The 72,045-nt window shown below is 38.5% G+C and overlaps 1 long non-coding RNA gene across 1 annotated transcript; it reads right to left on the reverse strand.

The window, feature by feature from the left end:
• Window positions 1–33,373: 33,373 nt before the first annotated feature.
• LOC131734261 (uncharacterized) lies at window positions 33,374–58,807 on the reverse strand. The gene is made up of 3 exons (XR_009326861.1): window positions 58,763–58,807; window positions 36,195–36,310; window positions 33,374–34,463 (listed from the first exon to the last, which is right to left on the reverse strand). It is a non-coding gene; the product is annotated as an uncharacterized LOC131734261 (long non-coding RNA).
• Window positions 58,808–72,045: the final 13,238 nt, after the last annotated feature.

A 72,045-nucleotide genomic window follows, 5' to 3' on the forward strand; every position in this document is an offset into this window, starting at 1 on the left:
ACGTAAACTATTCTCTACCTTCTCCTCCCTCCTTAACCCTCCCCCCCCTCCTCCTCCCTCCTCTATCTCCCCTGATGACTTTGCCTCCTTCTTCTCTTCTAAAATTTCAGATATCCGCAAACTCTTTAACACCTCTCCCTCTCCCTCCCCCGCACCCCCTCCCGCTCCAACTCCTACACCCACTGCAACCCCTACTAACTCACCCTCCTTCTCCACCTTCTTGCCCCTCTCAGACTCTGACCTCTCCTCCCTGCTCCAGGGTCACAAACCCACCACGTGTGCCTTGGACCCCCCCCACTCACCTCTTTCAAGCTGCTGCTCCTGCTCTACTCCCCTTCATCTCCTCCCTCCTCAACACCTCTCTACTTTCTGGTATCTTCCCCTCTGCCTTCAAAAAAGCCTCTATCACTCCCCTCCTCAAAAAACCTACCCTCGACCCCACCTCCCTCCAGAGCTACCGTCCTGTCTCCCTCCTACCCTTCCTCTCCAAAACCCTCGAGCGGACTGTACACCGCCAGCTCTCTGCTTTCCTGTCCAACCACTCTATGCTTGACCCTCTCCAATCTGGCTTCCGCTCTGCTCACTCTACTGAAACCGCCCTCCTGTCTGTCACCAACTCACTTAAATGTGCCCGTGCTGCCTCTCTCTCCTCTGTCCTAATTCTCCTCGACCTCTCTGCTGCCTTTGACACTGTTGATCACTCTATTCTACTATCTTCTCTTGCTGACCTGGGGATCTCTGGCACTGCTCTGGCCTGGTTCTCCTCCTACCTCTCCAACCGCACTTACCAGGTAACCTGGCGTGGAGCAACCTCCACACCTCACCCTCTCTTAACTGGAGTCCCCCAAGGGTCAGTCTTGGGTCCTCTCCTGTTCTCTCTCTACACCCGCTCCCTGGGCCCCCTCATCGCATCCTATGGTTTCTCATACCATTTCTATGCTGATGATGCTCAGATTTTCCTCTCCTTCCCCACCTCTGACTCCACCATCTCCTCCCGTATCTCTACCTGTCTGTCTGCTATTTCCTCCTGGATGCACTCGCATCACCTCAAACTCAACCTCTCTAAATCTGACCTCCTTTTCTTTCCCTCCTCCTCCCCCTCCTCTGATCTCTCCATCTCTGTTCCTCTGGAATCTACCACACTCTCTCCCTCTTCCTCAGCTAAGAACCTTGGAGTCACCCTGGACCCCTGCCTCTCTTATTCCCAGCACATCTCCACTCTGGCACGCACTTGCAGATTCTTCCTGAGCAATATCCAAAGAATCCGACCCTTCCTCACCAACTATGCTACCCAGCTCCTGGTCCAGGCCCTGGTACTCTCCCGCCTAGACTACTGCAACTCCCTCCTGGCTGGCCTCCCTGCGTCCGCCACCCGTCCGCTCCAGCTCATCCAGAACTCTGCTGCCCGCCTAGTGTTCTCTCTGCCTCGCTTCGCCCACGCTACTCCACTACTCCGCTCGCTCCACTGGCTCCCGATCACCGCTCGCATCCAGTTCAAGACTCTTGTACTAGCCTACAGATGCCTTGACCAGTCTGCACCCAGCTACCTCCAGACCCTCATCTCTCCCTACACCCCCACTCGACCTCTCCGCTCCGCCTGCACTAGAAGACTAGCTCTACCACCGCTATGCTCCCCTGCCTCCAAAGCCCGCTCCTTCTCCACCCTTGCTCCGCAGTGGTGGAATGACCTTCCTACAGATGTCAGGACTGCCCAGTCCCTGACCACATTCCGGCGCCTCCTTAAGACTCACCTCTTCAAAGAGCACCTGTAGAACTCCTCTGTTTGTATCCTGGGACACTATCACCCTTCATGTAAATGTGCTTTATTTTGCTCTTATCAGCCCCTATTTTACTGCATTTAATCCTGTACTTCAGAATACTGTAATCTGCCAAGTTTTTAACCTGTAGTACTTTGTATTTAATCACATCCTGATGTAACTATCACTATTTAATCATATCCTGATGTAACTATCACTATTACCTGCTGTATTATTGAATTGCGGTTTGTCAAACTTGTACTTTACTTGAACTAAAGTTATTGTATTTCTTGCTCTTATTGTATTACTTGTATTGTAACGCTTGAAATGTTTTTGCTTACGATTGTAAGTCGCCCTGGATAAGGGCGTCTGCTAAGAAATAAATAATAATAATAATAATAATAATAATAATAATAATAATAATAATAATACATTTTTTCACTTTTGTTCTCTGTTTATTCAAATAAAAGTATACAGTTTTAAAAACACTTTTTTGTACATTTTTGGGGTCGTGGTAAAGAAGATCGTTGTTATGGAGGACTATATTTACAGAATGTTCATTTTAGAGTGCTTATGCGGAAGAATACGTAAAAAAAAAAAAAAAAAAAGGAAGTCCTAAATAAATTCAGTTAAAATCAATAAAAATGGTAGATAATTGTGCTGTAACATTGTAGTGTATAAGCAATAAGACCCTCCATATCGGGCATTACGACCGTTTGGTTGTATAATGCCTGGTAATGCCCTCTGTGTCGGGTCTTACTGCTTACATACATACATTATATATAAGGCATAATAGCACAGTAGTGACCCATTTGACTCCTCAAGACCACTTTCAATTCAAAGACAAAATATCTCATTTTCAATCACTCGACAACACCCACAGTAGAGAAATGTTCACTAATGATCAACAAAATGAAAAAAAAACAATATTAATGTGTAAAGCTGGTACATTCGTATATCAGAGAAACTGGAGAGGAACGGGAAATTATTTAAATTTAAATAATTAAAATATTTTTTGCAGTTTATTATCTACCCACTTTAATTCACGTTCCTGAATTATCAAAAAGAAAATTATATTTAAGATTCTTTAATATTGGCTTAATTTACATTATTATTACTTATTAAATTAACTTACAATTTGAATCTTAACACCAGTTTATTGGGTTTTTTTTTATTACAGCTACTAATATCCATGTATTAGAAAAAATAATAGACAGGCTTCAGTGAGTTAATGGAGAATAATTCCGTCTTCGGAAAAAACACACATCTGACTAAAATAGAAAATAAAATAACTCCCTCTCTATAATGCAGATATAGTGAAGCAAAAATTTAACCTTTCGTGAATTAACCATGCACAAAGCACCATGTAATCAGCGCCGTATTTTTTTACAAAAAATAAAAAAGGAAACATTCCCACTCGTGGATCATTTTAATTAGCCGTTTTTAAACTATAAATAAATGGCGGTCGGTTCAGTTCGAAGCGACAGACAAGCAAACCAAGTGCGAGAAGGAGAGCGGGTCGGGAGAGGGGGAGAGGGAATGGACTCGCCCCAGGTTCGGCTCCCGGAGCGGGGCTGAAGCGTCTCGTCTCCCAGAGAAAGCTGCAGCTCTTCTCGCAACAAAAAAGTAAATACATTAGCAAAGATAACCACGTAATAGGCCTAATATTTATTTAGTTATAAAATGAATGTTGAATAAGATGTCTGTGTTATAAAGTGCCAGCGCAGTTTTTCTTCAGTTCAGATACTGTATCAAAAGGGAGAGACAGAAACGGCCCTTAGAAACAGCAACAACAAAGGGCCTTTGTTTAAATAAAAGAAAACTATTTATTGCTGAATACTGTTCCAAAAGACAACACTCAAGAGAATATTTTGCAGGCTGCAAGATGCCAATGTTCATAATGTCTGGTTTGTTCAAGTTATGCAAGGATGTTACGATGGGTTATGATGGGGTGCCATCATGCATCTTGCAAAGAAGGGTTATGGTTGCTCTCTATGGCACCAATGGGCCGACGGCACCAAGGGGCGGACGGCTGTTGCCGGCTTGTTGCCTCGTCTGACCACCCTCGTCAACACCCCCCACTTTAGGACGATGTTCTATTTTTCTGGCGACATGAGGGCAACATTTTCAATACCAGCCAATCACATTTGATAGTAGTGTCACATGACAATAAAATGGCATTGTGGACACATGATTTGGAAGTGATGCTATAGATTATTTTGCATTTTTTTTTATTGGTTTCAGAAATAATTACATAAAATAAAAGGTTCCCGTGGAGTCTGTTACTTTGTGTTTCCTTTGTTTCAATTTAAAACCTTTTTTTTTTACAGTAAATGAAAACAAAAGACAATTTTTTAAAAATGTTTTGCTCACAAGATAAAAAATAAAAAGGTTGCAATGGTTGCATTTTTGTAACAGTTTACATTAAAAAATGACTACTTGTTCACCACATTTTAGAAAAAAATTATGTCATAAGGTTTGTTTTTTGTGTAAGTTTAAAAACAAGTGATACAATAATATTTCGTCTCGTAACCCAGGGCCGAACATTCTTTTTATCTACTCTCCTCGTCTATCGTTGCTTTTAAAGCAGCGACAGCAGCCTTCCTTCACAAGATGTTTACGTCTCGTGTCAGAAACGTGCATTATGATTGGGTTGCATTACGTTGTTGCCTGTGTGTTTCCAGCTTGTCGACTGCATGCTTGTCTCTCGTGTGACCACCGCAAACTGCAAGGCAACACGCAGGCAACGACATGTGTTCCTCTTGCTGCCCGTGTGTCTAGGCCTTTAGTCTGATAGAGACGTTGATACACTCAACCTATCACATCCATTTAGGAGATTGTGACTAACTGTATGAAGGGCAAACAGGTCTGATTAGGATATATTGTTAAAACAATAGAATCTGAAGGTGGTATTATTATAGCTGTCAGACTGCGGTCCAGATAAGCTGTGTACCTGCCGTTTTTACACATTAAGAAATCCAAAATACGCACTAAATTTAAATTGAATGTGTAAAATATGCATAGCAATTTTGCACAGCTTGTCTGCCTCCCCTCCAGCCTCCCCTAAAACTTGTCTTCAGTTACTAGGAAACTACACATTATCCAGTCTCTGGCTAGCCATGTTGACTTTTAATTTGAACCTACACAGGTTGAAGCGTAAACACCCCAGGCCAACTACAAATCCAACTGGAACCATCGTCAGAGGTAACCGTGAAAAAAAAGTGCCCATAATATTCAACAAACTGTTTTATAACTCATTAATGCGTTTCCTTATTGTATTTATCTGTATGGGTTTATATTGAAGTTTTAACATTCACTGAGTTTAAGAATTTAATGTTAAAATATAAGTAACTTAATTAATTTGCAGAGTCAGTGTGATACCTCGAAAAAAATGTGCAGAGCCAATAAAGAACCTTGTAGAACACACGCGTGGTTGTAGCATTGCAGTTAAAATGGAAGGCTCTTTTTTAATGCCTACCCCATTATTATTATTATTATTATTTATTTCTTAGCAGACGCCCTTATCCAGGACGACTTACAATTGTTACAAGATATCACATTATTTTTTACATACAATTACCCATTTATACAGTTGGATTTTTACTGGAGCAATCTAGGTAAAGTACCTTGCTCAAGGGTACAGCAGCAGTGTCCCCCACCTGGGATTGAACGCACAACCCTCCGGTCAAGAGTCCAGAGACCTAACTACTACTCCACACTGCTGCCCATTACCATTAAAGATTGTACTGAATTTATTGAGATTACTCATGACTTCAAGGTAATGTTACGTTTTACCCCCTGAAAATACATTTTACTCTCTCAGCGTTAAAATTAGAAGGTAAGTAACTCTCAGACTCAAAACCTTATATGGAGCGCTGCTATCAGATAAATGCTTTTAGTATTGTGTGGTGTTCTGTGCATTTTGTTTAAAGAAACCAGACTCCATCAGCTGATGAACAATTGCCTGGATTATCAAATCTAACACAGCTGTCAGCATGGGCTGGGAACACAGCAGGTGAACATTATTCTGCAAGCATATTTTGAGACACCTCCTTTTTCTGATTCATGCCTGTTCTGTATGCTGTTGAAAAATACAAGCACATTGCATCATGCTATCCCGGAAATAGCCAGGACATGACATGCAGTTAATGGACTGAACTATTGTAATATGAAGATGAAGTACAAAAGCGAATGCATCAGTTTAGTAACTCACACCCTGACTGCAATGCTACCACTATGCGTGTCTCAAGCAGCCATTGGAACATTCCATGATTGGTCTCCTATGAGTCGCATGTTTTGACTCCCTTGAGTTCTGTAGTAACCAGGGACTCGGAAAACATGCAGTGAGCTCCTAGCAACACTTCTTCTTTGCTATTTTTGGCGGTTGTGCAAAGTAGGAATGCCTCTTGGCTGAGCAAATGAATGAATGTTTGTCATGGTAAATGTGACAGCGTGGCAGGGTGACAGCCCTGCCGGTGCGTGTATATGTGTTGGTGTGGGAGGGGGTTATATTCCACCCTGCAAAAACATATGGCAATGTGGCTGGAGCCGACAAGTGTATACATGAATACACGGGTGTATAAAACAGGTGATCACGGGTGTTAGGAAAAAGGATTAGAGTTAATCTGGGCGTGTAGGTTTCTTTATGTCCGTGTCCGTATCCTGTTTATGTCCGTGAGTCCAAGAGAATCATATGTTTGGGATTATGGAGTCTTAATGAAATGATTTACATGCCAATATAATGACTTTATTATTATTATTATTATTATTGTTATTGTTATTGTTATTGTTATTATTATTATTATTATTATTATTATTATTAGTATTATTTGTTTCTTAGCAGACGCCCTTATCCAGGGCGATTTACAGTCGTGAACAAATACATTTCAAGAATCACAGTACAAGTAATAATACAATTAAGAGCAAGATAAATACAATGATGAATACAATGACTTTGGTTCACGCAAGTACAAGTGTGACAAAATACAATTCAATAATACAGCAGATAACAGTGTCAGTGATAGTTACATCAGGATATAATTAAATACAAAATACTACAGATTAAACACTTGGCAGATTATAGTACTCTGAAGTACAGGATTAAATGCAGTAAAATAGGGGGCAGATAAGAGCAAGTAAAGTGCATTTAAGGAAGAGTGATAAGTGTCCAGGGGGAAAAACAGAGGAGCTCTACAGGTGCTAGTCTGAAGAGGTGAGTCTTGAGGAGGCGCCGGAAGGTGGTCAGGGACTGGGCAGTCCTGACATCTGTAGGAAGGTCATTCCACCACTGCGGGGCGAGGGTGGAGAAGGAGCAGGCTCTGGAGGCAGGGGAGCGTAAAGGAGGTAGAGCCAGTCTTCTATCTAGTGCAGGAGGAGCGGAGAGGTTGAGTGGGGGGTAGGGAGAGATGAGGGTCTGGAGGTAGCTGGGTGACTTCCCTCTGTATTATGAAATGCATGTTTAAATTCAGATTGTTTGTACATTCCCCATTACTGTTGGCTGACTAATAAGTGCAACTGAGAGGAACAGTGTAGTTGCTCGTGCCAAGTTATCAAGTTTTATGGGGGTTTTTTTCTACTGTGCTTGAGGTCCCCAACCAGAATCTTTTCATCTGCTACTTCTCTCTGCTGCTTCAGATAAGTTCTTCACAACGTGTCACAATTCTTGACCACTGAATCCGATGTCTCTTAGAATCCGGGTTGTGTAGTGTGCTACAAATCCTCGACAACCCACCTCCACTGGGTAAACCTGGACTCTCCAACCTCGCTGTTCCGCTTCAGCAGCTAGTTGAGTGTATCGAAGTCTCATCCACAGCATCCTCCCATGGCACTGTTAACTCTAACAGGTGAACAAGGCGTGCTGATCCAGACCACAAGAAAATATCAGGTCGAAGGTTAGTGGTGGCAGTCTCAAGTGGAAAAATAAGCCATTGTCCAACATCTGCCAGCATTTTCCAGTTTCTAGCAGCTTCCAGTTGTCCTAGACAAGTTTTAGTTTTAATACCTTTTCATGGAGGTTGCTCCCCTGGATATAGGAATGTTGTTCTTCGTGTGTCATATATTGCTGGCATTCGTGGCAACCTGTTGGTCATGCTGCACTTGTCATCCAATGTTAAGGTCAAACATCACAGCAACCGACCATGGCTAAGAACAACCTTACATCTTGTCAAAATGTGTCTTAATGTAGCTGGCGATGAACACAAAAGACACCACGGATCCTCTCTTACCCATAGATTAAGGTTCTGTGGTGATGGGAGAACATCATATGTTGCTCTGATGAGGAAACTGATCCTGCTCTGTTCCATTGTCCATAGATCTCACCAGACGATCTTGTGTTGTTCCACACTCTCCCATCTTGTCCATTCTCCCTGCTTGGACTGGGAAACTGCTTTTACGCACCTCATCCTCTCCTCCTGCTTTTGCACCTCATTGACTACCAGTTTCCTCCGTTGAGCTGGGGCTGCTTTGTGCCATGTAGGAGGAGCTGAATAGAGACCAAGGTATCCTCTTCCATGCTGTACTTGCCCCATAATATCACTGATACGAAGAGCAGCCTTTGCATCTTCCACAGCTTCCTTTGCTGCCCACTTTCATCCAGTTTTCAACACAGGTGCTGCCTCCCTCACACATTCGTCATGTGACTACTAATGTAATTTCCAATTGAACCTTGGTGCACTTAAACTCCTCTGGCAGCTTTTGCCAAACAGTCCCACTTTGCTGAGGCAGCGTGGAACTCCTATCCAGTTCCAACCGGAGCCAAACGTTCTCCTCCCTCTACCCATTTTGACGCACTAATAATTACTTCCATTGGTTAACCATTGGTTAAAAGCCAGTGAGGAAATGGTGCATCCTAACATTATTCCAATTTCCAGACATTGTCATGTAGTGGTGAATTCTGAAGTTGAAAAACAAAATTGCAAATCTCTGAAGTAGGCTTTCACTAAGTCTGTTATTGTCCTCGGTACATTGAAAAAATCAAATGCTGCCCAAAGAAGCTCATGTGGTACTGAGCCGTATCCATTAGCTAAATCCAGGAATGTCACATGGAGCTCCTTCTTCTCCTTTTTAGCTGTTTGAATTTGCTACCAGATCGCACTGATGTGCTCTAAGCATCCTGGAAAACCTGGAATATCGGCTTTCTGTACTGAAGTGTCAATGAAGCAGTTCTTCAAGCACTCAGTCTCCTGCTGCCATCTAGACTTTACAGGAATAGTTTGTACTTTCTCATTTCTTTTTTTCAACTTTAATTTCTTAGAAGCCTTGGGCAGGTGTCTTCAGCATCCTGTTCCATTTGAAAACACAGATCTGGATACTGCCAGCTAGGGTGGCTAACCCCTGCAAGCCCCAGTGGGGTCTATTTCCTTCTGTCAGCTGTCTCTCCAGGCTGTCACAAGGCCTTTCCCTCGTCGCCAGCTGCACTCTTCCTGAGCAACATCCGAAGAATCCGACCCTTCCTCACCAACTATGCTACCCAGCTCCTGGTCCAGGCCCTGGTACTCTCCCGCCTAGACTACTGCAACTCCCTCCTGGCTGGCCTCCCTGCATCCGCCACCCGTCCGCTCCAGCTCATTCAGAACTCTGCTGCCCGCCTGGTGTTCTCTCTGCCTCGCTTCGCCCACGCTACTCCACTACTCCGCTCGCTCCACTGGCTCCCGATCACCGCTCGCATCCAGTTCAAGACTCTTGTACTAGCCTACAGATGCCTTGACCAGTCTGCACCCAGCTACCTCCAGACCCTCATCTCTCCCTACACCCCCACTCGACCTCTCCGCTCCGCCTGCACTAGAAGACTAGCTCTACCACCGCTACGCTCCCCTGCCTCCAAAGCCCGCTCCTTCTCCACCCTTGCTCCGCAGTGGTGGAATGACCTTCCTACAGATGTCAGGACTGCCCAGTCCCTGACCACATTCCGGCGCCTCCTTAAGACCCACCTCTTCAAAGAGCACCTGTAGAACTCCTCTGTTTGTATCCTGGGACACTATCACCCTTCATGTAAATGTGCTTTATTTTGCTCTTATCAGCCCCCTATTTTACTGCATTTAATCCTGTACTTCAGAATACTGTAATCTGCCAAGTTTTTAACCTGTAGTACTTTGTACTTAATCACATCCTGATGTAACTATCACTATTTAATCATATCCTGATGTAACTATCACTATTACCTGCTGTATTATTGAATTGTGGTTTGTCACACTTGTACTTTGCTTGAACAAAAGTTATTGTATTTCTTGCTCTTATTGTATTACTTGTATTGTAACGCTTGAAATGTTTTTGCTTACGATTGTAAGTCACCCTGGATAAGGGCGTCTGCTAAGAAATAAATAATAATAATAATAATATACAGATCTTCATTAATTGTAACAATTAAATATGTGATTAAAACCAAGATTAACTGAGATTTTTTTTTATCTCTAAATTTATCTTGATTAATTTTTTGACTCACTTGACATCCTAATATATATATATATATATATATATATATATATATATATATATATATATATATATAATGATTTCCATTACACGAGAGTAGATGTTAAAACTTCATGCTGATTTGAACTCGGCTCTCGCCAAGATAAGCACCAACTAAGACGTAGCTTTACAGTAAACTAATGTGATCCATATGTGTCTCCATCCATTTACGTTTCCTTCCATATGATGATGTAGATATCCTTCTGTCTGGTGTTAATGGCTGAAGTGTAATGCTGGCTCCAGGGATCAGCTTATTTTTGCCTCCCTGGCGCATCAGCACACACAACGGCTGCGATGCTGGCTCCGGGGATCAACCATAGTGCGGCCTCCCCAGCGCATCAGCATGACAACCGTCTGGACTGAGCTAAGTAGGGTACATCTCTGGGGTTTTCAAGTGGGCACCTTCCATCCTCAGTGTTTCGTCGACTAGCCCACGACACCTCAAGAGGGCTCGACGGTGATTCTGGCGTCCCAGCATCACCCCCCTCCGTCCCCCACTCAACTCAGCCCAGCTTACTTACCTGTACATCAGCGTTTCTTTCTTTCTATTGTGCTTGAGATCCCCAGCCAGAATCTTTCCGTCTCAACCACAGCCAGTTGCTGCTCCTCTCTGCTGCTTCAGATAAGTTCTTCACTGTGCGACGCAACTCTTGGCCACTGAATCCGACGTCTCTGAGAAACCGGGTTGTAGAGTGTGCCACAAATCCTCGACAACCCACTTCCACTGGGTGAACCCGGACTCTCCATCCTCGCTGTTCCGCTTCAGTGGCTAGTTGAGCATACCGCAGTTTCTTCCTCTCATACGCCTCATCTACAGCATCCTCCCATGGCACTGTTAACTCTACCAGGTGAACAAGGCGTGCTGATCCAGACCACAAGACAATATCTGGTCGAAGGTTAGTGGTGGCAATCTCAGGTGGAAATATAAGCCGTTGACCAACATCTGCCAGCATTTTCCAGTCTCTAGCAGCTTCCAGTTGTCCTGGGCGAGGATTGGTTTTAACACCTTTTCTTGGTGGTTGCTCTCCTGGGCGGAGGAATGTTGTCCTTTGTGTGTAATGTTTTGATGGAAAAGGTGGCAACTTATTGGTCATGTTACGCTTGTCTTCCAATGCTAAGGCCAAACATCGTAGCACCTGGTCATGGCGCCAAGTAAACCGTCCTTGGCTAAGAGCCACCTTACATCCTGTCAAAATGTGCCTTAATGTTGCAGGCGATGAACACAAAGGACATGAGGGATCCTCTCCTACCCAGAGGTTTAGGTTCTGTGGTGATGGGAGAACATCATATGTTGACCTGATGAGGAAACTGATCCTGCTCTGTTCCATTGACCATAGGTCTTGCCAGCCAATCTTGCGTTGTTCCACACTCTCCCATCTCATCCATTCTCCCTGCTTGGCCTGGGAAATGGCCTTTATACACCTCATCCTCTCCTCCTGCTTTTGCACCTCGTTGACTACCAGCTTCCTCCTTTGAGCTGGGGCTGCCTTGTGCCATGTAGGAGGAGCTGAACTGAAACCAAGACCCCCTCTTCCATGCTGAACTTGCCCCATGATATCACCAATTCGAAGGGCAGCCTTTGCATCTTCCACAGCTTTCTTTGCCGCCCACTTTCTTCCAGTTTTCAACACAGGTGCTGCCTCCCTTACGCATTTATCGCGTGACTCTACCAATGTCATTTCCAGTCTGACCTTGGCGCACTTAAACTCCTCGGTTAGAGCAGAGACTGGTAGCTGCAGTATTCCTTTACCATAAAGTCCCACTCTGCTGAGGCAGCGTGGAACTCCCAACCATTTTATATATATACCATTTTATATATATATATATAAAACACGGCTTGGAAAAATAACCTCTGATTGGTTAAACAGCATCACATGACCGTGCGTATATATAGCGTATATCATGGCTTGCATACTAGTGAGCCTCTTCACACTGAATAAATTACTATGCACCACTACATTCTAAATTTCATGAAAAACTGCCATTTAATTTGTTATTAGTTACAAAACCACTGCCAAAAATAAGTGACTGGTTTAAAGAAAAAAAAATGACATTAATTTCAAGGAAATAAGTAAAAAATATCTCAGCAACATTATGGGAATTTTATGTCAGTGCAAGAAGTACAACTGGGTATTCAATCTCCCGTTTTAAGCTGAGCTAGATATTTTAACAGTAGAAGTTTCAACATCTCTGCTGACAGCGAGTTTAAAACCAACAAGAACGTATTCCTGTCAGTCATGAAAACTTAGAAAAGCAGGTAAACTTTCTGGTTTTGTCTTAATTTAAAACGTGTTTTAATTATTTTAATTATTTTTCATCCCCCAAATGACAGTTAGCCGTGTTATAAGCGGTATAAACCACTTCGGGCCGTGCGGTTCTGATTAAATATAGCACTTCTGGGGTGGTTAAACTTGACTTACACCTCGGGCCTTATTACCACTCCAGGCGTGGTATATACCATGGGAACTGCACGGCCCATCATGGTTTACCTTACACACGGGGAGGGGGTTAATATCCTCCCTGTCAAAAACATATATTTTTTTCATTATTAATTATCACCTGCACCTGACTAGTATTGTAAATTAGAGCCAGGTGCAGGGCATTTAAAGAAAGCAGCCAGTCTCTTCAGGGCTGCTGCTGTGTGAAGGAGCCCAACTGATAAGTGTGCTCAATCGTATCAAAAGTACTGTGTGTATTTTTGTTATTTGTTGAAAACTGGGTGTTTTTGTTTGGTATCGGGCAAACAGCTTAGCTGTCCCTGATAGACAGGGCTGTTCCTGACGTGTGTAGTCAGCGCTCCAAGCTGGAGCTAGGATTTTGTTTTAATTTTTTTTTTCATTTGTTTATTAAAAATAACACATCAGTGCTTAAAACGCCATTCCTGTGTGCTGGGTCTGATTTTAAATATATATACAGAAGTCAGTTGCATATCCGCCCCGTCACATATCCACCCTACCCGTTTACCCGCCATGATCAATCTCTTCAGCAGCATTAGTTTATTATTGAACAGAGAAGATTAGTTCAGCTATTGTAGAACCTACCAAAGCTTCCATACACTGTGTTGTATGTGCTCCATGCGCTGCCATTGCTGGTAGTGTCACGTGAGCTGTTCAGTGTGTTGATATGTAAATAAATCCTGTATCAACTTCAATCTCCTGCCTGTCACTCAGCAGTGAATGCATGCACCCACACGCAGACCTTTCTCAAGGACATCTCCCAGGACAGATTTTCTCCTGTATTTTGCTCAAAACACTACTGTTAAACCCCCTTATGTTAGCAAACCTTTACTTTCTGCGGTCTCTGGTTACTGCATACCCGTCTGTACCTAGCAGGGTTTAGGACCCAGGGGAGTCCTGTGGCAGGCATGAATTCAGTGTGCGAGGCAAGCTCACATACTTGACCATCTACGACAGCTTACAGGTATGCACACTGCAGACGGCAATTTGTTCAATGGGCCGGCTCAACCAGTTGATATTTCCTGTAATAACTAGCAAAGATACAGTGGCTCATGCCTTTCTCCTAGTATGGAGGCAGACATAGAGGATCTGGCTGCCACTGATAAAGTGAATGAAGTCGAGGTATAGGATAGCTGATTCTAAGCTATTATGGAACACACAAGCCAGCATACATTACAGGGGCCTTGGATGATTTGTAAAATGTGTATTTGATTTTTTTTTCATCTGTCATAACAGTTTCTACATAATAGTGGCATAAACAATGAATGTAATATTATTTGATGTTTGGATACTTTTAATTTGTTTCTCAGTTGATGTTTTTCCCATGACTACAAATATGATTTATACTATAAAACATAATCAGGTGATCCATATTATAACTGAACAATAAAGGAATATAATAAACTAGTTAGGCTAAGATAAGTCATACATTTTTTTATTCTTCAAAAGTAGAACATCCGATTCACACTTTCAAAAAGAGGAATAGCAAACTGGAATATACAGTAAATGAAGATGAATGAAAATAATTGGTTGGTAAAAATGTACAGCTGGGTTAGAGGACTGTAATTCTCTGACATTCTCCTCAAAAGTTTTTCTTTTCTTGCTTGGTTCTTTAGGTCAAGCAAAAAGTAATGTGGAAATAAAAAAAGACCAATACAACAAAAAAGATCCAGCTGTTTCTTCTTTTTTTCTGTGAAAACTTTCTCAGCTTGTGTTGAGTAATGAATATGTATCTGAACAGTAACAGGGTTGTAAGAGGGGTGCGTGAAGCTGCTAGAACATATGGCAAGAGAAGCCAAGGGATTTGGCAAAGCTGTTACTTCTAAAAGTGCCTCTGTGTTACTTGAGTAATTGTGTAGACGTTAGAGAAGTGTGGGAGGGAGCTGAAGCGGTGGAAAAAGTTGAATTACAACAGTGCACTGGATTCACTCCAGACAGAGTTGGCTGGGAGAAAATGTGAATAATGATCTCATGTTTACTTAGTAGATGAAGATTATATTCCTTCAAAAACACAAATACTTTAATGTAACATAAATATGCATGGTTGGAACAAAGTCGTAAGAAAGAATGCCATAATCATAATTACTGACACCATTGACATCAGAATTTTATGGCCAACATCATGTCCTACATGGCCTTCCCAACGCCCCCCCTCCAAAAATGATATAAAATGAGCTCACTCATTTGCATACTGGTCACTTTACTCCTTGCAAAAAAAAAAGTGTGGAGATATCTTTGTAAGAATTATAATTGCTATGTTTTCTAAAAGATCATTCTAAGAGATGCAGTTTAGCCATGTATGGTAGTTACCCATCCTGGTTTTCATGCACATTTGTTTTAAGAGTTATACAGCCACAATGTTTGGTTCCATTACTACTCATATTTATGTATCAAACTCTTTTTGAAAGTGTTGTCATGGCAACGTGTTGTCAGGAGATATTTCTTCCTCTTGAACACCAACTGCAGCACTTACAGTGAATGTGTAAAGATATGCTTTGAACTTGAAAGCACACTTCACACACTTTGTTTTCAAATCTGAAATCCTCTCCTTCCCTTGCAATAAGTTCATTGTAGGCAGCAGAGGTACTTTGTTTTGATGCACAATTTATTTTAAAGATTCATTTAGAATGTATCTATCTGTATGTTAATTGACTTCTCAACACCAAACTTAGAAGTAGAAAGTTATTTAGACTTCTAGGTTTGATCAACACATCCCTGGGATAGGATAAGTGAACAGGACAATATGGGATCATAAACTTGGTGTATTTTTTTTATTTTTAATGTTGAGCCAGGGGTTTCCCTAAAGAAGCAACAAGAGACAGTGGAAACATTATCCCAGATTTTAAAATCACTTACAAAAAAAACCTATACTGTATAGGCTGCATTTCACAGCACTGGAGAAATCACCCTAGATTGCATCAATCACCTATCTGAATGAAATCCAGGGGGGATTAAACAAAAATCCAGATGTGGTTTATCCCTGTGACATATAGACTGATTAGATCAACCCCTTAGGTAACTGATATGTGGAAAGTCTATAGCATTTCTGGATAAAATGTATTTATGGAAGCATTTTAGTCAATGACATTTGATTGGTGGTTGTGTAAGTGCTACTTATTTCTTATTCAAATCTGATTGATTGATTGAAAATCTTACAGTCGCCTGTCCTTGAAAGCGTGACTTCTCTCTCTTATCTTTCCTTCCTTCTCTTTCTTCCTTTTTTCTTCTTTCTCTTAGTTTTTTCCCTTGTTGTGTTTCTCTTGAGATGAGCTTGTTTTTCATCGGTTATTGATTGTTATTGTTAAACATTAATTACAATTCAATAACAATATTTAAATACAATCCACTAGAACAAAGGTTCATTACATTTAAAAGATTTTTTAATAACACATATACCCCTTTCACACAGACTAGTTAGGACTGCACAGAACCGGGACTGATGCTGCATTTTGGTCTGTGTGAATTGCCTATACCGTCACAGCGCCGTCATATTTTATGCCATCTCTGAACCAGCTTAACTGCCCGTGTGAAAAGCTATGCCGATACTGAAGCGCTGCAGTGGGCGTGGCTTAAAAGTCAGCATCCCACGTGACTGTATACCGGACGCAGTTGTTCAGCCAGGTACTCAAATGTTTCTCTTCAATTGCAGAAATGTTTTTTCCACTCACTATCCGAAAATCTTGGGAGTGTTTGGTTGCATCACTATGTTGGCGTTCCATTACCCAAGTTGAGCGTTCACACGAGCATCCTTTATATATAGCAAATACCAGCATGCACTGGTATTTGCTATATATATTATATCACCTTCTTTGCAGTGAAATACGCGACCTACATTGTGCCTGAAGCTCCTGCAATTTGACACTTAACAGGTTGCTTTATTGTATAATGTACTTTTGTTTTGTTTTGCAATTTATTATTTTTTTGGTTTCCGTTGCCATGAAAACAATCTGTTGACTGACAGGGTTGAAAGTTGTACTCACATGATCCCTTTGGCTGTGTGAAAGGGTTATACCACCTTCTGGCGCCTCCTCAAGACACACTTCTTCAGACAACACCTGTAAAACTCAACTCTTACCTTCTGGACAATACAGCACTCTGCCTTTAATGCACTTTAACTTGCACTTATCTGCTCCCTATTTTACTGTATTTAATCCTGCACTTAACCCAATCTGTAGTATTTTGTATTTCACTTGCACTCGTATCTAACCCTGATGTAACTATCAACACTGTTATCTGCTCTTGAATTGCCCCAATGTCAAATCATACTGTGTTTTGTATTTGCTCTTATTAGGACTGAAGTCATTGTATTTTGTATCTTGCTCTTAATTGTACTGGAATTCTGGATATGTATTTTTTGTATACATCTGTAAGTCACCCTGGGTAAGGGCGTCTGCTAAGAAATAAATAATAATATATTGCACAATTTCATGCTGTATAAATGTGTATTTTAAACACAAATTGATTTTGTATTTGCTGCATTGATGGTTTTGTAAATGTATATACACATGTACTAAATATTTTGTTATATTCTGTTTTTCTGAAAACTGGTAAATCAATAAACAGATTAAAAAAGAATTAAAATGTGTTACTAATCTTTTATTACATGTTACATGTTTTTTTTTTAATATCTTACTATAATGTAAAATATAATGGTTTGCTTTCATTTAAAAGAAGAGATCAAAGTGTTTACATTTTCTCATTTTTGAAGAATATATATCAAAATACTACTATCATAATAATTGGAAGGAATAAAACTATAACATGTATAATACTTTGTCTTTAGAATAGATGGCTTGGCAAAACAAGATTGGGCAAATTTAAGGTGACACATTTGCCTTAAAAGTTGGGTTCCAATTCAAATCATATTTATTTTGTTGTTCAGAATAAAGGATTGTTTCTTTGCATTTCCTTGTTCATGAAAAAAATATACCAAAATAGTGTTACCATGTGTTTTCAGTTATATGGTATATCATCTTACTATCTTTACCTATTAATGAAAATGTCAAGATTAAAACCCTTAATTTTGATATTAAAATGAAGGGGTTTAATCTTGACATTTTCCATTGATCGATTAATCATTCACTCTATGATTGATTAGTTTACCATGGGATTTTTGCAGTGTATGTTTCCCATATTTCTTCCCACGATGCATTTAGCGGCTGCTTGATTTAAATGTCCTATGATACATTTTTATTTGAACTTTCTTGCTCTTTGACTTTCTGGATGCCATCTGGTTGTAGTCTAAATGAAATTTTCCCTTTTGTAATGATGTTTATTTGTATATTAACTGTCTGTATAGGATCTCGCACATAAAGTTGTCACTGGTAAAATCTCTCCAGTTATATTACCTCATAAGTTTCTGTGGTTTTCCTCCATGTTTGAAAAATGGATGTCAATAGCTCTAATTCACTAGTCATATCAGATGCACAGTTTTATATTTACTCCATTTATTATTAGAATTTGAGACTGAGGGCAAAACAGTGTAACTTCCCCCCCACCCCCAGCGGAATATCCTAACCAAGATAAAATGCAATTTGCAAAATAGTGCTATAGATTACTGTAACTTCAACCATTTCCCAGAATTTACATTCTTTTTAGATATCTATCCAGTTTCTGCTTTCATGGTAACCTGATATCTTCATGCAAAAATGGAAATGAGAAAGTCTTTAAGCTTGCTTTTTATGTGTCATTATCTGTTAAGTTTTCATTTCACACAACAGTTACTTATACGGGCAAGCACCTGCAGGGAATACACATTTTAATAAAGAATAAAGGCAGTTTAGACTGACTCCACACCATGCGGTCCAACACCAACTTATATTTTCATAATTTGAGTGTTAAATTAGTTATTTGGAGAAAACATATAAGCTCAACTGGTAAGATGGTGGCCAGCTAACCGTTGGGAATTGAAAGAAATATGTAGCCTCTTACTAGGCAGCCAATATAGTTTTCTGGTACATCATACAAGAAGGAAATTAAACAGTGTAACCATATAAGGATTGGTTATAAGTCTTAAAAGGAAGTGGAGGCCATATATCATACAAACAGTCATAAGACAAGTGCACGCTAGACATGACAGCTAAAATTAGTTTACTGGTTGCTCCTTGTTACCCACAAAGTTTGTTTACTTTAGATTCTCATTGGTTCGTCTGAATAGAGAGGTTAATAATAAGTCTCTGATTGGTTGTTGCTACTCCTGCCGGTGGGGGCAGTTCAGGCAGACTTTCTAGAAGCTTCTCAACAGTTACATGTGGCGCTGTGCCAAAAGGAAACTTATGTCTGTCATACCTCTAAAAGTATATAAAATATAAAAGAGAAATAAACATACACAAACTACCCTTTCTATCTTATTTCAGTTCCCAGTATCCTAGAGATACCGGGCAGGGCTAGTTCTTACCCTCATTGTTCCATCTATAAGCTCTTTGTACTGTTAATGCTGTGTCTAGCTTTATTGAGTTATTTAATGCCATTTAGGCAATACCTTATAAGAAAATAATCCACTACATTCCCTCATTTGGTACCGTGCCACCCCGGTACCATAACTAATCATGATATTCTATCATACCTAAACTCAACCCCTCTTCCTCTTTACCTTCAGTGGCGAGGAGGGGCATGGTCAAATGTTTAGTGGTGTTAATAGCCCGGTATGCGGGAACACAATACTTCATTGGCTAGCCCTGTAAGTAATCTCTTTTGTTTCTTAAGCACATATTTCAAATAACAGAATAATAAAATAGCAATAGACAAAACCAATAATGAAATAAGCGAGGACCCCTGTCCCACCACATTTCACTAGTCAGCCCAGTCCACTCCAGCACTTTCTCCAGCTAATCCACATAGGATACCCCACCCACGTGATCAGGCATCTGCTAATATCAGTTGACCAGCGTTGCCCGCCAGCGACGCCTGCACTCTACTAACTCTTGAGTGAACGTCCATAAGCTGCTTGTTAATGTGTGCCAATGCCACCAGCATACCTGTTTGATTGATTGTCTTCATCCATTCCTCAGCATCTTTGTTAATGCCTGTGATGTTAATAGGTGGAGTGGGGTGCATGCTCAGGTGTCCCACAGTCACAACACCCTGCGGGTGAAAACACACAGCCGGCGACATGAGGCTTACCTGGCCGCTACTTCCCACCCTCATGCTTGAGGTGATTACACACCATGTTCCATTTCTCATCTGAGTGCATCTTTCGTACCCTAGCTTTGGGTGTACCGTTGCTTTCATCAATTGCATTGACAGGTTAATGCCGTTAGCACAGTCACACAGAACAGCATCACCAAATTCAATACACTCAGTGGCTTTGAAGTACAGGGTGGCATTTTGGGCACGCTGATCAACCCATGTTATTTGTGGGACTATAACCCGCGTTCCAATTACTACCCCTAGACTACTGACCGTTATCCAGGTACTGTGGTGGACCCGACTGGTGGTATGTGGCACTATTAAAATAAAACAAATATCTTCATCACATCGTTCAGTACATATCAGTATCCGGTCTGTTCTTCAATTATTGTGTCAACCGTCTTTCACCAGTCATTTGTTCAGCCATGGCCAATCTCTGAATAGCATCACCTGTTTTCAGAAACCGGCCATGGTTTTCATTGTCCTGCTGTATACTATCTATGGAATTGAGGCTTGAATTCACAGCCCCGAACCACCCAGCAATGTCGTCAATCTGACCCCTCCTTTGACGGGCACCTGCGTTATGTTGGTATGTATCCAATTCACGATTAAAAGTTTTATTCAATATTTTAGCTAATAGGCTAAACTCACCACACCTTTTGGTGTAATGTCGTTCGATATCTTCAATGTTCATTTTTACCAACGTTTGCAACCAGGTTGCTCCCATCACAAATGGTTTTGCCTCTCCCACAGCTATCAACCTGTCTGGGGAAAGGGCATTAGTGGGGGACATTGAGTGGAGTGGAACTGTGGCTTCATACCTCCCATACACCATGTATTTTCACAAGTACCATCACACACACTGTGTGCACATTAACACATGTCCAATTGCTTGTTGCATTAGTTTGTTCCTGTTGTCACTGTTTGGCACAGTTTTCTCGTCCAGAGACAGTCCACCTCCAATGACGCATAACTGCTTACAGTTCGGTTGCATATTGACTCATACTGGACCCCTCTTACTGTTAGTCGCCATATCACAAGTAGAACATTGTTCAAACTGTGCTGGAGTCATTGCATTGTTCTGGCTTATCAAACGCACAGGTTGCCACGTTCCCTCTATGCTACTCTCGAAGGAAAGTGGTCTTTGTCGTTGTCTAAAGATTCACGTGCAATTCTCCCAGGGGGCCCCCAAAGCTTGTCTCTCTGCACACGCCTCGTTCCACGCCCAGAAGTGTGGAATCCTCTCCGACTCTGGAATGACATAATACCTGGAACACAAATCATGTTACTGTCCGTTGCTGCTCCCGCTGTCTGTGGAAAGAGATATACCGTTAGTTTCGGGGTATTCAGTGTCAGCAAATTCAAACTGAGATGTATCCACGCGGTGGTACCGTTTGGTCTGTGTCCAACGTACTCACTTAACCCCATGTGGGAGCTTCACTGCTACCCTAGTTTGTGTCACCATCAGCACTATGTATTAACCAAACTGTTAACATCTCTTTCTCTTCTTGTGTCTATTTTGTGTGTCTATAATAGACTGCTGTTTCTGTGCAAGAATGACAAAATATATCTACTGACACAGCTGCTGTTTTGTGGTTAACAGGAAACCGCACTGCTTCCTTAGCCAGTTTCAGCCTCCTTGTTGCTTTTGTGCTTTCACTTTAGTTGACTGTGTGGGTTGTCCAGTTCTTTTACTTGGTCCTACAATGAAACGATCACCTATGCCCGAGATTACCACAATTGTCACATTTAGGCTTCTGCCCCTGTTTGCAATCTGGCCTTTGTGTCCCATTTTACCCCAGTTCTGACATGCTCAATCAAATTGTACAGCACTTATCTTTTTTTTTTTTTTTTCTACTACACATGATCTACTACCCCTACTACCCCTCCTTTGGACACATGGTCAAGACCGTGTGCCCACTTACACATCATGGGGTACCAGGCGCGTGGCAAAATGGGTTTACCGTTTGGCCCCAACCAAAACCCAGACTCGGTTTGGCCCCCTCCTTTTCTCGTTCAATTGTTGCTTTCAAGTATTGTCTTTGGTCTCGTATTGTATCATCTTTTGAGTAGGTACTGTCCCTCTCCCCGTAATTTGGCTAGAATCCCTGCTTCGCATGTTCCCATGGTCAATGTCCACACCTCAGTTTCAGTTAATCCATGTGACAAAGCCTGTTGCTCTACCTTAATTCGATAGTTTTTTTTTTTATTTTATTTTATTTATTTATTTTTTTTTTGTTACGCATTTGCATTCAATCTGACAGGCATGCTCCTAATGACTATTTTTCTAACAGCGTTAGTGCGTAAACTGTCATTTCCTTTTCCCCATTGTGCTTCTCACGCACTCTTACTGGTAATGCAACTTTATTTATTTATTTATTTTATTACCCCTTTTTTTCCCATCGGTTCCTGCTGCATCAAACCATATGCTTTTGCTGCACTAGCATTTGCTATTCGACTTGTAACTTGATATGCATGGGGCCTGCTGTAATATTTTATTGCCTAATATTGTCCCCTCACCAAAGTTACATACATAAAAATGATCGACAGTATACATGTATCCTATGTTACTTAATGCACGAACCTTGCAGAATTCCTTTCTTTGTCTTTCCAATTGATTTTGACATACGGATATAATTTTGACACATTACATCGTCTTTAACACCTGATTCATATTATTGCCGTTCCACCTTTAGCATAACAATCACGTTGTCTATGCCCCAGCCTACCACACTTCTCTTTCCTTCTGTAAACTGCAACACCTCTCAACCACACAACTTTTAGGAATGCCTATCTTGTTTCTATGTTTTAACTTTCTGTAACATAACCTCTTGTCTTTTTGTACTTTGCCTTTTTCCTGTTAGTTACAGGTTGTGGTATTTTTAGTATCGCCTCAATTTTGTTTTTGCATAGGGACTTCCCCTCGGCTGACAACTGGCGGCCTTTACAAGTTACTTCCCCATTTACAATCGGTACATCTATCAGTCTTGCTTGCTTACAACGTGATACATATACATATATGTACTGTCTTTAACCTACTCACACTTTTACATTACCTTTGAGCCATACTCCTTCGCCTCACATCCACACACACACACACACACACACACACAACCAGACCCGGGTCACTCAATCACATCTCACAAGGAATTCCAGTTACACAACAATGCCACATAATCCACTACACCTTTATAAACTTGCATTGGATATCAGTGTGCTAGAACTATCATCACAAGTTAGCGTGCTCTAACAAATTCCTTTCCTGTTGCTCATACACATACGGTACCCAACTGAATCCACTACAATAAGAACATCATGTTACAGTTTGCTAAACAAATGTTTCCTACATCTCATCCCACCATGCCCCCCCTGTAATGTAGTCATACCAACTACAGTATCTCTTTTTGACGTTTCAGTGTTCCAGTGCATTGTAGCAGCAGTGGTGTAGTCCTAAATCTTAACGTACCGGAATGTCAATTAAAATAGAGATTGTTCTAAAACAAATTATACAAATTCACGTTTTATTTGTACATGCATGCATCTCGAATGTGACTGTTAGGCTACTCACCCTTGATCAGTGCTGCCAGCAGATTTCCAGCCAAATTTGGCTTGTTTTGAAAGCATCTAGCAGGTAAATGTTGTCTTTGGCAGTTTGGTTATTTTTTGTCTATTTTTATCATGCATGTTTTTTTCTATTCCTTTCGCTTATGAGATCATCACCAGCGCAGAACTTCAATCAGCACGATGCCCTGTATAGTATATCACATCCTCCCCCCTCCCATCCTGGAGATCTGCATTCAATAAAATGATGAATCACACAGACGCTCAGTTATTTTCTATACATCACTTATTTAAGAATTGTATCAGTGCAATTTGAATTGTTTTTGCATTTATTTTTAAAGACTATCCGCTGACAGTTCTGGACAATGTAATTTTATACTATATTCTGAATATCTGTTTTTTCCCTATTGCGTTTGATCTCATCAGATACAAACACAGCGGTTCTGGTACTGTAAGTTATGAGAAAAAAACAAGCAAAGCAGATACATACATATATAGTTTATAACACTACTTACCAGTGTTTTTTATTTTTATTTTAAATAAATATGTATTACTTTATGCTTTTGTAATATTGTATATATATATATATTAAAAATCTTAAAAGCAAGGTCAGTAGTTCATTCCAAACCACAGGTCTCTGCACTGACCGATATATAAAGCAGTTTTAAACCTGTGTTTATGGACACAGTCATAGATTGCACTTTTGCTGTCTTCTTCATCAGTATTTTTACAAAAAAAAATTGTTAGCCTTCTTAAAGTAGTACTGTAGTTTGTAATAGAAGTTCCTGATGTTCTCTTCATTGCATCACAAGGACGACTGACTGAAATCAGACAGTTGTACAGGAGAGGTATGTGGCTTGACTCTGCAAACGTTTAAAAAGGTGCTGGTTATCAGAGACTACCAATTCAGATTTTTTTTGTTCCTAGTGCCTATTTAATGGAAAGACTAATCTGATTTCCCCACAGAAAATAGATTGCTTCAATGGTGCCCAGGCACCGAAATTAGAGCGGTCGGGCACCATATAAGCATTTTTATAACAAATTGGTAAAGATTCTTAGCAAAAAGTACCGGAACAGTGTTCCAGCGTTTTCCGGCTCATTCCGGCTCAACTACACCACTATGTAGGAGCCAGATAAGTTGCGTGCTTGTTATCATGTTAATATTTAACAATTTGGATAGACCTGCTAAGTTTGGTAATCAGTTTAATGTTTTTTTAAAGGGCTTTACAATAAAGGGCTATTTTTTAACACTTAAACAGTTCTGGTCAGAGCAACTGCATTAAATATTCAGATGTTCCAAATTGCTTGTTTTCCAATCAACAGAAGAAGAAAATGAATAAATAGTATACTTTGCACAGGATATTGAAACACCTGATTATTAAACCACTGGGAGTCATAAAAAACTAATCAAAGAGCCATAAAATGTGTCACTTTGAGGAAAGGTATTGTCAGTGCGCTGTGGGTTTTAGTTGTCTAAGCTCATTTTAATGAAGCCCAGGCTTGTTTGCTTATTCAGCTGTTGCATCCGTGAATATATTGTAATTAGCTGCTTCAACAGCTGCAGGGTGTTACTGACAGGACTAGAAGACCTGTGTCCACTTAGTTATCTGAATACATTATTTTTATAGGAAGAGATTCAACTACACCCAAACAGCGCCTGGTCCTTGGGGAGCATCCTACTGAAAAATGCTCGGTCCTGAAAGGGTTAAATAAGGTCTACACACAGTAACGAACAGGCGCGACAGACTCAACTGCTTTTTTAAACTCAAAATGACACATGTTTGTTTAAAAAAGGCTTTGGTTATTGGCATTCCCTGAATGCCTATGTATTTGTGCACAGTATAAGAGGCAGTAAACCAGTCAAAAGTGTACTGTATATTTTCACTACACTTTCACTATGAGTAATTACACTGTATTTTTTTCATTTGGAAAATCTAGGGCCTGGTTCAGATGTCATCGTTTTGGGGAATGTCTTGTACACTTGCTGTGTACACTTGCTGTATTTGATGATCATTTTTGTGTAATCTGGGATGAATGTACTCAATGGCCTATCGATTTTAGATATGCTTCATTTTTGTATTTTAGACTTCATTAAAACTTCATTTTTAAATATTACTGTAAAAAAAAAGACTTACAAACACATTTGAATTATTAAAATAGCACCAACCTCTTGCCCTGATTTGTATTTCACGTATTATGTGCAAATCCTCTCAGATGTCATTACCCTCACAACCTTGCATGGAATCAGGGGAGGGCTATTGGAACATGCTGATTTAACCACCCAGCTGCCCATTTATTTTGTCAATTTCCATGTCAAAAATTGGCTTTTTTTGTAGATTTTTTATTCTTAACCCTCAAATAAGCAATTTGGACAGTTTTCAATTTTTGCCTTATTTTTAAAAATAGTTTTTTTTTATTGTTATGAAAAACAAATGTATTAGTTCAATAGAACTTAAATAACAATGTGTTTACAATTGTAGCATTATAGCAATATAAATCATAAAATACCATAGTTTTTTTTCCAATGGCAGCGTTATAGAAGTATAACTAACATCATGTTTGTTTTTTCAATGGCAGCATTATATAAGTATAAAGTCATAACATGTTGTTTGTTTTACATTGACAGCATTATATCAACAGTGCAACAAAATGTCATATCACGTGTTAGAAAAAAAATTGTGCCATAGACTTCAAAGCAGACGCCCTTCAAACTCCCATCAATGCTAAAGTCTTTATCTAGTACATATACATCAGAAAACTTGCGTTGCAAATTTTCAATCACGTTGCTGCTGGGCTGGTCTGTCAAGCATATTTCTTAGGGACTGCTGCCAGCGAAAAACAAAACTGCAGACTATAGTACCATGTAGTCTGCTTATTTATTTAGTAAAGCACGTTGAAAAGACGTGTTAAACTTTGCAGATGCACATATAAACCCCCTGCATGCTATTCTCACGGGAGTGAAAAATTTGGACTTGCTTGTGCTCCACGTGGAAATCGCGGGATAAGCAGCTTCACAACTTCACATGTATATATTTTGAAAGGCAAACTGTACATGTTAGATATAGCTGGTTAAAGTAACTGAAAAACAAACTGTGCTCCCACAGATATTAATTAACTGGTATCAAAGAGATGCAATATATAATTTTTTATTTGTAACAAGGTGTGACGGTGCTGGGCTTGCAGACGCCACATACCTTATTATTTTGATTTTGTTAATTATTTCTCGTGCACATGCAGTCGATTTTAAATTGAATAATAATAATAATATTTTATATATATATATATATATATATATATATATATATATATATATATATATATATATATACACACACATACATATATACAGTGCCTTGCAAAAGTATTCGGCCCCCTTGAACTTTGCGACCTTTTGCCACATTTCAGGCTTCAAACATAAAGATATGAAACTGTAATTTTTTGTGAAGAATCAACAACAAGTGGGACACAATCATGAAGTGGAACGAAATTTATTGGATATTTCAAACTTTTTTAACAAATAAAAAACTGAAAAATTGGGCGTGCAAAATTATTCAGCCCCCTTAAGTTAATACTTTGTAGCGCCACCTTTTGCTGCAATTACAGCTGTAAGTCGCTTGGGGTATGTCTCTTGCAGTTTTGCACATCGAGAGACTGAAATGTTTGCCCATTCCTCCTTGCAAAACAGCTCGAGCTCAGTGAGGTTGGATGGAGAGCATTTGTGAACAGCAGTTTTCAGTTCTTTCCACAGATTCTCGATTGGATTCAGGTCTGGACTTTGACTTGGCCATTCTAACACCTGGATATGTTTATTTGTGAACCATTCCATTGTAGATTTTGCTTTATGTTTTGGATCATTGTCTTGTTGGAAGACAAATCTCCGTCCCAGTCTCAGGTCTTTTGCAGACTCCATCAGGTTTTCCTCCAGAATGGTCCTGTATTTGGCTCCATCCATCTTCCCATTAATTTTAACCATCTTCCCTGTCCCTGCTGAAGAAAAGCAGGCCCAAACCATGATGCTGCCACCACCATGTTTGACAGTGGGGATGGTGTGTTCAGGGTGATGAGCTGTGTTGCTTTTACGCCAAACATAACGTTTTGCATTGTTGCCAAAAAGTTCGATTTTGGTTTCATCTGACCAGAGCACCTTCTTCCACATGTTTGGTGTGTCTCCCAGGTGGCTTGTGGCAAACTGTAAATGACACTTTTTATGGATATCTTTAAGAAATGGCTTTCTTCTTGCCACTCTTCCATAAAGGCCAGATTTGTGCAGTATACGACTGATTGTTGTCCTCAGCTGTAGATCTCTGCAGTTCATCTAGAGTGATCATGGGCCTCTTGGCTGCATCTCTGATCAGTCTTCTCCTTGTATGAGCTGAAAGTTTAGAGGGACGGCCAGGTCTTGGTAGATTTGCAGTGGTCTGATACTCCTTCCATTTCAATATTATCGCTTGCACAGTGCTCCTTGGGATGTTTAAAGCTTGGGAAATCTTTTTGTATCCAAATCCGGCTTTAAACTTCTCCACAACAGTATCTCGGACCTGCCTGGTGTGTTCCTTGTTCTTCATGATGCTCTCTGCGCTTTAAACGGACCTCTGAGACTATCACAGTGCAGGTGCATTTATACAGAGACTTGATTACACACAGGTGGATTCTATTTATCATCATTAGTCATTTAGGTCAACATTGGATCATTCAGAGATCCTCACTGAACTTCTGGAGAGAGTTTGCTGCACTGAAAGTAAAGGGGCTGAATAATTTTGCACGCCCAATTTTTCAGTTTTTTATTTGTTAAAAAAGTTTGAAATATCCAATAAATTTCGTTCCACTTCATGATTGTGTCCCACTTGTTGTTGATTCTTCACAAAAAATTACAGTTTCATATCTTTATGTTTGAAGCCTGAAATGTGGCAAAAGGTCGCAAAGTTCAAGGGGGCCGAATACTTTCGCAAGGCACTGTATATATATATATATATATATATATATATATATATATATATATATATATATATATATATATATATATACAGTGGCTCTCATAAGTATTCACCCCCTTGGACTTTTCCACATTTTGTAGTGTTACAACCTGGAATTAAAATGAATTTAATTGGGATTTTTACCATTTGATTTACACAACATACTTAACACTTTGAAGGTGCAAAATATTTTTTATTGTCACACAAAAGTTAATTAAACAAAAAAAAAGACATTTTTCCTCTAGAATTTCCCTGTATTTGGCTCCATCCATCTTGCCCTCAATCCTGACCAGTTTCCCAGTCCCTACCGATGAAAAGCATCCCCATAACATGATGCTGCCACCACCATGCTTCACCGTGGGGATGGTGTTCTCAGGGTGATGAGCAGTGTTGGCTTTGCGCCACACATAGCGTTTTGCGCTAAGGCTAAAAAGTTCAATTTTGGTCTCATCAGACCAGAGAACCTTTTTCCACATGTTTGCTGTGTCTCCCACATGCCTTTTGACAAAATCCAAACGGGATTTGATATGGTTTTTTTTAAGCAATGGCTTTCTTCTCGCCACTCTTCCATAAAGCCCAGCTTTTTGGAGCGTCCAGGTTATAGTTGTCCCATGGACGGTTTCTCCCACCTCAGCTGTGGATTGCTCCAGCTCCTTCAGAGTTACCATTGGCCTCTTGGTTGCTTCTCTGACTAATGCCCTCCTTACCTGGTCACTGAGTTTTGGTGGACGGCCTTCTCTAGGCAGAGTCACGGTTGTGCCATATTTTTTCCATTTTTTAATAATGGATTTAACGGTGCTCCAGGGGATGTTCAAAGTTTAGGATATTTTTTTTATAACCCAACTCTGATTGGTGCCAGAACTTTATCCTGAACTTGTTTTGATAGCTCCTTGGTCTTCATGATGCTGTTTGTTTAGATATGCTCTCTAACAAACTCTGGGGCCTTCCAGAAACAGGTGTATTTAATCTGAGATCATGTGACACTTTAATTGCACACAGGTGGACTCCATTCAACTAATTATGTGATTTCTGAAGGCAATTGGTTGCACCAGAGCTTATTTAGGGGTATCACAGCAAAGGGGGTGAATACTTATGCAATCAAGATTTTTCAGTTTTTTATTTGTAAATAATTTTGAAAAATATGTAATTTTTTTCCCCACTTAGACATTATGGACTATTTTGTGTAGATCAGTGACAAAAAATCCTAATTAAATCCATTTTAATTCCAGGTTGTAACACTACAAAATGTGGAAAAGTCCAAGGGGGGTGAATACTTATGCAAGGCACTATATATATATATATATATATATATATATATAATCTTTACCTTTGTTTTGGCCACCGAGCCTTTTTGTTTTGTGTTCCTGTTTGTTTTGTTTGCGGCCTTTTCTTTTGGTGTGTTTCTTAAATATGCGCTATAGAGCTTAAACGCATTCCCCTGCCTGTGTGTCTGTCTTCCGGGTCCGTCAGCAGGGCTGACGTCATCGCTACACCTTCACCCCGCCACACAAGGGCAGACATCACAGTCTATTGCAGGTATGGTTTATGCATTACATAGCAGTTGACTAAACTCGCAGTGCTGGAAGAAAAAGAGAGAAGAAACAGTACAGATCACTTACAATGCATTTTAAATTCAACTTGCAGTTTCATGGTATAGTAGTTTGTTAAAAATGAATGAGTTGTACACAGAGGCTTTAAAAAACACATGACTACAGATCCTATGGGTTACATGCAATAGAATAAATAATTACAAGAATTACAATTTGCGTCTTAATAGTAATGGTATCTCTACTTCCCCTGCTGTTAAAACCCCACTGCACTTGTCGATTATAACAATATTATTATTATACGATGGTTAGAATAACTAATTGTTATGCATGTCTGTATACAATTTAAACAAAGGTCCAAGTGCAGCAGTATCCAGAGACACTGCTATGCTTTAACTACAGATTATCTGGGATTACTGTTCGACTAACTAACTTTGACCTGGATTTGCCACTTTCTGTTAGTAAGCTTTGTCAAAAATGCCCATTTGTTAAGTGAAACATCCCAGTGTAAGGGACATGCAAATTAAATGTAATTTAGGATTAAAATGAAAATATGAAATTGTAATTACAGAAAGCATTTTTTTTAAATCACTATTAGTAAAGAAAAAAGCAGTGGTTACCAGTGTGTGCTAAAGAAGAAGCAGTGGTTACGAGTGTGTGCTAAAGAAGAAGCAGTTGTTACCAGTGTGTGCTAAAGAAGAAGCAGTGGTTACGAGTGTGTGCTAAAGAAGAAGCAGTGGTTACCAGTGTGTGCTAAAGAAGAAGCAGTGGTTACCAGTGTGTGCTAAAGAAGAAGCAGTGGTTACCAGTGTGTGCTAAAGAAGAAGCAGTGGTTACGAGTGTGTGCTAAAGAAGAAGCAGTGGTTACCAGTGTGTGCTAAAGAAGAAGCAGTGGTTACCAGTGTGTGCTAAAGAAGAAGCAGTGGTTACCAGTGTGTGCTAAAGAAGAAGCAGTGGTTACGAGTGTGTGCTAAAGAAGAAGCAGTGGTTACCAGTGTGTGCTAAAGAAGAAGCAGTGGTTACCAGTGTGTGCTAAAGAAGAAGCAGTGGTTACGAGTGTGTGCTAAAGAAGAAGCAGTGGTTACCAGTGTGTGCTAAAGAAGAAGCAGTGTTTACGAGTGTGTGCTAAAGAAGAAGCAGTGGTTACCAGTGTGTGCTAAAGAAGAAGCAGTGGTTACGAGTGTGTGCTAAAGAAGAAGCAGTGTTTACGAGTGTGTGCTAAAGAAGAAGCAGTGGTTACCAGTGTGTGCTAAAGAAGAAGCAGTGGTTACGAGTGTGTGCTAAAGAAGAAGCAGTGGTTACCAGTGTGTGCTAAAGAAGAAGCAGTGGTTACCAGTGTGTGCTAAAGAAGAAGCAGTGGTTACCAGTGTGTGCTAAAGAAGAAGCAGTGGTTACCAGTGTGTGCTAAAGAAGAAGCAGTGGTTACGAGTGTGTGCTAAAGAAGAAGCAGTGGTTACCAGTGTGTGCTAAAGAAGAAGCAGTGGTTACGAGTGTGTGCTAAAGAAGAAGCAGTGGTTACGAGTGTGTGCTAAAGAAGAAGCAGTGGTTACCAGTGTGTGCTAAAGAAGAAGCAGTGGTTACCAGTGTGTGCTAAAGAAGAAGCAGTGGTTACCAGTGTGTGCTAAAGAAGAAGCAGTGGTTACCAGTGTGTGCTAAAGAAGAAGCAGTGGTTACGAGTGTGTGCTAAAGAAGAAGCAGTGGTTACCAGTGTGTGCTAAAGAAGAAGCAGTGGTTACGAGTGTGTGCTAAAGAAGAAGCAGTGGTTACGAGTGTGTGCTAAAGAAGAAGCAGTGGTTACGAGTGTGTGCTAAAGAAGAAGCAGTGGTTACGAGTGTGTGCTAAAGAAGAAGCAGTGGTTACGAGTGTGTGCTAAAGAAGAAGCAGTGGTTACCAGTGTGTGCTAAAGAAGAAGCAGTGGTTACCAGTGTGTGCTAAAGAAGAAGCAGTGGTTATATTTATTATATTTATAATAACATGCATAGTTTACAGCAATGTAACTTAACTTTTGAATGGCTTTTTAACTGTTAAAAAATATACATACTACAGCAGTGGTTCCCAACCTCTTTCAATGTAGGGACCACCTTGGAGTTTGGATTTTTCCCATAGACCTCTTGCCACGCATTTTTTTCACAACAGCATTTTGAAACTAGTTTGTATGTGTATAAGTACATGTAGAAAGTGAAGTATTTACATAACGCACCTAACTTCATGAGATTTCTGGGCTTGAATCTTTGCTACCAGGTCATCAAGGAATGTTGTCGTTTTGCGCATTGAAAATTGCTGGTGGCAAAGTTCATGTTTTCTTTTGTCTTAAAAATGTTTTTTTTTTCCACATTCTGAATGCTGTGTAGATAAATGGCATTTCAATTTTGCAGGTTTAAGAGTTTTGTTTGACAAAATCTCCTGACAAATAATGCGCTGGGGCAAAATATGTATTGGTCCCAGCAACCGTTACCTTGTTGTAGTACAAGTAGATATATCGGGTCCTAGTGCCCCATAGGTGGTGTAGCAGCAGCCACTACAAGTGTGACAGAAGTGTTGAATTAAAAGACAAATCTGGTATGAAGATTTCGGAGGCACTGAAAGTCAAGACAAACACATTGTTCAACGATGCAGAACTGCACTCACAATTTTGATACAAATGCACCTTTTACACTGGCACACCCGAGCCAAGCCGGTGCTGAGCCCAGCCAGCCTGGTACGGCTCGGGTACCTTGAGTTGCTTTTACACTGAAGAGCCGAGCTGAGAGACGTCACGCATAATGAACGAGCAGAGTCAGAGAATAGAGAGGAAGCGTATGGCAAGAAAGGCAATGTGTGTGTGTTTTTTTTTTGTATGAACTTTCTAGCCTAAAATTAGTAATAATGATAATAAATAACCATGAAGTCATGCTTGAATATGTTTTATTATAGCTCTATACAAAGCTGGTCCTTAGTTTTCGGTGTCGTTTTATAGTGACATTAAAGCCATGTCTTATCCAATGTAAGTTAAAGGAGTTTCATTATTTCTGTTTTAATATTTAACAAAAGCACCCAAGTTAAATCAAGACATTGACTCGCTCGTAAAGTACAAACTGGCAGTGTGGAGATTCACATTTAGTGAAATCAACAGAAAAATAAAAAATCTGTAATACTTTAGTTTTACCATTGTTAATCTGTGAAAAGACAACTTCAGTGACAGTACACGCTGAAAAAAGAAACTTAAATGTATAAATGCAAACGCAATAAGGTTACAGATGCAACAGTCAAGTTAAATACTTACCGTTCTATACCACAGTACTACCGTGGATTACTGGTCAGAACGTAACAAATGGTTTATAACCAAGGTAATCATGTTTAGGTCTTAAGATATTCTGCAAGTTCTATGTAGACCTGTGACAGAAATATTATTATTTTTTTGTATTATTATTATTTCTTAGCAGACGCCCTTATCCAGGGCGACTTACAATTGTTACAAGATATCACATTATTTTTACATACAATTACCCATTTATATAGTTTTTTTTTTTTTTTTTTTTTTTTTTTTTTTTTACTGGAGCAATCTAGGTAAAGTACCTTGCTCAAGGGTACAACAGCAGTGTCCCTCACTGGGGATTGAACCCACAACCCTCCGGTCAAGAGTCCAGAGCCCTAACCACTACTCTATAATCACACTCATTATATGTGTGTGGGGTGTCCAGGCAGCGTGCACATTGCGAGAGTGCTGAAACATTCTACACTATGGACATTAGTATCCAGTGGAAACCTTTTCCAAAACACCACAAGGACTATTGTGGGACGTGACTTGGGCTACTAAGTCGTTGGTGACCCTGCATACCCCCTCCAGAAATGACTGTAATGTGAATCTGATTAAGCAAATGGTTTTGACATGTTGCGTGCTCTACAACCTTTGTGGAAAACATGGAGAGTATTTCATTGATGAATGGGCGGTTACACCAGACTTTACACAAGCAGTACATATATTACCAGAAAGAGGAGGGAAAGAAGGTACTGATGTGCGTGAAGCTCTTCTTGAGTATTTTAGTTTGGACATGTAAACTAAACACCATGTAAAGGATACACTGGTCTGTTCTGTATTTTATCTGTGCTGTTTATAGCTGCACCATGCTAAGTACTGTGTGTTTAAGAAAAATAAAATCACAAATTGTTTGAACATGAATATAAAATTGTCTATTTTTAAAGTGCTTGAACTGTTATTATAAAACAATAATTAGATGAAGTGTACACACTTATAAATTAACTATACCTTAATACTTTAATTATTCACAAACTACACACTCAAATTAACTATATACATACACAGTGCTATACAATGGCTTTTACATTGTTAATCTACAGGAAGATCTCAACGTTGTGACAACAAAACCTCTCCAAATCTTCTCTGCGCGTTCAAAGCATTTGAGGCTTCTCTTTCCCGTTCACTCTGCTCCTGCTCAAACTCCATTTTCCTTTTTCAAATCCCGGCCAGCCTGCATTTGCTGTTGCATGAAGCATATGTATGTTTCATCAGACGCATGGTTTGCACCAACTCACAAATCGAACTTATTCCATCTGCCCTTTTACACTTTCTCCCTAAAAGAAAGCAATATATATTGTATTATTACATTTTACTTACAAACACATTTTCACAGGCTACTCCAGAAACACATGGATTAATAAATGACTTAATAATAATGATAATAACATTACTGTTTTAGCAGAAGGTGTGTGTGTAATATATATATATATATATATATATATATATATATATATATATATATATATATATATATATATATAGATAGATAGATAGATAGATAGATAGATAGATAGATAGATATAGATATATATATATACAGTATATATACACACAGTGCCTATAGGAAGTATTCACTCCCTTGGATGTTTTCACAGTTTGTTGTGTTACAACCTGAAATCTTGATGCATTTAAACACTTTCAATGTGTGAAAAAATGTAAGGTCCCACAGTTGGGTAGTGCATTCAAAGCAAAGATACTACCATGAAGACCAAAGAGCTTTCAAAACATCTCCGGGATAACGTTGTGGAAAGGCACAGATCAGGGGAGGGGTATAAAAAGATTTCAAAGGCATTGAATGTCCCTTGGAGCACAGTCAAGTCGATCATTAAAAAGTGGAAGGTACCCAGAATCTGCTTAGAGCAGGCCTTCCTCCCAAACTGAGCAGCCGGGTAAGAAGGGCATTGGTTAGAGAAGCCACCAAGAGGCCAATGACAACTCTGAAAGACCTACAGCGTTCCATGGCTGAGATGGAAGAAACTGTCCATGTGTCAACAATAGCTAAGGTACTCCACAAATCTGACCTGTATGGAAGAGTGGCAAGAAGGAAGATATTTCTAAAAACAGACCATGTAAAACCCTGCTTAGAATTTGCAAAAAAAGACATGTGGGAGCCTGAAAAGACTCTGTGGTCCGATGAAACAAAAATTGAACTATTTGGCCTAAATGCAAAGCGTTAAGTCTGGCGCAAGCCCAACACAGCACATCACCCAGGTAACACCATCCCTACTGTGAAGCATGGTGGTGGCAGCATCATGCTATGGGGATGGTTTTCATCGGCAGGGACTGGGAAGTTTGTCAGGGTAGAGGGCAAAATGGATGGAGCTAAATACAGGCAAATCCTTGAGGAAAACCTGCTTCAGTCTGCAAAAGACTTAAGACTGGGATGGATATTCACCTTTCAGCAGTACAATGACCCCCAGCACACAGCCAAAGCGACACTGGAGTGACTTAATAACAAGAAAGTGAATGTCCTAGAGTGGCCCAGTCAAAGACTGGACTTGAATCCAATTGAGAATCTGTGGCAAGACTTGAAGATTGCTGTCCACCAACGATCCCCATCCAGCTTGACAGAGCTTGAACAATTTTGCCAAGAAGAATGGGCGAATACTGCACGATCCAGATGTGCAAACCTGAGACTTACCCCAAAAGACTCACAGCTGTAATTGCTGCCAAAGGTGGTTCTACCAAGTATTGACTCAGGGGGATGAATACTTACCTAACCAAGACATTTCATTTATTTATTTTTTTCATTAACTGTTGTTTCACAATAAAAAAATTCTCTTGCCTCTTCAAAGTGTTGAGTAGGTTGTGTGAATCAAAGGAAAAAAAAATTGCCATTTAAAAAAAATCCCATTTAAATGCATCAAGATTTCAGTTTGTAACACCACAAATTGTGAAAAAGTCCAAAGGCGTGAATACTTCCTAAAGGCACTGTATATATTAACATCAAATTTACATTGGCAACACAAAATATTTTAAAGGCAAGGAATTTGGAAAACATGGACCTGTTGTTGTCCTGCAAATATGCCTAGGTGTGGAATTTGTGGCGAACGGTTCACTGGCAACGCTGTCTTCGTCGTCCATGGGGTTTTCATTGGAGTATGTGGATGTGGTGAATGCTCTATAAAAAATACATGAAGGAGATTCGGACTATAAAATGTAATCAGAATTACAGCTGGGGTATTTTATGGCGCATGTAGTAATCAGACATTCGGTATCATAAAACACATTAAAGCAGTGTAACTGTAGGCCTACTGTAACGTCGTATTAAAAAAGTTATATTGATAGTTAATAAGCATATACAAACAATAAAACATACACATATTTGTATTTACAAATTGTTTACTTAGTTTTTCTACTTTTCTATTATTTTTTTATTTTATTTTTTTAATTCCCCTTCAAGCGGTGAATCCACCGTTGCTTCAAGGATGGCTGTTGCTCAATTCAGTATACTAGTTGCTAGTCTATGTCCAAGGACTGCGCCCATAATGTTGTAAATTGTATTTATTTTTCTATCAGCTCTGCTTTTGTTATTGTGCTCTTAATTTTTTGTACTCTTGTTTCGGCTTTTTCATTTTTTCTCTGCACTGCTTCGGACTCTGATTAATTCCCATCTCTCCTAAATCAGAGGAAATCTTTTGAAATATCTTTTCGTTTCATGCATTTAATTCTAATTGCGCCCAAACATTTCCATCTGCCCAGAGAGTGACAAGTGCTTGACTTCGTGCGAATCCCAGGACTGCAGTTTTCATTCCTTGTTTTTGGAAACCGCCATCCTTTTCAACTGAAAACGGGTGACGTCACCAGCGTCATGACGAAGTCAATAACCTCGCCCACTGCCTGCTTTGGCCCCAAGCCAGATTAAAATATGTTATCAGTAAAATGTATATAGTAACCTACGTTTCTTTAAATTCTCACTTCCAAAGTCTTTTCTTCAGGGGTATGTGGACATTTAAAGAAACATTGTATAAATCAGTCTGAAAACTCTTCTTATATGCAAGAAGAAAAACTATTCAAAGTGAAACATCTGTGACTTTCAATTGTGTACGTTCTCCCCCCAGAACTCAAGTTTATTTACTGTATACTAACAACGCATCATGGTACTATCGATGATAGTTTAAAAAATGAAGCCAAAGATTTCCAAAGCTGTCGCAGAGCCCCCGCTGTTTGGATGGCGGGACCTGGGACGGCTGCGTTTACGCTACAGAAAAAATACTTAACCGCCTCATTACTTAACATTATATATTTAAATAAATCTTACTCTTGAAAGTGTTGTATTTATTTAAACATTTTGATTTGTATTTATTAAAAAACCTAACCCTTTTCTGATACAATTATGTACTTACATATATTGTACTTAATGATTTACACAGTAAGTACTTTGTGACCATGCATAATAACATTGTAATAGTGTGTAAGTACACATGCATTTACTATGTAGCTACTGTCACAGACGGTTCTGGCACGTCTCTTTTGTGCAATAAGTCATTAGATCCTTTTGCATGGAAGGCCTTGGTTGCAAGGGTGTGCGGTTCTTTGATGGACCCAGATTCAGTTAAATGTGTTTGCCCACTGACGATGGGAATGAGAATGTAGAGATGGGAGCCCAGCTAACAAGATTTAAGTTTTTGCAGGTATCAGACTTTTAAAGACTGTCACCCACACCTGTGAGCAGAAACTGAGCCAATATTTAAAAAAATTAGCCTCTTGCTTTCTGTGTGTATCAATGAAGTAAAATAGAATTGCAGTTTATAAGAGATTGCTATATTGACATATATGAATTAGAACTACATGTTATAAGAACATAAGAACATAAGAAAGTTTACAAATGAGAGGAGGCCATTCCGCCCATCTTGCTCGTTTGGTTGTTAGTAGCTTATTGATCCCAGAATCTCATCAAACAGCTTCTTGAAAGATCCCAGGGTGTCAGCTTCAACAACATTACTGGGGAGTTGGTTCCAGACCATCACAATTCTCTGTGTAAAAAAGTGCCTCCTATTTTCTGTTCTGAATGCCCCTTTATCTAATCTCCATTTGTGACCCCTGGTCCTTGTTTCTTTTTTCAGGTCAAAGAAGTCCCCTGGGTTGACATTGTCTATACCTTTTAGGATTTTTGAATGTTTGAATCAGATCGCCATGCAGTCTTCTTTGTTCAAGACTGAATAGATTCAATTCTTTTAGCCTGTCTGCATACAACATGTCTTTTAAACCCGGGATAATTCTGGTTGCTCTTCTTTGCACTCTTTCTAGAGCAGCAATATCCTTTTTGTAACGAGGTGACCAGAACTGAACACAATATTCTAGGTGAGGTCTTACTAATGCATTGTAGAGTTTTAACATTACTTCCCTTGATTTAAATTCAACACTTCTCACAATATATCCAAGCATCTTGTTAGCCTTTTTTATAGCTTCCCCACATTGTCTAGATAAAATCATTTAAAGTATAAACTCTAACAGTAAACTTGCTGAAGGAATACAACTAATGTTGTAACCTCGTTCTCACCTGCTTGTAGTAAAAGCAGTGTTGAAGATGACTCATTGGTGTTGGCCGATGAAGTGGGGATTTTTGATGGTCAATGATTTAAAAGCCAAGATCCTCTCTATAATGAGTGATCTCATTAATATTAACAAACAGAAATACCTTTTGGATAACAGAAGATAGGAGTTTATCTTACAATAATCATTTTCTATATATAACAGAAAGGAATTAGAACCTGGCAGGAAGAGATGGGAATGGAAAGAGTAGGACGTGTTAAAACGTTAAGTTAGATATTGGTTTGAAATAATGAGTATTTGAAAATGATTACAATAGTGTTTCATCTTAAATCAACCCTAAAATTGGCAAAAAGCAAAGGTTGTCTTAAGACCTGCTTTAACTGGATTTTGTATGAACAGTGAAGAGTCAGACTTAGTTCAGTCACTATAACACTATTACATTCTAATATGTTAACAGTAGCCTGTATTTAGATGTAAATAACTGGATCTTTCATTGAAAGCTTAAAATTACTTCATAACAGATCAGAGTAAAATAGTACAATTTCTAGGAGCAACAAACTGAATTAACTTAACTAGAAATACATCTTACAATGCCATTTAAAGATAAACTGTTGAAAGAACACAGTAAAAGTTTATTATAACAGAAACATGGCGTTGACAATATTGCAACCATATTGTTGACACATTTCATTTAATCAATTTAAGAATTAGTTCAGCTTCTCCAACTAAACAAAAAGTATTTAGACATTACTATATCAATTAAACCAAACCAAGCATGGTACCAGTTAATACAAGGCTATTATATTTAACATGTTGTACTATATCTTGAATTTAAATAAAAATAACTGGACTTGCCACTGTATGCTTAGTGGTCTTATTCAAAGGCTTATGCTAAACCCCTACACTCTTTGTCAAATACTTTGTTAACACACATTTGTATATGAAGTTAAACTGACCCATTGACAACACACTGAAAAGGTAACATAATATGCGGCTTAGAGGGACATATTTTTGGTCCACCTTAATATAATCAAATAGAGCTGGCATTACATATTAAGACCATCTCTCATATATACATATACTTGTATTATATTATAGCAAGGATTCTGTGAACTTTGGTCCACCTGACTTTTTAGAAAAAGAAGGAGTTGGAAAAAGAGAGCGATGAAATCATGTTCCAATACTTTTTGGCAAGAAATTATATTCAATCATTTTTGAAAAAGGAGTTGAACAGATCCTTCTAGAATGTGTCATTACATTAAACATAAGAAATGTCAAGGCAGATTGATGATCAGATTTAATTGGGACTCCTGGTGTATTCAATGGAGGGAAAATCCTATAAAAACCAAGGTAAAACCCCAGTCAAGTATCGCACAACTTGCTAACTACAAGTTGTGTGGTCCATGCTCTGAAGATCTCTGAAAAACTGATTGCTGTTTGGTCGTATTCACAAGTCTCTGCCTTTTGAAGACAATTCTTATTTTTCAATATAACCTACACTACACTTCCATATACTGGAAGGTAAGCATATATTTGAATTTAATATCTATTTTGTATTGATGCATTGCTATAAGGTATAGAAATTATGTTTTAGAGTTTAAAACATCTGGCCTCCTTCAACGTCTCCCCTGAGTTTAAGAGTGTGCTCAGAGTATATATATACAAATAAAAAGACTATGTTGCGAGAAAAAGTGTGACACTACTATGCAAATATACATTAATTAGAGACCAAAAAAGGAACAAGCAAGGTTATTGAATTCTACAACATAGGAAAATAAACATATATAGCAAAATATTTTTTTTACATACAGAGGGAATTGAGGAGCAGAGTCTAACATGTTCATTGCAAAAAAAAACCCACTGGGGTTAAGTTTTTCCACTACAGCAATCTTAAATGAGACATGTTCTACCTAGGCATTGCAGCATAGACACCTGACCAGCAGCGTCACTCAATCATGTTGAGGCAATCTATCCTCAGATGATTTTCAATGGAGCAGCAGGTTTGGACCCTCAATCAAGATTTGAGCAGGACTCACTCTGCACTCCAAGCAGCAGTGCTTTCACTGGAGATCTGCTGAACATATGCGACTCAAGGAAACCCTGTATATCAGCAATCTGTCCAAATAAATACTACAGTATACTATACTAACCCCAATTCACAGACAAATAGAAAAGACAAGGATTTGAAGTTGTCAATGAAATCACAGTGTTAATATATGCATTATTTTTCAGACGTTATGAATTAATTCATGAGAAATGTCATGAAATGGACAGAATGGTAGATAAACCTCCCACTCCTGACACCAGTGCCCTTGAAATTATTCTTATTAAGCATAAGCTATGAAACCTAGGATAAGCCTAATGAAAAAAAACTGATACATTTAAAAAATACAAATACTTTACATTACTGTATATACCTCGGCAAGCACATCAACCAATCAGATTGCAAACATTGACAATGTTACCGGTTGGCAAACATCCTTTGACACTACATGATTTTTTTTTTTTTTATTGCAAGGTGAGGGCTGACTCCAACTGTGAAGTAATTTCATGTTATTTTTGAATATATGATGGAGCCAGAACCCATCAGAACCTGGAATGTTTATTGTTCATTTCCACAACTGTATTTGCTAGAAACCAGAGCATATATAACAATATAGCAACTAGGAACCGGAGCATATATAACAATATATAACAATATAGCAACTAGGAACCAGAGCATATATAACAATATATAACAATATAGGAACTAGAAACCAGAGCATATATAACAATATATAACAATATAGGAACTAGAAACCGGAGCAAATATAACAATACAGCAACTAGGAACCAGAGCATATAAACAATATATAACAATATAGCAACTAGAAACCGGAGCATATATAACAATATATAACAATACAGCAACTAGAAACCGGAGCGTATATAACAATATATAACAATATAGCAACTAGGAACCAGAGCATATATAACAATATATAACAATATAGGAACTAGGAACCGGAGCATATATAACAATATATAACAATATAGCAACTAGAAACCAGAGCATATATAACAATATAGCAACTAGAAACCAGAGCATATATAACAATATATAACAATATAGCAACTAGAAACCAGAGCATATATAACAATATAGCAACTAGGAACCAGATCATATATAACAATATATAACAATATAGCAACTAGAAACCGGAGCATATATAACAATATATAACAATATAGCAACTAGAAACCAGAGCATATATAACAATATATAACAATATAGCAACTAGAAACCGGAGCAAATATAACATATATAACAATATAGCAACTAGAAACCGGAGCATATATAACAATATAGCAACTAGGAACCAGAGCATATAAACAATATATAACAATATAGCAACTAGAAACCGGAGCATATATAACAATATATAACAATATAGCAACTAGAAACCAGAGCATATATAACAATATATAACAATATAGCAACTAGAAACCAGAGCATATATAACAATATATAACAATATAGCAACTAGAAACCAGAGCATATATAACAATATATAACAATATAGCAACTAGAAACCGGAGCATATATAACATATATAACAATACAGCAACTAGGAACCAGAGCATATAAACAATATAGCAACTAGGAACCAGAGCATATATAACAATATATAACAATATAGCAACTAGAAACCAGAGCATATATAACATATATAACAATATAGCAACTAGAAACCGGAGCATATATAACAATATATAACAATATAGGAACTAGAAACCGGAGCATATATAACAATATATAACAATATAGCAACTAGGAACCAGAGCATATATAACAATATATAACAATATAGCAACTAGGAAACAGAGCATATATAACAATATAGCAACTAGGAACCAGAGCATATATAACAATATATAACAATATAGGAACTAGAAACCGGAGCATATATAACAATATATAACAATATAGGAACTAGAAACCGGAGCATATATAACATATATAACAATATAGCAACTAGAAACCAGAGCATATATAACAATATAGCAACTAGGAACCAGAGCATATATAACAATATATAACAATATAGGAACTAGAAACCGGAGCATATATAACAATATATAACAATATAGCAACTAGAAACCAGAGCATATATAACAATATATAACAATATAGCAACTAGAAACCAGAGCATATATAACAATACAGCAACTAGGAACCAGAGCATATATAACAATATATAACAATATAGGAACTAGGAACCAGAGCATATATAACATATATAACAATATAGCAACTAGAAACCGGAGCGTATATAACAATACAGCAACTAGGAACCAGAGCATATATAACAATATATAACAATATAGCAACTAGAAACCAGAGCATATATAACAATATATAACAATATAGCAACTAGAAACCAGAGCATATATAACAATATATAACAATATAGCAACTAGAAACCAGAGCATATATAACAATATATAACAATATAGCAACTAGAAACCAGAGCATATATAACAATATATAACAATATAGCAACTAGAAACCGGAGCAAATATAACAATACAGCAACTAGGAACCAGAGCATATATAACAATATATAACAATATAGCAACTAGAAACCAGAGCATATATAACAATATATAACAATATAGCAACTAGAAACCGGAGCGTATATAACAATATATAACAATATAGGAACTAGAAACCGGAGCATATATAACAATATATAACAATATAGGAACTAGAAACCAGAGCATATATAACAATATATAACAATATAGCAACTAGAAACCGGAGCGTATATAACAATATATAACAATATAGCAACTAGGAACCGGAGCATATATAACATATATAACAATATAGCAACTAGAAACCGGAGCGTATATAACAATATATAACAATATAGCAACTAGAAACCAGAGCATATATAACAATATATAACAATATAGCAACTAGAAACCGGAGCGTATATAACAATATATAACAATATAGCAACTAGGAACCAGAGCATATATAACAATATAGCAACTAGAAACCGGAGCATATATAACAATATATAACAATATAGCAACTAGAAACCGGAGCATATATACAGTGCCTTGCGAAAATATTCGGCCCCCTTGAACTTTGCGACCTTTTGCCACATTTCAGGCTTCAAACATAAAGATATGAAACTGTAATTTTTTGTGAAGAATCAACAACAAGTGGGACACAATCATGAAGTGGAACGAAATTTATTGGATATTTCAAACTTTTTTAACAAATAAAAAACTGAAAAATTGGGCGTGCAAAATTATTCAGCCCCCTTAAGTTAATACTTTGTAGCGCCACCTTTTGCTGCGATTACAGCTGTAAGTCGCTTGGGGTATGTCTCTATCAGTTTTGCACATCGAGAGACTGAAATTTTTGCACATTCCTCCTTGCAAAACAGCTCGAGCTCAGTGAGGTTGGATGGAGAGCATTTGTGAACAGCAGTTTTCAGTTCTTTCCACAGATTCTCGATTGGATTCAGGTCTGGACTTTGACTTGGCCATTCTAACACCTGGATATGTTTATTTGTGAACCATTCCATTGTAGATTTTGCTTTATGTTTTGGATCATTGTCTTGTTGGAAGACAAATCTCCGTCCCAGTCTCAGGTCTTTTGCAGACTCCATCAGGTTTTCTTCCAGAATGGTCCTGTATTTGGCTCCATCCATCTTCCCATCAATTTTAACCATCTTCCCTGTCCCTGCTGAAGAAAAGCAGGCCCAAACCATGATGCTGCCACCACCATGTTTGACAGTGGGGATGGTGTGTTCAGGGTGATGAGCTGTGTTGCTTTTACGCCAAACATAACGTTTTGCATTGTTGCCAAAAAGTTCGATTTTGGTTTCATCTGACCAGAGCACCTTCTTCCACATGTTTGGTGTGTCTCCCAGGTGGCTTGTGGCAAACTGTAAACAACACTTTTTATGGATATCTTTAAGAAATGGCTTTCTTCTTGCCACTCTTCCATAAAGGCCAGATTTGTGCAGTATACGACTGATTGTTGTCCTATGGACAGAGTCTCCCACCTCAGCTGTAGATCTCTGCAGTTCATCCAGAGTGATCATGGGCCTCTTGGCTGCATCTCTGATCAGTCTTCTCCTTGTATGAGCTGAAAGTTTAGAGGGACGGCCAGGTCTTGGTAGATTTGCAGTGGTCTGATACTCCTTCCATTTCAATATTATCGCTTGCACAGTGCTCCTTGGGATGTTTAAAGCTTGGGAAATCTTTTTGTATCCAAATCCGGCTTTAAACTTCTCCACAACAGTATCTCGGACCTGCCTGGTGTGTTCCTTGTTCTTCATGATGCTCTCTGCGCTTTAAACGGACCTCTGAGACTATCACAGTGCAGGTGCATTTATACGGAGACTTGATTACACACAGGTGGATTCTATTTATCATCATTAGTCATTTAGGTCAACATTGGATCATTCAGAGATCCTCACTGAACTTCTGGAGAGAGTTTGCTGCACTGAAAGTAAAGGGGCTGAATAATTTTGCACGCCCAATTTTTCAGTTTTTTATTTGTTAAAAAAGTTTGAAATATCCAATAAATTTCGTTCCACTTCATGATTGTGTCCCACTTGTTGTTGATTCTTCACAAAAAATTACAGTTTCATATCTTTATGTTTGAAGCCTGAAATGTGGCAAAAGGTCGCAAAGTTCAAGGGGGCCGAATACTTTCGCAAGGCACTGTAACATATATAACAATATAGCAACTAGAAACCGGAGCGTATATAACAATACAGCAACTAGGAACCAGAGCATATAAACAATATAGCAACTAGGAACCAGAGCATATATAACAATATATAACAATATAGCAACTAGAAACCAGAGCATATATAACATATATAACAATATAGCAACTAGGAACCAGAGCATATATAACAATATATAACAATATAGCAACTAGGAACCAGAGCATATATAACAATATATAACAATATAGCAACTAGAAACCAGAGCATATATAACAATATAGCAACTAGGAACCAGAGCATATATAACAATATATAACAATATAGCAACTAGAAACCAGAGCATATATAACAATATAGCAACTAGGAACCAGAGCATATATAACAATATATAACAATATAGCAACTAGAAACCAGAGCATATATAACAATATATAACAATATAGCAACTAGAAACCGGAGCATATATAACATATATAACAATATAGCAACTAGAAACCAGAGCATATATAACAATATATAACAATATAGCAACTAGAAACCGGAGCATATATAACAATATATAACAATATAGCAACTAGAAACCGGAGCATATATAACATATATAACAATACAGCAACTAGGAACCAGAGCATATAAACAATATAGCAACTAGGAACCAGAGCATATATAACAATATATAACAATATAGCAACTAGAAACCAGAGCATATATAACAATATATAACAATACAGCAACTAGGAACCAGAGCATATATAACAATATAGCAACTAGGAACCAGAGCATATATAACAATATATAACAATATAGCAACTAGAAACCGGAGCATATATAACAATATATAACAATATAGGAACTAGAAACCGGAGCATATATAACATATATAACAATATAGCAACTAGAAACCAGAGCATATATAAAGAACTGAAAACTGCTGTTCACAAATGCTCTCCATCCAACCTCACTGAGCTCGAGCTGTTTTGCAAGGAGGAATGGGCAAAAATTTCAGTCTCTCGATGTGCAAAACTGATAGAGACATACCCCAAGCGACTTACAGCTGTAATCGCAGCAAAAGGTGGCGCTACAAAGTATTAACTTAAGGGGGCTGAATAATTTTGCACGCCCAATTTTTCAGTTTTTTATTTGTTAAAAAAGTTTGAAATATCCAATAAATTTTGTTCCACTTCATGATTGTGTCCCACTTGTTGTTGATTCTTCACAAAAAATTACAGTTTCATATCTTTATGTTTGAAGCCTGAAATGTGGCAAAAGGTCGCAAAGTTCAAGGGGGCCGAATACTTTCGCAAGGCACTGTAGCAACTAGGAACCAGAGCATATATAACAATATATAACAATATAGCAACTAGGAACCGGAGCATATATAACAATATATAACAATACAGCAACTAGAAACCAGAGCATATATAACAATATAGCAACTAGAAACCGGAGCATATATAACAATATATAACAATATAGCAACTAGGAACCGGAGCATATATAACAATATATAACAATATAGCAACTAGAAACCAGAGCATATATAACAATATATAACAATATAGCAACTAGGAACCAGAGCATATATAACAATATAGCAACTAGAAACCGGAGCATATATAACAATATATAACAATATAGCAACTAGGAACCGGAGCATATATAACAATATATAACAATATAGCAACTAGAAACCAGAGCATATATAACAATATATAACAATATAGCAACTAGGAACCAGAGCATATATAACAATATAGCAACTAGGAACCAGAGCATATATAACAATATATAACAATATAGGAACTAGGAACCGGAGCATATATAACAATATATAACAATATAGGAACTAGAAACCGGAGCAAATATAACAATACAGCAACTAGGAACCAGAGCATATATAACAATATATAACAATATAGCAACTAGGAACCAGAGCATATATAACAATATATAACAATATAGGAACTAGGAACCGGAGCATATATAACAATATATAACAATATAGCAACTAGAAACCGGAGCATATATAACAATATATAACAATATAGCAACTAGGAACCAGAGCATATATAACAATATATAACAATATAGGAACTAGGAACCGGAGCATATATAACAATATATAACAATATAGCAACTAGAAACCGGAGCATATATAACAATATATAACAATATAGCAACTAGGAACCAGAGCATATATAACAATATATAACAATATAGCAACTAGAAACCGGAGCGTATATAACAATATATAACAATATAGGAACTAGAAACCGGAGCATATATAACAATATATAACAATATAGCAACTAGGAACCAGAGCATATATAACAATATATAACAATATAGCAACTAGAAACCGGAGCGTATATAACAATATATAACAATATAGCAACTAGAAACCAGAGCATATATAACAATATATAACAATATAGCAACTAGAAACCGGAGCGTATATAACAATATATAACAATATAGCAACTAGAAACCAGAGCATATATAACAATATATAACAATATAGCAACTAGAAACCAGAGCATATATAACAATATATAACAATATAGCAACTAGGAACCAGAGCATATATAACAATATATAACAATATAGCAACTAGGAACCAGAGCATATATAACAATATATAACAATATAGCAACTAGAAACCAGAGCATATATAACATATATAACAATATAGGAACTAGAAACCAGAGCATATATAACAATATATAACAATATAGCAACTAGAAACCAGAGCATATATAACAATATATAACAATATAGCAACTAGAAACCGGAGCAAATATAACAATATATAACAATATAGCAACTAGGAACCAGAGCATATATAACAATATAGCAACTAGGAACCAGAGCATATATAACAATATAGCAACTAGGAACCAAAGCATATATAACAATATATAACAATATAGGAACTAGAAACCAGAGCATATAAACAATATATAACAATATAGCAACTAGGAACCAGAGCATATATAACAATATAGCAACTAGGAACCAAAGCATATATAACAATATATAACAATATAGGAACTAGAAACCGGAGCATATATAACAATATAGCAACTAGGAACCAGAGCATATAAACAATATATAACAATTTAGCAACTAGGAACCAGAGCATATATAACAATATAGCAACTAGGAACCAGAGCATATATAACAATATATAACAATATAGGAACTAGAAACCGGAGCATATATAACAATATATAACAATATAGCAACTAGAAACCAGAGCATATATAACAATATATAACAATATAGCAACTAGAAACCGGAGCATATATAACAATATATAACAATATAGCAACTAGAAACCAGAGCATATATAACAATATATAACAATATAGGAACTAGAAACCAGAGCATATATAACAATATATAACAATATAGGAACTAGAAACCAGAGCATATATAACAATATAGCAACTAGAAACCGGAGCATATATAACAATATATAACAATATAGCAACTAGAAACCGGAGCGTATATAACAATATATAACAATATAGCAACTAGAAACCGGAGCATATATAACATATATAACAATATAGCAACTAGAAACCAGAGCATATATAACAATATATAACAATATAGCAACTAGAAACCAGAGCATATATAACAATATATAACAATATAGCAACTAGGAACCAGAGCATATATAACAATATATAACAATATAGCAACTAGGAACCAGAGCATATATAACAATATAGCAACTAGGAACCAGAGCATATATAACAATATATAACAATATAGGAACTAGAAACCGGAGCAAATATAACAATACAGCAACTAGGAACCAGAACATATATAACAATATAGCAACTAGGAACCAGAGCATATATAACAATATATAACAATACAGCAACTAGGAACCAGAGCATATATAACAATATATAACAATATAGCAACTAGAAACCAGAGCATATATAACAATACAGCAACTAGGAACCAGAACATATATAACAATATATAACAATATAGCAACTAGGAACCAGAGCATATATAACAATATATAACAATATAGCAACTAGAAACCGGAGCATATATAACAATATATAACAATATAGCAACTAGAAACCAGAGCATATATAACATATATAACAATACAGCAACTAGGAACCAGAGCATATATAACAATATATAACAATATAGCAACTAGAAACCGGAGCATATATAACAATATATAACAATATAGCAACTAGAAACCAGAGCATATATAACAATATATAACAATATAGGAACTAGAAACCAGAGCATATATAACAATATATAACAATATAGGAACTAGAAACCAGAGCATATATAACAATATAGCAACTAGAAACCGGAGCGTATATAACAATATATAACAATATAGCAACTAGGAACCAGAGCACATATATCAATATAGCAAGTAGATACCGGAGCATATATAACAATATATAACAATATAGCAACTAGAAACCGGAGCAAATATAACAATACAGCAACTAGGAACCAGAGCATATATAACAATATATAACAATATAGCAACTAGGAACCAGAGCATATATAACAATATAGCAACTAGGAACCAAAGCATATATAACAATATATAACAATATAGGAACTAGAAACCAGAGCATATATAACAATATAGCAACCAGGAACCAGAGCATATATAACAATATAGCAACTAGGAACCAGAGCATATATAACAATATATAACAATATAGGAACTAGAAACCGGAGCATATATAACAATATAGCAACTAGGAACCAGAGCATATATAACAATATATAACAATATAGCAACTAGGAACCAGAGCATATATAACATATATAACAATACAGCAACTAGGAACCAGAGCATATATAACAATATATAACAATATAGGAACTAGAAACCAGAGCATATATAACAATATATAACAATATAGCAACTAGAAACCAGAGCATATATAACAATATAGCAACTAGGAACCAGAGCATATATAACAATATATAACAATATAGCAACTAGAAACCGGAGCGTATATAACAATATATAACAATATAGCAACTAGGAACCAGAGCATATATAACAATACAGCAACTAGAAACCAGAGCATATATAACAATATAGCAACTAGGAACCAGAGCATATATAACAATATATAACAATATAGGAACTAGAAACCAGAGCATATATAACAATATATAACAATATAGCAACTAGAAACCAGAGCATATATAACAATATATAACAATATAGCAACTAGAAACCAGAGCATATATAACAATACAGCAACTAGGAACCAGAGCATATAAACAATATATAACAATATAGCAACTAGAAACCGGAGCATATATAACAATATATAACAATATAGGAACTAGAAACCAGAGCATATATAACAATACAGCAACTAGGAACCAGAGCATATAAACAATATATAACAATATAGCAACTAGAAACCGGAGCATATATAACAATATATAACAATATAGCAACTAGGAACCAGAGCATATATAACAATATATAACAATATAGGAACTAGAAACCAGAGCATATATAACAATATATAACAATACAGCAACTAGAAACCAGAGCATATATAACAATATATAACAATATAGCAACTAGAAACCGGAGCGTATATAACAATATATAACAATATAGCAACTAGGAACCAGAGCGTATATAATAATATATAACAATATAGCAACTAGGAACCAGAGCATATATAACAATATATAACAATATAGGAACTAGAAACCAGAGCATATATAACAATATATAACAATACAGCAACTAGAAACCAGAGCATATATAACAATATATAACAATATAGCAACTAGAAACCAGAGCATATATAACAATATATAACAATATAGGAACTAGAAACCGGAGCATATATAACAATATAGGAACTAGAAACCAGAGCATATATAACAATATAGCAACTAGAAACCGGAGCGTATATAACAATATATAACAATATAGCAACTAGAAACCAGAGCATATATAACAATATATAACAATATAGCAACTAGAAACCGGAGCAAATATAACAATACAGCAACTAGGAACCAGAGCATATATAACAATATATAACAATATAGCAACTAGAAACCAGAGCATATATAACAATATATAACAATATAGCAACTAGAAACCAGAGCATATATAACAATATATAACAATATAGCAACTAGAAACCGGAGCAAATATAACAATACAGCAACTAGGAACCAGAGCATATATAACAATATATAACAATATAGCAACTAGAAACCAGAGCATATATAACAATATATAACAATATAGCAACTAGGAACCGGAGCATATATAACATATATAACAATATAGCAACTAGAAACCAGAGCATATATACAAACAGGGAGAATGGATGAGATGGGAGAGTGTGGAACAACGCAAGATTGGCTGGCAAGACTTATGGTCAATGGAACAGAGCAGGATCAGTTTCCTCATCAGGTCAACATATGATGTTCTCCCATCACCACAGAACCTAAACCTCTGGGTTGGAGAGGATCCCTCATGTCCTTTGTGTTCATCACCTGCAACATTAAGGCACATTTTGACAGGATGTAAGGTGGCTCTTAGCCAAGGACGGTTTACTTGGCGCCATGACCAGGTGCTGCGATGTTTGGCCTTAGCATTGGAAGACAAGCGTAACATGACCAATAAGTTGCCACCTGTTCCATCAAAACATTACACACAAAAGACAACATTCCTCCGCCCAGGAGAGCAACCACCAAGAAAAGGTGTTAAAACCAATCCTCGCCCAGGACAACTGGAAGCTGCTAGAGACTGGAATATGCTGGCAGATGTTGGTCAACGGCTTATTTTTCCACCTGAGATTGCCACCACTAACCTTCGACCAGATATTGTCTTGTGGTCTGGATCAGCACGCCTTGTTCACCTGGTAGAGTTAACAGTGCCATGGGAGGACGCTGTAGATGAGGCGTATGAGAGGAAGAAACTGCGGTATGCTCAACTAGCCACTGAAGCGGAACAGCGAGGATGGAGAGTTCGGGTTTACCCAGTGGAAGTGGGTTGTCGAGGATTTGTGGCACACTCTACAACCCGGTTTCTCAGAGACGTCGGATTCAGTGGCCAAGAGTTGCGTCGCACAGTGAAGAACTTATCTGAAGCAGCAGAGAGGAGCAGCAACTGGCTGTGGTTGAGACGGAAAGATTCTGGCTGGGGACAGGTAAGTAAGCTGGGCTGAGTTGAGTGGGGGACGGAGGGGGGTGATGCTGGGACGCCAGAATCACCGTCGAGCCCTCTTGAGGTGTCGTGGGCTAGTCGACGAAACACTGAGGATGGAAGGTGCCCACTTGAAAACCCCAGAGATGTACCCTACTTAGCTCAATCCAGACGGTTGTCATGCTGATGCGCTGGGGAGGCCGCACTTTGGTTGATCCCCGGAGCCAGCATCGCAGCCGTTGTGTGTGCTGATGCGCCAGGGAGGCAAAATAAGCTGATCCCTGGAGCCAGCATTACACTTCAGCCATTAACACCAGACAGAAGGATATCTACATCATCATATGGAAGGAAACGTAAATGGATGGAGATGCATATGGATCACATTAGTTTACTGTAAAGCTACGTCTTAGTTGGTGCTTATCTTGGCGAGAGCCGAGTTCAAATCAGCATGAAGTTTTAACATCTACTCTCGTGTAATGGAAATAACAATATATAACAATATAGCAACTAGAAACCAGAGCATATATAACATATATAACAATATAGCAACTAGAAACCGGAGCATATATAACAATATAGCAACTAGGAACCAGAGCATATATAACAATATATAACAATATAGCAACTAGGAACGAGAGCATATATAACATATATAACAATATAGCAACTAGAAACCGGAGCATATATAACAATATATAACAATATAGCAACTAGAAACCGGAGCATATATAACAATATATAACAATATAGCAACTAGAAACCAGAGCATATATAACATATATAACAATATAGCAACTAGAAACCGGAGCATATATAACATATATAACAATATAGCAACTAGAAACCGAAGAATATATAACAATATAGCAACTAGAAACCGGAGCCCAAGCATAACACATTAAAAAGAGAACTACACCTCTGTCTTAAAACCCTTATTATCGCAAAGCTCAGAAATCTGTATACTGTATGTTATTATTATTATTTATTTCTTAGCAGACACCCTTATCCAGGGCAACTTACAATTGTTACAAGATATCATATTATACATTATTTCACATTATACAGATATCACATTATTTTTACATACAATTACCCATTTATACAGTTGGGTTTTTACTGGAGCAATCTAGGTAAAGTACCTTGCTCAAGGGTACAACAGCAGTGTCCCCCACTGGGGATTGAACCCACAACCCTCCGGTCAAGAGTCCAGAGCCCTAACCACTACTCCACACTGCTGCCCATGTTGCAGTAAACTGACTTCTCACCCCTTCTTAGCTATTTCAATTTTCACTCATGCTCAAAGTTTTTGATAAGATATTAAAACTAATGGGGGAAAATGGTTTAAATATATTTAGGTCCTATGCTATTTATTCAATTCATGTTATGAATTTGATTGAAAATGATACTTTTAATTCTCCAACATTACCTTTTGGGGATTTACACACTACAGTACTCCAGTGGTTTGGTTTCAACACACAGCCTTTTCAGGGTTAGACATGCTTTATTCGTTTACAGTAAATTAAGGTTACATTAATTAGGAAGAAGCGCCCCCTTGCCTAACTCTCCAAATGCAGTTGTTCCTCATTAATAAAATTAAATCAAAGGGCCCTTAGTGGGATTTCATGAAATGCTTTCTTTGTCACAGAAGGCTATAATTTATGGCACTTGTAATATTATCAGACTGCAAGCCTTGTCAGGGGTAATGACACAAAAGAATGAGTATGAATCTTTCAAGCACCACGTCACTGACAGAGCTCATTTATTGATAATTATAGCTTTAAGAATTTTGAAGCACTAATGAACCATTTATGACAAAAAGGCTGCATTTTCTTCTAGAACTAATGCTGAAAGACAGCCCAGCCCACTTCATTTTAACCAATGCTTTTCTTCAACATTTGAAGGATGTCGTGGAAAATTACACCTGCCTCATTCAGGTACACCTGTGGTAAGGACAAATCAGCAGAGACAAGTAGGAGCAACTGATTTTATTTAGTTTGCGAACTGGAGCATTCAACATAGTGTCGCAGACTCTGCAAGCAACCACAAAGAAGCTCAAAATACACTAAGTCAAACAGTTCCTTATATAATCAGTTTTTGCACAGAGTTCATGACTTGTGGTAATTCTTATCTTCCTTAGTCAGCTCAAACCAACCTTGTGGTATCCTTGATACTGTTGTCTACCGACTTCTCTGATTGGTTGAGTTTTTGTTGCTATGAGGTGTCTATCAGGTCCCACAAAGTTGATTCCCCTAATACAAGAATAACAATCCATATATGGTAATATTAGCTAAGTGACTGGGGATAAAAGAGGAATTATCGCTGTCTCAAAATATTCTTTGTATCTTTATCATTTGAGACAGTGTCATATTCTCATGTCGCTGACTCATGCACTTCTCTAGAAACAGGGCTACTGACCCTTGGCCACATTCCAGTGTGTTAGTTCAACATTGTAAATCTAATACTTTGTTAACATCAACTTCATATAATATCATTATTCAGGTTATACAAATCACAGAAATCATCAAAACACATTAGATTAGAACTCTTCGTGCGATTATTCTATTATTTTTCTATCACATTCCCTCCTTTTGTAAATATTATTGCAACTGTTGTTAGATAAAATAATTATACAACATCGTCAGCCATATCACTGAAAGGGTTATTATCATCATTACACAGACACTCAGTAGTGAGCAGTGGCATAGTTAGGTGGTGTCCAATGCTTTGGTGCACAGTTTCTTGATGCATGTTACAAACAGCATTGGCTAGCCCTGTAAGTAATCTCTTGTGTTTCTTTAAACACATATTTCAAATAACAGACAATAACATAGCAATAAGCAATACCAATAATGAAATAAGCGAGGACGCATGTCCCGCCACACTCCACTAGTCAGCCCAGTCCACTCCAGCACTTTCTCCAGCTAATCCACATAGGATACCCCACCCGCATGATCGGGCATCTGCTAATATTAGTTGACCAGTGTTGCCCGCCAGCGACACCTGCACTCTAGCTATCACTACTCTTGAGTGCGTCCATAAGCTGCGTTAATGTGTGCCAATGCCATCAGCATACCTGTATGATTAATTGTCTTCATCCATTCTTCAGCATCTTCGATAATGCCTGTGATATTAATAGGTGGAGTGGGGTGCATGCTCAGGTGTCCCACAGTCACAACACCCTGCGGGTGAAAACACACAGCCGGCAACATGAGGCATACCTGGCCGCTACTTGCCACCCCCATGCTTGAGGTGATTACACACCACCATTCCTCATCTGAGTGCATCTTTCGTACCCTAGCTTTGGGTGTACTATTGCTTCCATCATTTGCATTGACAGGTTAATGCTGCCAGCATGGTCACACAGAACAGCATTACCAAATTCAATACACTCAGTGGCCTTGAAGTACAGGGTGGCATTTTGGGCACACTGACCAACCCATGTCTATTTGTGGGATGATAACCCATGTTCCAATTACTACCCCTAGGCTACTGACATTTATCCCGGTACTGTGGTGGACCCGACTGGTGGCATGTGGCACTATTAAAATAAAACAAATATCTCCATCACAGCATTCAGTACATATCACCATATTATCCTGAAACTCTGGATATGCTGGGTATCCGGTCTTAGCTATCCCACATAACATCTGTTCTCTCCAAGCTGTCAAATTTACATCTTCAATTATTGCGTCAACCGTCTTTCACCAGTCATTTGTTCAGCCATGGCCTGTTTCAGAAACTGGCCATGGTTTTCATTGTCCTGCTGTATATTATATATGGAATTGAGGCCTGAATTCACAGCCCCGAACCACCCAGCAATGTCATCAATCAGACCCCTCCTTTGACGGCCACCTGCGTTATGTTGGTAAGTATCCAATTCACGATTAAAGGTTTTATTCAATATTTTAGTTAATAGTCTAAACTCACCACACCTTTTGGTGTATTGTCATTTGATATCTTCAATGTTTATTCTTAACAACGTTTACAACCAGGTTACTCCCATCACAAATGGTTTTGCCCTCCCCACAGCTATCAACCTGTCTGGGGGAGAGGGCATTAACGGGGGACATTGAGTGGAGTGGAACTGTAGCTTCATACCTCCCATATACCATGTGTCAGCAAATTCAAATTGAGATGTATCCACGCGGTGGTACCGTTTGGTCTGTGTCCAATGTACTCACTTAACCCCATGTGGGAGCTTCACTGCTACACTAGTTTGTGTCACCATCAGCACTATGTATTAACCAAACTGTTAACATCTCTTTCTCTTCTTGTGTCTATTTTGTGTGTCTATAATAGACTGCTGTTTCTGTGCAAGAATGACAAAATATATCTACTGACACAGCTGCTGTTTTGTGGTTAACAGGAAACCGCACTGCTTCCTTAGCCAGTTTCAGCCTCCTTGTTGCTTTTGTGCTTTCACTTTAGTTGACTGTGTGGGTTGTCCAGTTCTTTTACTTGGTCCTACAATGAAACGATCACCTATGCCCGAGATTACCACAATTGTCACATTTAGGCTTCTGCCCCTGTTTGCAATCTGGCCTTTGTGTCCCATTTTACCACAGTTCTGACATGCTCCATCAAATCGCACAGCACTTATTTTCATTTTTATATTCCTTTTGTCTGTTTACAACTGCTACTGCCCAATTCATTACTCTTTCGTATGCGTTCCCTGGGTTTAGTTTACCCCCAGCTCAATTGCCTTCTGCAAATGTGGACCCAGTCCACTAATTAATACCTGTACAAACACTTGATCTGACTCTTTTGGTCAACACTTCCTTCCTGTTGCTCTACCTTAGTCCGATAATCTTTAGTTACATATTTGCATTTAATCTTTGGCAGACATGCTCCTAATGACTGCCTTTCTAACACCGTTAATGCATAAACCGTCATTTCCTGTTCCCCATTGTGCTTCTCACGGCGTCTTACTAATGTTGCAACTTTATTTTATTTTTTCTACAGGATAATTTCGATCGGTTCCTGCTGCAGTAAACCACTGTTTTGTTTATGTGACGCCCATGCATCTGGGTAAACTGCACAGACTGTTCCCCATTTATTGTTCGGCCAATCCTTAACATATGTTTTTACTGCACTAACATTTGCTGTTTGACTTGCAACTTGATATGGTATTTATGCATGGGACCTGCTGTCATATATTATTACCTAATATTGACCCTTCACCAAAGTTACATACATAAAAATGATCGACAGTATACATGTATCCTATGTTACTTAATGCACGAACCTTGCAGAGTTACTTTCTTTGTCTTCCCAATTAATTTTGACATACGGGCATATTACACATTACATCATCTTTAACACCTGATTCATCTTATTGCCGTGCCACGGCTTCTCCTTTGGTCCACCTTTAGCATAACAATCAACTTGTCTATGCCCTAGCCTACCACAATTATCACACTTCCCTTTTCCTTCTGTAAACTGCAACACCTCTCAAGAACACAACTTTTAGGAATGCCAAGCGCTCTAACCTACTCATCCTATCTTGTTTCTTACTCTTAACTTTCTGCAACATAACCTCTTGCGCTTTCTGTACTTTGCCTTTTTCCTGCTTTTCTACTTCTTCTCTAACAGTTTCCAATTTATTTATACTCAATGTGACGCTCAGAGGGAAACTCGACTTCGCATACCACAGGTCATTTTGGCTGAGGGGATCTGGTCCCCAGCGATCGTGCATTTTCTGCTGACATCCTGTCAGACTAGTACAATCTACGCTTTTACCTTTACTTTCAGCCGCACCCATCTCGTTGTTTTTTATTTATACAACTCAATATGTTTATATTGACTTCAAGTTACTCTCCTAAACACACTTTTGAATTAATACAATACAACACAACAACACACAAACAACTAACACAAAACGACCTGGGTCACCCAATTACACCTCGCAAGGAATTCCTGTTATACTAATCCACACTAAATACGATACAACAGTGCCACAACGGCAAACACTAGACCTTACATGCCCGTCTACTGGGACTTAATTTGCCCTCTGTCAGGTCTCAAGTCCCGGTCCAGCAAACACCCACAAAGATTCTTTAAATGCTCAGTCAAACTACAAACTCAACTGTTAGCGACTGGATCCACTAAATATTGGGGATGGTAATTAAAACATACTCACCCTCCTTGGACAGTCGATAACAGACAAGTCAGCGCGACGACTAATTGCAAACTGTTCGTGACGTCAAAACTGTAGTGGGGTTTTTTGAAAAGACTTGACATGACAGCCTGTTCTACTGATCTTAAAATCTTTAATACGCAGCGCAAAGGAAGTCAGCAAATGCATTCAAAATACAATTCTGACATTCACATTCAATATGAACAAAATGTGCACATGGACAGACAAACAAACAGAGAGAAACAAACACAAAAGACAAACTATTAGTTCAATTAACTTTTCCTAATGAACATCATAGAAAAAGAACAAGTTATTGATTCAATTAACTTCTGCGCATGAACAATAATTATCCTAGGATTTCAATAACTAGTTACCTTAAACGGAACTCCCGTCTGTTTCTTTTACAATGGGCTACGTTACTTGTACTTAATGTTCCACTTAAGGGGAAACTTGTCTTGGCATATCATAAATCATTTTCATTTTCTTTTGGCATCCTGTTAAACTGGTACAGTCAACTTCTGTATTAGTTTTTGTCGCGCCCATTATTGATTTCCTTGATTTATTTCTTTTTGATGTATCACTTCAAATATTACATCAACAATTAATATAAGCGAATTCAAACAATAAACGAAAAGAGAGAGAGAGAGAAAGATTACACGAGGTTACTCACAACACTCGATAGGTTGCCTATAACACTCTACACAGTTTATTAACCCACTTTTTGTACTAGTACCTTTTACTGAGCCAACTGTGGCTTTCCCTTTAGATCACAACCTGTGCTCCCATGCAGTATCCTAGTTCCCTACACGGGAGTTAAATGATCATAGCCTCACAGTGCTCTGACTTCTCAGCAGTATCCTAGTTCCCTACCTTAGTCATTAACTTTTCGTGGGTCTGTTTCTATTGACTCTCCACCAGTGTGGTCTGTCCTTTTAACTATCGAATCCCAGTTGTCTCTACTCACCGTCCCCACAGGTTTTGCTTTTTAGTTCGGGATCCTTTATCCACCTCGCTGATGCACACGGCCGGACCCAGAGCGGATGCCGCACGACGGTACCTCTTTGTCCCGGGCTAACCAGCGGATGGAGGAGACCTTTACCCACCAATGCACACGGCCAGACTTAGAGTGTACTCCTGCACCAAAACGACTCCTTGGTCCCGGGCTAACCAGCGGGTGGAGTTTAGGATTCCCATCCTCGTCGCCATATTGTCGTGGAAAATTACACCTGCCTCATTCAGGTACACCTGTGGTAAGGACAAATCAGCAGAGACAAGTAGGAGCAACTGATTTTATTTAGTTTGCAAACTGGAGCTTCTTTGCGGGTGCTTGCAGAGTCTGCGACACTCTGTTGAATGCTCCAGTTTGCAAACTAAAGCAAATCAGTTGCTCCTACTTGTCTCTGCTGATTTGTCCTTACCACAAGTGTACCTGAATGAGGCAGGCGTAATTTTCCACGACAAGGATTTTGAATTTATTTTTCAAAAAGCGCAATTTTATAGCATCTAGAAAATGATTTAACACATTAAAAAAGAAAACATATACTCCATAGCCAAGAACCAAGGAATCACTCTGTAGATAGAACCACCGACAACTGTAACAGAATTAGGATTTAAATGCAAGGTCCTTACCTACATTAAAAAACAATTAAGTACCATCAGCCAATCAGCTTCCAGTGCTATCGGGCTTGTATCACACAGTAGTTGCCTGCTGAATCTTCACAGAATCAAACTGTGAATCAAATTTCTAATCGGTCCGCAAGTGCTGGCTTTTTAATTTTGGCTTGCTGGTCGAAAGGAAAGCTCAGTTCACATCTAATCGGACAACAAATACAAAATAAAGACACATTTGGTCCAAATTAATTTTATTATACACCAAAACAAGCCAATCAATACTTTGCACTGACAAATCAGTCAATTACAGCCTGTCAGCTCAAGAAGGGATGGCCTCATGGGGGAATGGGGACTGAATTGGTCATAATACAGGTACAGTACTTAAATATTTGAGGCTAATCAAAACAATGCATGCAGGTTTACATGCAGAAGATTCCCATGAACTGCAAATACTGTATTTAAGCCCAACACTTCCTGTACTATCTCCAGCGCAATTCCCCCATTTCTGAAACAACAACTTGTTTTTCCTTTTTCTTGTAGCCTCTCCTGTTATTTTAAATTGTCGAATCTCCATTGCATTCCGCACCTCGGTCTCAGAGCAAGGAAGTGGCTGGAGCCCAGGCAAGTTTATTATGGAGACTGTCATTTATTAACTGTGCTGTGGAAGCCCGTTGCGCAATGTGTCAACAGTGAAATCTGGAACATTACAATTTGGTTTTAGATTTAAGAGGAGAGGGAAGGGAACTTCTGCAGTGTTTAATTTATTTATATATTGCTTTTCACACTGCAGTATCTCAAAGCGCTTTACATGTCGGATAAAACACAGAATTACAAAAATAAGCAAGAAAATAGATAAAAACAATAATATTTGTAAGTCAGATTAAAAGGGCTAGACTATAAAAGTAAGTCTTCAATCTTGACTTAAAAATATTGACGCAGCATCTGTAATAGAAATGGGCAATGATTCCCGCAATCTGGGAGTACTTTGCTGTAGAAACTTCCAAAATACAGTATGTAACCTGTCTGGATAAACAAAGTGCTTTGTTAAAGGATATGAAGATGTAAATGCAAGCTGGTTCATTGGTTTACAAGCTGTATTAAATTAGGTTGCTACTGTACCTGATGACATTGAAACTATCCATGCAGGGATATGGTGCCATATAACATTTCATAAGTGTTTAAACAATACAATAAATGAAGCCAATAAAAAATAAAAAAACAGCTGGCAGAAACAACCAATTAATTACCAAATGTATTAAAACAGATCTGGATACACCTGAATAGAAAACAAAGTGCTGTATTTTATTGACAAATAAAAATAAAAGCAGTCTTCAACACCTTCTGTTCTAACTGATCGCCTTGAGAATCTAGTAAGATTGTCAGGTTGAATCATTAAAATAGGTTTCGGTTTGTTAGAATTGAGGAAGAAACAGGTTATATACGGTGTCCCACGGGGTTCTGTTTTCCTTTCATATGCTACCCATGGGCAATATTGTTGGTAGACATAAGGTACATTTTCATTGTTATGCTGATGATACTCAATTATATTTACCTCTGAAACTGGGTGACACTTCAAATGAAAATATTATTATTATTATTATTATTATTTATTTCTTAGCAGACGCCCTTATCCAGGGCGACTTACAATCGTAAGCAAATACATTTCAAGTGTTACAATACAAGTAATATTCTGACTACTTGTCTTGCTGACATTAAACAGTGTCAAAAAACGTTTTATTGTTAAACTCAGATAAAACAGAGATGATGCTTTTGAGATCACAAAATCAACTAAATATAAAATCCATCTGATTTTACATTTTATAGTTTCTCCTTTGAGTTGAAGTTATTTTTCATTCGAGCCACAGTTTAGAAATGCTACTAAAGTGTCTTTTTTTTCACTGAAGAAATATTGGCAAACTAAGACATCCTCTTTCACTGCCGGATGCTGAGAGACTGATGGATGCTTTTATACCATCTAGGATTGATTATTGCAATGCTCTCTTCTCTGGTATTACAAGTTGTGTTTTATCTCAATTGCAGCTTCTAACCTGTAAAGCGCTTTGAGGCGATTCATTGCAAAAGGCACTATATAAGAAATAAAGATTGATTGATTGACTAGGTAGCCCATTCCATACCCTCACAACTCTCTGCGTGAAGAAATATTTCCCTTCCTCTACCTGCATTTCATTTCCATCTGTGTCCTCTGGTCCTGGTTTCTGTACTGCATCCAAAGTAATGTTTCAGGTTCTAGACTATATCATATCCAGTTCTCTCAGAGTATCTTCGTAGCTCATTCCTTTAAGCCTGGGATTAGTCTGCCCTTCTTTGGACTCTCTCCAGGGCCACAATGTCCCTTAGGTGCTGTGGTGATCAGAAGTAGACACAGTACTCTTGAGTGCGGTCTCATCAGTGCGTTATACAGCCTCATGACCTCCTTGGTTACAGTTTCCTTCTTGTACAGTTTTGGCTATATACCCAAGCATTCTATTTGCCTTGCTTCCCCGCACTGTGTAGTTGCTGACAGCGGTGAGTCTATTACAACACGGAGGTCGTTCTCTTTTTGTGCCTGCTCTAGTCGCCCCCCCCACCCCCTCCAATTTGGTATTTGGATATTACATTTGTTTATGTATAACAGTTTACATTTGTTGATGTTGAATTTCATGTGCCACGTTTCTGCCCAGTTCTGTATGCAGTCAATCTTTTTGGATTCACTAGCGAAAAAAGTTTCACTTTTAAAACTTTGAAACCTGAGAAAGAAACTGTGATGTGTGACTCCGTTCTAATGCTACAGTCAAGCACATCCACCCTGAGATGCTCATGCCAATTCATTATGCAGATGAAGTAACATTCTCTGAAGGCAAACTGGCTGGGTAGGAATTTAGAGGTACCAGTACCTGTAATATTCATTTATCAGGCTGCTCATGTATCGTTGCAATTTCATGTGATTAAATTAAGTCTGCCACATAGTAATCTAAAACACATTGGCTTCAAACTGTGCGCTTGATGGATTCAGTGTTTCGTAAATCCATTTTATTTTTACATTTTTAGTGTTCTGTTTTGGTGGATATTCTCTGACTTTTCTGAGAACTGACACGGATGTGACTGCTGGCTCGCTCTCGCTCTTTTCTGAACTGACACGGATGTGCCTGCTGGCTCGCTCTCTTCTGAACTGACACGGATGTGACTGCTGGCTCGCTCTCGCTCTTTTCTGAACTGACACGGATGTGCCTGCTGGCTCGCTCTCTTCTGAACTGACACGGATGTGCATGCTGGCTCGCTCTCGTCTGAACCGACACGGATGTGCTTGGTGGTTTGCTCTCGCTCTCTTCCATGGACCAGATTTGTACTGACATTCAGTGACCATTGGAACAAAATGTGCCCATTTCCCTTACATCATGGCTGTTTTCTACTTCATTAACATGCCACAAGATCATCACACTGCTATTGTCTTTACACATTATTAATCTTCCATGAGCTAAGAAATTACAATGTATTTCCTTTATTCATGTACCCAGTTATTAGATTTAGCTACATGAAAGTATTAACTGATGCACTGTCATCTTTCTAAACAAATTCTTAATTAAATACTGCAAGATTAGAACAAATCTCAGCACAGATCAGTTTTACTTAAATGAGTTCTGCTAAACTATTCAAATGACTCATCCCGCATGGTTAAATTGTATTAAAAGAATGGGTTCTTATAATCATGTAAGGGGTTTTGCATTTTTTATTTTTATTGAAATACCTTATTCAAAATGTGTGTATGTATCTATGTGTATCGGTTGCCATTCTGTTTCTGATCCTCACATCCTTGTTCTATAACAAAAGCAATTCAGACCAAACGGTTGCTTTTCTTATATTATTTAGTCAGCAAAAAAAAAAAAAAACACCTCATACAGACTGCAAGCTGGGAGCTTTAAATCAACAGCACTGGAGACCACATAATCCTCTCTTATAACCCAGCCAGATGTGACATCATTGAGAAACATGAGGTGGGAGCAGCAGCTTCTTTTATTGAAATTAAAGTGCAGTGACTGTCCAAAACCATGGCAAAAGACGAAAGATTGCTCAGTTCTATTCGGATATAGAAAGAGTTTACGCAGGTTGAATTCCCACAACCCCATACACAAACTCTCAGTTTCCACCTGAGAATAATGTGCTGTATAATTAGGGCTTCTGTTTTTCTGTTTTTATTAATTTTATTTTTCGGTGCTTATTTTTAGCTATCTTTGAGTTTGATGTTTTGGGGTTTTTTTTCGGGGCTTTTTATATAAATGCATGTAATTATTGTTTTCGGGTTAGTTTCCAAAATGCTTAGGTGTTTTTTTTCTGCCACGATATTATTATTATTATTATTATTTATTTCTTAGCAGACGCCCTTATCCAGGGCGACTTACAATTGTTACAAGATATCACATTATACATTATTTCACATTATACAGATATCACATTATTTTACATACAATTTCCCATTTTTACAGTTGGGTTTTTACTGGTGCAATCTAGGTAAAGTACCTTGCTCAAGGGTACAACAGCAGTGTCCCCTACTGGGGATTGAACCCACAACCCTCCGGTCAAGAGTCCAGAGCCCTAACCACTACTCCACACTGCTGCCCTGTCAAGTTACTATATGTATAGTAACTTGACAATACTTGCACACTTAAGTTGCTGTCTTCCACAACAAAATCCTTATGTTCCCGGGCACATTCTCCTGGGGTTTTTGTGTGTCTAGGCATTCTTTTACATTTCGCCACAATTTGCAATTCTGTTTTAAATTCTTCCTAACTAATATAGCTTTAAATCCTGTGAACAAGCCTTCTAATTATTATCTCATTTTAAATCTAAGCGGAGTCTCCAATAGAAATGTAGTAATTTGCTGCCAATCAGGATTTCCATTACATGAGAGTAGATGTTAAAACTTCATGCTGATTTGAACTCAGCTCTCGCCAAGATAAGCACCAACTAAGACGTAGCTTTACAGTAAACTAATGTGATCCATCTGCGTCTCCATCCATTTGCGTTTCCTTCGATCTGATGATGTAGATATCCTTCTGCCTGGTGTTGATGGCTGAAGTGTAATGCTGGCTCCAGGGATCAGCTTATTTCGCCTCCCCAGCGCATTAGCACACACAATGGCTGCGATTTTGGCTCCGGGGATCAACCACAGTGCGGTCTCCCCAACGCTTCAAGTGGGCACCTTCCATCCTCTGTGTTTCGTTGACTAGCCCACAACACCTCGAGGGATCAACAGTGATTCTGGCGTCCCAGCATCACCCCCCTCCGTCCCCCACTCAACTCAACCCAGCTTACTTACCTGTACATCAGCGTTTCTTTCTTTCTATTGTGCTTGAGATCCCCAGCCAGAATCTTTCCGTTTCTTTAGTTCTTCACTGTGCAACGTAGCTCTTGATCACTGAACCCGACATCTGAGAAACCGGGTTGCCACAAATCCTCGACAACCCACCTCCCCTGGGTAAACCCGGACTCTCCATCCTCGCTGTTCCGCTTCAGCGGCTAGTTGAGCATACAGCAGTTTCTTCCTCTCATACGCCTCATCTACAGCATCCTCCCATGGCACTGTTAACTGTACCAGGTGAACAAGGTGTGCTGATCCAGACCACAAGACAATATCTGGTCGAAGGTTAGTGGTGGTATTCTCAGGTGGAAAAATAAGCCGTTGACCAACATCTGCCAGCATTTTCCAGTCTCTAGCAGTTTCCAGTTGTCCTGGACGAGGCTTGGTTAACGCCTTTTCTTGGCAGCTGCTCTCCTGGGTGGAGGACTATTGTCTTGTGCGTAATGTTTTGATGGAACTGGTGGAAACTTATTGGTCATGTTATGCTTGTCTTCCAATGCTAAGGCCAAACATCGCAGCACCTGGTCATGGCACCAAGTAAACCGTCCTTGGCTAAGACCAATCTTACATCCTGTCAAAATGTGCCTCAATGTTGCAGGTGATGAACACAAAGGACATGAGGAATCCTCTCCTACCCAGAGGTTTAGGTTCTGTGGTGATAGGAGAACATATGTTGACCTGATGAGGAAACTGATCCTGCTCTGTTCCATTGTCCATAGGTCTTGCCAGCCGATCTTGCGTCGTTCCACATCTCTCCCATCTCATCCATTCTCCCTGCTTGGCCTGGGAAATGGCCTTTACACATCTCATCCTCTCCTGCTTTTGCACCTCGTTGATTACCAGCTTCCTCCGTTGAGCTGGGGCTGCCTTGTGCCATGTAGGAGGAGCTGAACTGAGACCAAGACCCCCTCTTCCATGGTGAACTTGCCCCATGATATCACCGATTCGAAGGGCAGCCTTTGCATCTTCCACGCCTTTTTGCGCCCACTTTCTTCCAGTTTAACACATTTGTCGCGTGACTCTACTAATGTCATTTCCAGTCGGACCTTGGCGCACTTAAACTCCTCAGGTACAGCGGAGACTGGTAGCTGCAGTATTCCTTTACCATAAAGTCCCACTCTGCTGAGGCAGCATGGAACTCCCAACCATTTCCAGATGTATGAACTGATTAAAGCTTCCAGCTTCTCTGCTGTTGTCAAAGAAATCTCGTACACCAGTCAGTGGCCACAGCAACCTTGGCACTAGACCAAACTGAAAGCACCAGAGTTTAAGTTTGCCCGGTAAAGTGCTGCTGTCTATGCTCTTCAACCCTTCCACTGCTTGTTGTCTAACTTCTCCCACACGAACGGTGTCCTTTAGAGCCCCGTCGTACCATCTCCCAAGACTTTTCACTGGCTTCTCAGACACTGTTGGTATTGCCTCACCATTAATGTAGAACATTTTATCTACTACTTTACCTTAATTATAGAGATGCTCCTTGATTTAGTGGGCTTGAATTGCATTCGTGCCCATTAAATGTTATTGGTTAATTTGCAAAGAAGAATGGGCAAAAATTGCAGTGTCCAGATGTGCAAAGCTGGTAGAGACTTATCCAAATAGACTCATGGCTGTAATTGCTGCCAAAGGTGCCTCTACTAAATATTGACTCAAGGGGGTGAATACTTATGCAATCAATTATTTTATGTTTTATATTTGTAAATCATTTAGAACAATCTGTAGATTTTATTTTTCACTTTGACATTATGGACTTTTTTTGTGTTGATCAGTGGCAAAAACTCATAATTAAATCCATTTTGATTCCATGTTGTAACACAATAAAATGTGGAAAATTTCAAGGGGGGTGAATACTTTTGAGAGCCACTGTATATATATATATATATATATATATATATATATATATATATATATATATATATAAAATACACTCAAGATCTAGTATAGAAATCTCGGAGTCTCACGCAAGCAGGTTCCTGCTAATGTACAATACCAAATGCCCCACGCCCTCTACCTCCTGGGATGTCAGAGGCATCAGTCTGCAGGATAAAATGTATGAATCAGGCTTAATTTACATATTAATTTATTACATTTTAGAAACTTTCTTTTAATTTGAGGGTTGGAATTTTAGAAAAAAAAGGTGGGTAAAGGTAAACGTGTACAATGCGGGAGGTTGAAGATTCAAATGTGGATGTCTGCAGCCAGCAAGAACGTTTATAGTGTTTCTCTCGCTACAAAAGAAAAAACCCAAAAAGTAAAAAGGACAGAAAAGTTATTTCCTTTTTTTTGTTAAACTACACTGTTTTATTCTATTGTATTTACACGGTGATCTGATTCAAACATTCAAAATCCTAAAAGGTATAGACAATGTCGACCCAGGGGACTTCTTTGACCTGAAAAAAGAAACAAGGACCAGGGGTCACAAATGGAGATTAGATGAAGGGGCATTCAGAACAGAAAATAGGAGACACTTTTTTACACAGAGAATTGTGAACCAACTCCCTAGTAATGTTGTTGAAGCTGACACCCTGGGATCCTTCAAGAAGCTGCTTGATGACATTCTGGGATCAATAAGCTACTAACAACCAAACGAGCAAGATGGGTTGAATGGCCTCCTCTCGTTTGTAAACTTTCTTATGTTCTTATGTTCTTATGAATGCAATGGAAGTGGTCCGTTTTGTAGAAGGAATCTACGAACAGGTTTGGAAGAAAAAAAAAAAAACACATTGTTTTTGTTGTGCTATATAATTCTGCTGCTGTTGTATAATAGCTGCAGGACTTTCTGGTAAACTAACAAAACCAATGACCGATTAACCTCAGTGGATGTTATATTAGGCACTTGCTAATGCTTTTGCACTTTACTGCCTGGGACTGAAGCTTTTTGTATGTCTGTGATCCATATTGCATCATTTTGTGTTCTATGTTCCCACAGATATTTGAATGTTAATTAAAATGATCATTAACAGTGAGATCTAATTTTTATTAGCATGTCATTTCTGTCAGATGGTACAAAGCAATAAAGGCAAACACAGTTTAAGCCTCATGCCCAGCTGTGATCATCAAAGAAAAAAGCCTACATAAAGTGCTCAGATAAGTTATCTAATTCAATTCGAAGACGCTTCCTCATTTTTACTGATTCTTACTGAAAAAATGCATAAATTGAAAATAAAGTAAAAAAAAAAAGTTAGGTGCCTACGATGTGTACGGTGCACTCACATATTTCAAAACTTTGCATATGATCCGTATCAAATTAGCTTTATACGGTTTGTTTGTATCCGAATATCGCATAGGGAGCTCAAAGCAACCCACGAACACATATGAGCAAGTCTCAATGGGGCTGACGGACCGTAGAACTGTATACGAACAATATAGGCTATGTAATAATCGCAGACAGGTGGACACACGGATGACGCTTCTCACATTTTTATATGGCAGCTCCACAATCAGGAGAATATATATTTTTCCCTCCATAATGAATTATAAAGTGCAACGTCAATCACATTGAATACAAAATATATATTTTTTAAAACGCAATTCTCAAGTCTGCAAAACATAAGTGCCTACAATTAATTGGTTACCATGCACAGGCATGATGTAAATACTGTAAAGTGACTGCATCTGGATGTTGCGTTCAGTTCTTCTCAGTGCTGTGAAAGAGCAGGCTGGAAATGACCGCTCCAGCAACTACCCCGCTCTGCTCCCCTGCTCCATATACAATTGGCTCGCTCTGCTTCACTCATACTCTGTCCCCAATGCAGGGCCGGATTAACTAATATGCCAATAACACCATTCACCATAATATGCATAGGGCCCCCAAATTATGGGTTAACGTAGGGCCCCCACGTCTCTTAATCCGGCCCGGCTTTGCCACAACCCGCAGGTATGCAGGTCTTACTTATTTACAGGTATTTACAATGGCAGTATTAGGTGGCCGCCACTAGGGTACCAACAATGGTAGTCCGAGTGTGGGAGGACATACATCAACACAATGTAATGCAAATGAAATACAAAAAAAACAGTGGGAAAACAGCTCAGAACAAAAATGTTTGCCAAACAATGGCTCAGCGCTGCTCCCACCAACATGGATGTCCCTCAGCAGGAACCTTCTCTCTGACGCGCAGTCAGAGTGACTGGGGTGGGATTAAAATACCCTAAACGAATCCCTGTTCTTCAATATCAAGGATCCTGCTATACGCACTGTGATCCTTAAATGTGCTCACGACCCTTTGTAAACACTCACCCCGGATCGACACAGTGGTGTGAGGGCTCTCCACAGATTCACACACCTTCACTTCTAGCTCATTTTAAAAGGCATGTGTCCAGGGTTAATTGATAATCAGGTAACACCTGGCCACATACCGCACATGGATTTGGCAGGGGTGAGATTTTAACCCCATCCCTGCCAAACTTAAATTCAATATATAAACGTTATTTACACAACTCAAATAAACAAAAACACAGTATGTACAGGTGCAGGGCCTCAGCCCTGCCACAGGAACATTTTCTAGCAATCTAAAAAAAAAATGCTCTAAGTGTGATTCATGTGACACTGCCAGCTAGGACAGTCTCAAGGCAATATATTCAGTTCAGAATCAATTTAATTAGCTGCACCATTACAATGGCAAATAAGCAGCCTGCTAAGTTAATAATACCTCGAAATCTGACCCCTCACCAGCAACAATTTACCCAGCAGAGAATGTGAGTTCATTAGAAATGAATAGATTGTATTATTTGTGTGCTTGAGCTTAATAAGAAGGAGTGGACATTGTGAATTTACACTTCTAACAGCCACTCTCTAGGGGACACCAATTTCCACAGCTACAGTCAGCACTTACATATCTCACCCAATAAAATTTTGCCTACAGTACGTATCTGATTATTTCATTTTGGCCCGTTCCAAACCTTGTCCATTTTTTTTAGGGAAAACAAAAAAAAACAATGTCAAAAATACGTAGCTGTGTTATTCTTGTTCAGATCAGTTAGTGTTCTCTGTGTGTTTTGGTGCTTGTGTGACAGAGCCCAGAGACTGTGTGTGAGTGCGTCACTGAGGGGCGTGGGAGCAGGTCTGTTTGTGGAGAAGACAGTCTGAAAGGGAAGCGGGATGTGACGGCGGGGGAATTGAGAGAGGAGGTTAAATCTGCGAGTGACAGGAGAGGAATGAGCCATTGTTAGTTAAAAGTTAAAAAATTATAAATACAGCGGTTTCCTACTACTTTGAATTGCAACTGTTGTCTGTCTCATTGTATCCTGGAAACCCTGCAGCGCAGCGCTACAGTACTTTCAAATCCGGTACGTATTCTAGCAGTATGTAAAATTCCACATGAACGGCCCAAACAGCAAAATGAAATCAAAATGTTACCCATGCACAGAACAGCGTAAAACGTAAAAGGCAAGGCAATGCAATTTAGCAAGATTAAAAAAAACACCCGTTTCCAGAATTAAAACAGTATCCAGTCAGTATAGTGACAAGTGTTGAATTTAAATCAAGGGAAGTAATGTTAAAACTGTACAATGCACTGTACAAGACCTCATCTAGAATATTGTGTACAGATCTGGTCACTTTGCTACAAAAAGGATATTGTTGCTCTAGAAAGAGTGCAAAGAAGAGCGACCAGAATTATTTAAAAGGCATGCCATATGCAGACAGGCTAAAATAATTGAATATATTCAGTCTTGAACAAAGTTTAGAACAAAATTCTAAAAGGTATTGACAATGTCGACCCAAGGGACTTTTTCGACCTGAAAAAAGAAACAAGGACCAGGGGTCACAAATGGAGATTAGATAAAGGGGCATTCAGAACAGAAAATAGAAGGCACTTTTTTACGCAGAGAATTGTGAGGGTCTGGAACCAACTCCCCAGTAATGTTGTTGAAGCTGACACCCTGGGATCCTTCAAGAAGCTGCTTGATGAGATTCTGGGATCAATACGCTACTAACAACCAAACAAGCAAGATGGGCCGAATGGCCTCCTCTCGTTTGTAAACTTTATGTTCTAACTGCACAATCAAGACAGAATGATTTGGCATGCGATTAAAAAAAAAAGTGATGGATATATAAATGAGGATTGATTTTATTCTTAATAAAAGTGCAGTAAAACATGACGGATGTGTATCTGAGTAACGGATATCCGAGTGCTGATAGTATAATAAACAGCATATCCAGCCGTGGAAACTGATGACCCTTAAGCCAGGGTGCACCATTAAAAATCAAAGGTGGTCCCAACCATACCATTTCATGTAAACCCTAAGAAACTGTTTTATAGTGGAATGCCCTGACCAGCATCATAACCAGACAGGGCCAGCGTTGGGGGGTGCAAAAAAAAAC

Source organism: Acipenser ruthenus, chromosome 4 (assembly GCF_902713425.1).
Source record: "Acipenser ruthenus chromosome 4, fAciRut3.2 maternal haplotype, whole genome shotgun sequence".
NCBI classification, from domain to species: Eukaryota; Metazoa; Chordata; class Actinopteri; order Acipenseriformes; family Acipenseridae; genus Acipenser; species Acipenser ruthenus.